This window comes from Artibeus jamaicensis, unplaced genomic scaffold (assembly GCF_021234435.1).
Source record: "Artibeus jamaicensis isolate MK-2021 breed Jamaican fruit bat unplaced genomic scaffold, CSHL_Jam_final scaffold_36, whole genome shotgun sequence".
Classification (NCBI taxonomy): domain Eukaryota; kingdom Metazoa; phylum Chordata; class Mammalia; order Chiroptera; family Phyllostomidae; genus Artibeus; species Artibeus jamaicensis.
In genome coordinates, this window is record NW_026522041.1 from 128,164 (window position 1) to 187,070 (window position 58,907).

The following is a 58,907-nucleotide window of genomic DNA, read 5'->3' on the forward strand; positions in this document are numbered from 1 at the left end:
CTACACAAATTCACGCCAAGGACACAATGCTGAGAAATCATGTTATCTAAAATCAGAGACTGTCAGAAAGTTTGCTTTTTGCAATCACAACAATTGTGAGAATGGGACATCTCACTTTTGCCTGGAGGGTCTAAGTCACTTTGACACACAGATGCAGTCACAATTTATAACCTCGGTGCAGAGTTTCAAAGGGCAGTTTCAAGAGATAACATTGCACATTTATCTTAACCTTGTAGTTTCCAAGGAAACAGGACCCTGTGTATTCTTCTCAACCTAGCCATAGTGTTGACTCAATTGCATAAAATGTTTTGCCTTGAGTCCATCAGAAAACTGCTTAATATAAATTTTACCTAAGCTTCACCTTTCCCCAAATTCTTTATTAACCCTGCCTGTATCTTCCTTTGATGAGACACTACACAGTTCTTCTGAAGAGCTCTTTTTTTTTTTTGGTCTTTTTAAAGAAATGTTTAGTGAATTGACTCAAGGGAATTAAGGTTAAATGATTCAGCAATGATATTAGAAATGTACATCAGAAATGTATAAAAATTTAATATAAATACCTAAGTATAAGCAAATAAAAACAAAAACACTCTAGTATATGGACATTTATAGTTATACGTGGATACAAATACAAAATCAACACGTGTTGATTCTGGGTGAGAAATCTGAGATACTAAAACTATCCTCAAGCTTTATAAACAATGCAAAATAGATTTCAACAACATTCTACAGTGTAAAGGTCCTAATTTAAATACATGCTATTATCATGCTAGAAGTATGGTTGGTGTTACAAACTGAATGTTTGTGCCCCCCCACCCTCCAAATTAGTATGTTGAAACCTAATCCCCAATGTAGTGGTACTTGAAGGTGGTGCCCTTGGAAGGTGACTAGGGTGATTAGGGAGGAGGACTCATCCTCAGAGGGTGGAGTCCTCCTAGTGCCCTCATAAAGGAAGCCTCAGAAAGCTGACTTCCCCCCATTCTGCCATGACCACACACAAAAAAAGATGGTTGTCTATGAACAAGGGAGTAGGCCCTCACTAGACACCACATGTGCTGGCACCTTGATTTCAGACTTCTGAGCCTCCAGAACTGTGAAAAATAAATTTCTGTTGTTTACAAGCCACCCAGGCTGGGGTATTTTGTCACAGCTGCCTAAACCAACCAAGACAGTTGGTTTTAATTTTTAACAGATATTGGCATAACATACTAGCTTAATAATTAAGGCATCGTGCATAGGCAGTATCTCACGATAGAAAAAAAAATTACTATTCGCTCTGATGGTTTAAACTCTATCTTTTAAACATAAGAAAATAGCTACACACATTTAAATGTTTCCACTTTTGCAACAAGCTAAGTTTCATCAGACCTTGGTGTGTCTTTCTTGTTCTTGAACTGTATAAGGATTAAAGTCGAGTGTGCATGTAATAATACTACATAATGTTTACCTGTGCCTGGCATACACACACACAAAAATTGTTGCTAAAATTTGTACGTGATGCACCGTGTACAGAAGAAGTCATTTAAAAGAGACAAACAATTGGGATCTCGGGGTTTGCATTTAAGTTCTTTCACTTTTTTTAATGAAAAGACTTAAGACTTAACAGGGGAGATGGACAGCCTAAAGCTGCACAGGTCAGTAAAGCAGATAAATATAAATAAGCAGGTAAGGGTAAGGACTTCGCGAACACTTTCAGGCACTAGGAGGCAGAGCTGAACTAATTTCTCTCAAGGTCCCGCCTCCGCCTGTTAGTACCTGCCCTTATCTCCTCCCTGCCTCCAGCCAGAGCTGTTGTGAAGCAATTTCCGCCCTAAGAAGGGTGGGGCTTCCGCCGCCTGCTCTCCGCGAGCACTAGCGGTCGAAACCGGAAAGGTGGTGGGCTTACTTGTTTCTACCACTTCCTTTAGGTTCCCCATCATAGTTCCGCCCTCACTATCCCCATTTCCGGCCAGTAAAGCCACTCGGAGACAACGGAAGTAACCAGGGTTTTTTTCAGTCCTTCAAACTGCTCCATAACTTCCGCCATCACAGTGTCCTCCGCCGCAACTTTGATCAGTGCAAACGAAACCAGATCTTTCAAGCTGAAGACAAGAGCTCCTCTCTATTACTCTCCAGGAGAAAGCGGGACGGAGAAGAAACGTGTCTCCAGAACCGACCCCCCCCCCACTTGCCTTTTCCTTTACCTTCACACTGTAACACCGCAAACCCTTCTTGGAAGAAGCCAAGCCCCCTTCGCCCTAAGATAGGCGGAGCCGCCTTTTCTAACACTGTTCTCGCGAGCTCTCAGACTTCTCGCGAGACCCGACGCCCGACTTGTGCGCCCGGGAAACCCCGTTGCTCCCTTTTCCCCTGGCTGGCAGCGCGGAGGCCGCACGGTAAGAAAAGCGCTCTGGACTGGGTTGTGTGCGAATGGCCCGGGTCCGACACCCCAGTCCGAAACGCATGCCTGGGAGCTCTGGGGTGTCCGCGCGACTTCGCCCCGCCCCCAGAAGCTTCAGCCACGTGCGAGCGGCAGGCCCGGACTTGCCGGCTCGGCGCGGTCCGGGAATCGAGACTGGGCCTCGTGGGCAGCCGAGAGTTCGGGGAGCCCTAGAGTCAGAGACTACGACATTTCTACAGACGCGGGCGCAAGTCAGAGGAGCCCAGAGCTTTAGGTTGCGTTGGGACCCTGTCGCTCTTCTCCACTAGTTCAGTTCTCTTGTTCACGTGCTTGGTCCTTCCCGCAGATGCCCGGAGTTACTGTAAAAGACGTGAACCAGCAGGAGTTCGTCAGAGCTCTGGCAGCATTCCTCAAAAAGTGAGTGTGGGGCAGGGGTTCCAAGTGAATGGAGGCTGTGGTCTTTGCCTGACCCCTGGATCCGCAGTGCCCCTTCTGGTAGGGGACACTTGTTGGAAGTCTCAGTTGGAGTCCACTATTTCATGAGGCCCGGGTTGTGTTCGAGTTTCAGCCTCTTTATCTTCTGAGACACCTCCAGCTTCTGTTAACCTGCAGTCCTGTTGAGAGAAAGGGTTTTGTGGAAACTGCTGAATTGTGCCCTTTTTGCTCCCTTGGTCCAGGTCCGGGAAGCTGAAAGTCCCTGAATGGGTGGACACTGTCAAGCTGGCCAAGCATAAAGAGCTTGCTCCCTATGATGAGAACTGGTTCTACACGCGAGCTGGTGAGGAACTGGGGTGTTTGTTGGGTGACCATGGCACAGGCCATGCTTCTGTCCCCTCTCTGAGCTCTTACTTGCCCCCCACCGCAGAAACCTTTGACTGTCACTGCATGCTTTGTGTGATGTTCAATACTTTAATGCTCTGTTATCTTTCTTCATTTGTAAGAGGTTTGTGTGAGGATCCTCTGATTCTCAAGGGAAACCCAAGAACAAATGAGTGTCCATATTTTGCTTAGAGGTGATTTGTTCTATAGGCAGGCATTATTTATTTCCTGTCCGGGGGTCCCAACTTCCTGAGTTCAGATCCTTCTCTACACTTAATTTGTGGTTTCCATCTGCCTGTACCTCGTTTCCCCCATCTCTGAAATGTGGTTAGTGATATATCAGTGTAGATTATTGTTGGGTCAAATGAGTTTAATGCAGATAAACTGCTTTAAAGTATGCTTGCCTATTGCAGAGTAATCATTGAAGAAAAGTCAGCTGTCTTATTTTGATTGCTCAGAGCACCACACTAGCTGTCTCCCACTCTATGTCAAGTTATTCCTAAGTGGTTGGGGATCTGGCAAGTCCAGAATGCTCAGGAGAAAACTTTACGATCGGCCTGTGACCATCTGCCAGCTCTCTATCTTATTGATCGTCCAGTAATAACAACTTAGGAGGATTACAATGTAGCCTCTGACTTCACAGTGCTCTTTCTTCCCTGTTCTTGACATTTCAAGTTTCTCCGAACTGTCACTGCCAACCTCCCTCCTCTGAAGTATGGGGGCTCCGTCCTTGCCAAAGCTTGTCCTCAAATGGGAAATTGGTGGAACGCAGAGTCTCAAAATTGACAGAACTTCAGAATGGCAGAGAAGAGTTGCCTTGGGTACACGCTGTCTGGCACTTTAGAACATGTGTTTTGCAGATTGGCGGTGCACTCACGCGTTATTGGATATCCACGGGGGCTGCTCTGTGTCAGGCCCTAGACTGGGCACAGGTGCCAATGTGACTGAGCCACAGCCTATGGCCCCTGAAGACTAAAAGGTCAACTTTGTATGGTGGGAAAGGTGGGTGGCATATTTACCCACCCACTGCTGTGCTTTTAGAAAGAAAATGGAGTTAGTGCGGGGAAGCTGACTTTGCTATTGCTGGTCACGCAGCAGTGATGGGACCTGGACACACCACCATCCCATCACCCATCTCACGGAGCAAGGCTCCCTGGTCCTGAACATTCTTTGACAGTGCCCCAAGAGTCAGTAGGTCAGGGCAGCTTTGGATCTAAGATTTGGAGGAAGAATCTGATGGTTTTTCCCATTTGGTCAGGTAAATATATGTGTGTATTTTAATCTGTGCCTATCAAAAACTTACCAAGCAGGACTGATGCTTTCTTCTTTTCTTTTTAAGTAGTTGATGTTAAAGAGTTTAAGTAACATGTTTGGGGTCTGCCAGCTAGTGATTGCCACAGTTCTTCCCACCCTGTCGTTGATGAAGGGGAGTGGGGGCTCCAGCTCTTTCCTGGCAACAATACATACTTGTATTTCTTAGTGGGGAGAGATTAGCGGGGATTTGGGCCCATGCCCTGTATGATTCTCATTGGCTGTGACTCCTTTCTGCCCACCATGCACCTTTCACGGCAGCTCATACTGGGCTGCGTCCTCTGCCTGCCCTCGTGGAAACCCTTCCTTGGGGTTTCTAAAGCTGTATTGACCTCACTTTGTCCTCACTTATGTTGCTCTGTCAGCATAGATTGATGGTCCTACACCACAGCCTGTTGTGGACATTTTTATTGGGAGTACAGCCACGTCCATCTGTTTACATCCAGGCAGAGGCCAAGTTACAGTTTCAACAGACCACGTGGCTTATGAAGCCGAGGGTATTTATTGTCTGACCCTTTACAAGGGAAGTTTGTCGGTCTCTGTTTTACAGTATAGAACAGTTCTTACCTTACTCTGGACAAGGTGGCGTCACAGGAGATTCTTGTTTACCAAAGAGAAAACGGGCAGGCAGGTGAAATGGCCCTGGGAGGGCAGAGCAGGATCTGTGCCATTTGCCTTTTCTCTTTTTCTGGACCTCTGGGGTGTGCTGGGCCCTTTGAGGGTGGGCTGGAAGAGGGACAGGGCTGTAGGAGTACGGAGTCTCCAGGCAGTGGTTTGCGGGGTGGTGTGCGGTGTGGCTAGAAAGAACCTGCGGCAGGAGAGTGGGGACCTGCTGGAACAGCAGGAAGGGTGGCAAGGAAAGACTTTGGGGGGTGCGGTGTGGCCCTGGGCAAGCCTCATTGATCTTGACTCTCAAAATGGCCCACCTGAGAGCGGGGTGAGAATTCACTGTGTGTCTTGTCGGGCATCTGGCAGTGGACAGCTGCTTAGTTGGCACATCCGAGTGCGCTTTATCGTAGGGTGTGGGTTGAGCGGTTGCTCTCTGCATGGGGCTGGGGACCTACCTTCCTGTTGTGTTAGTGGGAAGAACAAGGCCTGGGGGGCATTACAGGGCAAGTCAAGGGCTGAATCATTGTCAGGGAAGTGATTTAGCAGAGGAGGGGTCAAAGGCAAAATTCATCTAGGAGGCTTCCTTACATCACTTTGACTAAATAGGTCAGGCTGGGGCCACTAATCCGAACTTAAAACCAGCGATTGAGATGCTGAGCTGTGAAGACACTGGGCACAGCATTGCTTGGTCAGCCACGTACATACGAGGCGTCATGTCCCAAACTCGTGGCCTAGCAGGACATGCAGCTTACTCCACCTTGACTGGACTTAAAGTGGGCAGGGGCCCTAAGTGCTCCCTCCTTCACATTTGAGGGGCAGGTTGCCTTCCCAAGGAGGAGAAGGCCATTAGAGGGACCACAGACATAGCCATTGGTGGCAGCGCCTCACTCGCTCGCCCTTGTAACGCCTGCAAGTGTGGCCCGATCTGTGTGGTCACAAGGCCACTTCAAAGGTGGGGCTAGTAGGGCCTGGATCTCAAGGCCTAAAGCGAGGAGAGCGAGAAAGAGATCAGTCTTTTGTTGAAGTCCGTATTTCCACTGTTAAAGCTTCCAGTTTTTGACATTAATAACCTTCTTCCTCCTAATGGGCCAGGGAGATGATTGTCACAAACTGGGGTGACAGGGGAGGGCCTTGTAACATCTGACATCATGCCAGGTCGTTTAAGAAAGTTTAAACCCAATCCTACCCTCTTGAAGGAAATAGCAGGCTTTCCAGGAACGGGTTCTCTGCCCATTGATACCCAAGTAAGCACAAACCTAAGAAAGGCAGGCAGACTGATGCAGCCGATGAGCGGGCTGAAATTCAAACTGTCTGCTGGGCAGCTCAGGGCTGGGCCGCCTTTCCCATATCGAGCCTGGGCTGGGACTGGTCAGAGTGCTGGTCCCAGCTTGGTGAGACCAAGTTTCAGCATCTCATTTCTGGTAGGCAGGCTCTTCTGGGCATCTTAGGAGTGTTCACCTTACCCTGTCCCTCAGGCTGTCCTCCTCCTATCTCAAGTGGGGAAGCTGATTTCCCCAGAACCAGGGGCTGGCCAGGGGCGGCGGTAGGTGTTTGGGCAACTGTGCGGGCCTTAAAAGGTAGAGTTTTTCTTGTGGTGTCACTTCTGGTAGAAAGATTGTGGGTGATGGCTTATACCAGGTGAGTTTCTTCATCCTGCCAGGGAGTGGGCAGCTCGGTGCCTGCAGGGCAGGGGAGTAGAGGGTAGGGCAAGGGGAAGTTTAGGATGGGAAGGACCAAGGAGAGGTGTTTTTTGTTGTTGATGTTGTTGTTTTTAAGTAAGTAGAGGCAGTGAGTCCACAGGCTGCACTGTTGACCCCCAAAAGTCCATGGCTGTATCCTGTCAATCAGAGGACAGGGAGGGCGGGGATGGGGGGATGGGAGAGAGGTGCTCTTGGAGCAGCAGCCAGAGAGAAGGCAGGCCCCACTCACCGCTCAGTCTCAGCCCCTCCCCAGCTTACAGCACTGGCCTCTGGGGTGGCCTGGGGTCACTGCCCTTTGTGTCCTAACCAGGCAGTGCCCTGTGATGACTGAAGTCTGGGCACTTTGTGCACCTCGGCCCCAATTCCTTTAAACCTCAGTGGCCCCCTGAAGTAGAAAACCATAACAGTCTGGAGGAGCTGTCCCTCCAGAGTTGTGTGACAAGAGGCCAGTGAGTGCCTGTTTTCCTTTTCTGTAAAGGACAGCGGCACTTGACACATTCACATGGAATCGTCACAGTTACTCTCATCTGCAAGACAGTTACCCCTCAGTTCATGGATGGGGGCAGGTGCCTTGCCAGGGCCAAGTGAAAACATTTCCAAGGAGGCTGGTAGAGTGGACCAGGGACTTACCCAAGCCAGTGTGGGGACAACAGCCTCCAAGTCCACGAAGGGGGTGATGCACGGTGCAGGTCAGAAACGTTCACTGCACGGGGTCTTGGCCCTGCCCCCCTATTCCACCCCCACCACAGTCTTTCCAGGGGTTGAGGGCTCAGAATTGCACTCAAGTGGCAGTAGGCCCCTTCTCCATGCTCCTGCCCCTCTGGCATACAGAGACAGACAGTTGTGGCTTAAACATTCACTAGGCTTTACCCACAGACCCTCAAGTTCAGCCTCAGCAGGATGGTTCTGACACTCCCTCCACTGCTTGGGTGTCCTGGGCTGGGCCCGGGGTGCAGCGTGGGCTGGCCATGGTGAGAGTGGAGGTCAGGTGCTGGGTCTTAGTGTGTGTGCTCAGCTCCCCTGGCTATGAAACAGAGCAGTAGCTGCCACACACAGAACTGTTAATGTGTCGGGGCCCTTCCCTCAAGTCTGTCTGCCTTGTACCCTACCCAGCTTCCACAGCGCGGCACCTGTATCTCCGGGGTGGCGCTGGGGTTGGCTCCATGACCAAGATCTACGGAGGACGACAGAGAAATGGTGTCATGCCCAGCCACTTTAGCAGAGGTTCCAAGAGTGTGGCCCGCCGGGTCCTCCAAGCCCTGGAGGGACTGAAGATGGTGGAAAAGGACCAGGATGGGTAAGCAAGGAAGGGAAAGCTGGGAAAGGGGGGTGATGGAGGAGCCTTGGGGCCAAGTCACCTGTAATGAACTCAGTGAGGGCCATCCTGCTCCCCCCCACGCAGAGGTGCCAGGTCTGTCTATGCACAGTCTGGACCTGCCCCTCTGGTGGAAGGGATTCCGCAGAAAGGGGAGCGGCCGGGGGTCTCGCCCCGACCTCTCTGGCTGACTGCCCTGGACTCCAGGAAGGTAATTTAGCGACTGTCTGCTTTCATTAGCCTGCTCGTTAACTTTGCCCAATTGATTTTTCGGGGCTTTTGATCTAATGCTTGCACGAATGACACCCTGTCAGCTCCCAGGGGTCCCCTCTCTGCCCCAAGCTCCTTAGAATGCAGCCCACTGGGGCCGTTAGTGGGACTCGGCTGGCAGCACGTGGTTCCATGGCCGGGTGCCTTTTCGGGGAAGCCCCGTTCACATCCAGCCTGGCAGGGAGGGTGGTTGAAAGCCTTCCCTCAGCAGGGGCTGAATAACCTTTCCCCCCGCACAGGGGCCGCAAACTGACACCTCAGGGACAGAGAGATCTGGACAGAATCGCTGGACAGGTGAGGCCTGGGTACAGGCTGAGGCTGTGCTCCTCGGTCACCATCTGGGCATTTCCCCCAGCCTGGGCTTTGTCAGATGAGTTTCCTCCCTTAACCTTGCTTGGTGTGGCTCAGTGGATTGAGTGCTGGCCTGGGAACCAAAAGTGAACCAAAGGGTCGCTGGTTGGATACCCAGTCAGGGCACATGCCTGGGTTGCCAGGTCCCCAGTAGGGGGCATGCGAGAGGCACCCCTCTCTTTTACCCTCCCTTTCCCTCTTTCTAAAGATAAATTATTAAAATCTTTTTTGAAAAAAGAATTTCCTTCCCTGGAGGACACAGCCTGGGCTAATGGGGTCGGGGGCAGGGGGGCCGGGGGCTTCCCTAGGAGCAGGCAGGAGAAAACATTTCTGACTCACCTTTTGCTAGAACTGGAGTGAAGGGAACCCAAGGGTTCAGATGGGCTGCTTTTTATGCAGGGCATCAGCTTTGCCCAGATTTCTGTCTTCAGTGTTTCCTCCTCACTCTTCCTGCTTCTGGGCATCAGGTGGGGTGGCTTACAGCTCAGGTCTCCATTCTGATGGCTGGCTGGCTGGACACCCTGGGGCAGAGTTAGTTCAGCTGGAGCCAGTCTCCCTATTGGGAGAAGAATCTGCTTTGGCTTACTTCAGGGTGGTTAGGATTAATATTCAGTGAGCTGCAAACAGCGGGAACCCTATATCCCCCAGCACAAACCGGTGACCTTGCTGGTTTCTGGAGAAGGAAGGAGACATCTACTGGTTGCATCTCCAACATCCCCATCTGGGGATTGGGCCTACAATCCAGGCTTGTGCCCTGACAGGAAATCACACCTGCGACCTTCCACTTCGCAGGCCTCCCAAGAGCCTTGAAGTGTTTAGTCACTTTAGCCAAGTGTCAGGAATGGAAGGTGTTGCCCTCTGAAAGCTGGTGGCCTGGGAGAGGGGGCTCTTCCAGAGCAGGGGCTGGCACAGACATCAGTGTGGGTGAGAGGGCATTTGGCAGTGTTGGGATCTCACTCCAGCGCTCTTCCTCGGGTCCCAGTTGATGATTCTAAAAAGGTGAAAGGCCCAGGCTTGTGAGGGTTCTCACAATATGAATGCATGTGAGGCCACATACATCAGAAGGCCTGGAGTTCCCTGGGCAGGGGTGGCTCACCCAAAGTGCCAGAATACAGACCCCACGAGTGTCCTCAGTAAACTTCTTCCATCTCTCCCACAGGTGGCAGCTGCCAACAAGAAGCATTAGAACAAATGATGCTGGGTTAATAAATTGCCTCATTCGTAATCCTGGTCTGAGTCTCTTAACTGGCTGCTGCTCTTCCATGTGGAGGAATGAGGAGGGAAGAGCCTGGGGTCCCTGTGGGGCTGTGGCTGCCAAAGCCTGAGGCTCAGCCTTACCAATTCAAACAGTTCTGCCCCAAGAGGGCAGGATGCCTGGGGTGGGTAGGTGGGCCAGGATCCAGAATCCCTTGCACCTCCCTCACATACTGCCTTTGCAATTCTCAGGAAATGAGAAACAAGAGAGAGGCTATTCAAGCAGTGGTCCCAACTGAGGCCTCAGCTGGTGGAGTGACCCAGGCCCCTGCTGGAACAAGGCAGAAGGCCCCTGGGGCTACAGTGTTTCTTTGGAAGGAGGTGGACAGGGAGGGAGCACAGATTCCACTCAGGCTGAACAGTGCTTGCGGTGCACCTTTCCCTTCGTGTGGGCAAGGTGGTCCTGCCTCAGCCCTCACTTCATCTGACCTTGGGCCCTGCTGTGACATCCAGCTGGGTGTACCTGCTCCAGCAGTACAACGGCACAGTTAAGCAGCAGAGCAGGCTGAGAGACCTGTCACACCCTGGACAGGAGAGGTGGGAGAGCTGACATCCTGTTCCCTTCACATGGGTTGCCGCCCCCATCTACAGTCCTGCATGGCGATTGGTTCTCTGTGTTAAAGGGGTGGATGCTCTGCCCATGATTGGGCCTATGGTGTGGGCGGCAGAACCAAAGGGTGCCTGGTGGACAGGTGCTAAGCCACAGGGATGGTCCTGGAAAGGGCTCCTGCCCACATGTGACCAGGCACATCTGACTGGGGAGAACTCTGAGCTGGTGTGGCCAAGGTCCACAGTCCAAGTTACCACTCAGGTCAGATCCATATCCTTCAGGGCCAAGCCAGACTTCTGAATCCCAAACAACTGGGGTTCAAATATCAACTCTTCCCTTGACTGCAACCTGGAGTAACTTACTGCCCCTCTGAGCCTTCCAATCCTTGTCTGTCGTGCCGCTTACTCCTGAGGCATCCCAGAAATAACGGCGTTGAAAGGGTGCCTTGGCTCGGAGCAGCACACCTGGCAGGCAGTCAATTGGTGTCACCCAATTTAAGACCATGGCGTTCAAAGTAGAAGGAATATCAAACCAGAATCCTATACCCAGTGAGCACTGAAGCTGTGAAGCTGTCGTCCCTCCCGGCTCAGAAGTTGTCAGTACTGGAAACCATGCTGAAAAACAAGAGCCTGCCACATGCAAGGCACTTTATAAATACCATGTACGATTTACACTCTGCAGCCTTGCAAAGTAAGTGACAAAAGGCACCTGCAGTTTGGAGATGGGGGAAATAGACTTACTTTCACAGGCTGGGTAATTTTTGTGATGTCTCATGCACTGTCCCTCGGAAGTGAGGGAAATGGTTAAATGAGGCCCAAGGTTACTCCTCGTTCTGGCCCCAGTTTCCTCTTTTGCTAACTCAGATTGCAGACATCTCCAAGAGTTCTCATGAGAACCCAGTGCCAGTCATCTGGTTCCCATGCACAGCGCCCAACCCCAGAGGCACCGGGTGAGTGGGAGGTGGAGGCGCCCAAGCAGGCCAGACAGCCCTGAGAGGGCCCGCAATCCTGCGGCCGCGCCTCTCCACCACTGGGCGGCAGTCGAGAGCCTAGAAACCCGCTCAGCCGCTGGTGGATGTGGAGCAGGCGAATTTCTAGGGCCGCAGAAGCTTCTTCCTTAGAAGGGAATCATGAGGAAGAACTGAAGCACGGAGGGACTAGTGACCTGCTGTATACATCGAGGGTCCCCACAGAACACTGGGGTCCCTGGAGGAAAAGGGAGAGGGCCACCCAGCCAAAGGAGAGGACCTTCTCCTAGGAACTATGCTAAGCACCCTCACAGCCTCACAAGGTGGAGTGTTGTGGCCACAGTACAGGAGAAGAAACTGAGGCTCAGAGGACTGACCAGTCAGTTGGCAGAGTTGAGATTCAAACCCAGGGATGGCGATTTGGAGGCCGTGCTCTTTTGTGAGGGTTGCTTTTCTAAAAATTATGAAATACTTCAAGCAAGCCAAACAGTGCAGGTGGTAGTGTAACGAAGACTCATGAACCCACCACACGACTGAAGAAACAAAACAAGTCATAAAGTGGAGGTGGTCCAAGCCCTCTGTGCACCCTTCCCGGTCACAACCTCCTGGCTCCCCCAGAGGTGACGCCTGTCAGGAACTGCTGTCACGTCCCCTCGGGGGTCTACACCTTCACTACAGACACACGTGCCCCTGACAGCTCACAGTGTTGTTTTGCCTTTCGAAAACAAGTCAACTGTTTCACGCTACCGCGCCTTCTCATTTTCATGGTTGTTTTTTTTCCTCGGTGCAGCCCCGCCGACGTGGGAAGCTCTGCCTTTCTGCCTGCTGTGCACTTCTCTGTCGGAGGAGGGTGCACATCCATCCTCCTATACATGGGCTTTCACTTGTTTCCTGGTTTTTGCTACCAAAAATCGCCTGACAGTACCTTTTTTTTCCTTATATACGAGAGTGTGTGATGGTTCTCTTACTGCTTGGAAACATCTCAACGACCATGTATCGTTCACCGCCCCCACCCCCTCAGACCTCATTTCACTCCCATGTGACCTAAAACGATGCTCAGAGGAACCTGGGCACACAGCGACTTTGAATCCCTGCTCCTCCACCAGCCTACATAACACCAGGCGTGTGACAGTGAAAACGTCCCCTCTCTGGGCCTCAGCTTCTCCTCTGTAAATGGGCTTGTCCACTTGTGGGGAAGCTGACCGAAAAGTACCCACCGTGGCTATTCACTCTCTGGGTACAGGGAACATCATTTCATGCCAACACTAGGGCGATACTCTCACCCTAATCTCTCGGATTAAAAATGCCAAGGCTTCGGACTTCCAGTCAACATGGCGCATAGTCAGACACGGCTCACCTCCTCGCACAACCACATCAAAATTACAACAAAAATATAGAACAATCAACACTCAGAACCATCAGAAATCAAGTTGAATGGAAGTCTGATAACTACGGAATTAAAGAAACCACATCCACCCAGATTGGTAGGAGCACAGATGTGGAACAGGCTGGTCCGTCACCCGCGTGTGATGGATAAAAATTTGGGAGGGCTATTTCAGGAGCAAGGAGCCCCGGCCCCACACCAGGCCCCTGCAGCCCAGGGTTCCAGTGGCTAGAAAATAAGTCCTGACAACTTCAGCTGCAAAAACCAGCAGGGATTGAGTCTGGTACAAGAAACTTCTAGAGCCCCAAGCAGTTCCTCTTAAAGAACCCTCACGTGGACTCACCTAATCAGACTCACTCCCTCTGAGCTCCAGCACCAGGGTGGCAGCTTGAAAGGCACCAGTGGCATGTAGGGAGGACCTGAAGTGTCTGGCCTCAAGGCGAGCAGAGGCCATTGTCCCTTTTCTAAACCTGCCCCACGGAGGACAGAGCTGCCACGCTGGTGCCCTAGCTGAGTGATTTGGATAACCTTATTTGACACGCCTTGGAGATCCCCAGAGGCTCTGCCTCGCCCAACTTACAGGCCCACTCAAGCTGCTTTTCCATGTGAATGTCTGGTCTTGTCTCCTGCTTCACAACTTCCTAAATCTTCTCAAACAAGCAACAGCTGGCCTCAGTGAGCCACGGGCCCAGCACTAGCAGCAGCCAGCCTAGATTTACGACTTGGCTTCACCTGGGAATCTCCAAACTCGGCACAAGTAGCAGCCATTTCAAATTGCTCTATAGCTCAGGCAGAGTGGCCCTGGACAAAATACAGGTGGGGGCTGACCTTGGCCTATACCACCCAGGAAACCCCAGGGCCAGCACACCTAGTGGACAGCTACAGACCATGCCGGAACGCCACCACCCTGCCCTGCACAGTTGATCCTCCATAGAGGATGGACATTGGTGGTCAGTGGTCACAGCCAATCCTTGCAGCTGACTGGCCTGGGTAAATTCCTCCCGGTGGTCTGCCAACAGCAACTAAGGCTCAACTACAAGAGATGGGTGTACTCAAACCACATGCAAAACACACATTCAGTATCCAGCTTGGGTGACAGGGGAGGCTGTGCCACTGGACCCTACAGGACACCTACTACATTAGGCCATGCTACCAAGACAGGGAGTCAAAGCAGCTCTGCCTAATACATAGAAACAAACACAGGGAGGCTGCTAAAATGCAGAGACAAAGAAACATGGCCCAGATGAAAGAGCAGATCAAAACTCCAGAAAAAGATATGGAGATAAGCAATCTATCTGATGCAGAGTTCAGAACACTGCTTAAAAGGAGGCTCAAAGAACTTAGAGAGGACCTCAGCAGCATAAAAACAATCCACTCAGAAATGAAGGATACACCAACTGAAATAAAGAACAATTTTTTTTTTAAGATTTTATTTATTTATCTATCTTTAGAGGGGAAAGGAAGGAGAGAGGGAGAGAACTGGCCTGCAACCCAGGCATGTGCCCTGACTGGGAATCGAACCGTGGTTGCTTGGTTCCCAGGCCCACGCTCAATCCACTGAGCTACACCAGCCAGGGCTAAAGAACAATTTTCAGCCCTGGCTGCTGTAGCTCAGTGGATTGAGCGTGGGCTGCCAACCAAAGGGTGGCCAGTTCAGTTCCCAGTCAGGGCACGTGTCTGGGTTGCAGGCCAGGTCCCAGTATGAGGAGCATGAGGAGCAACCACACACTGATGGTTCTCTCCTCCTCTGTCTCCTCTTCCTCTCTCTCTAAAAAGAAATAAATAAAATCTTTAAAAAAAAAAACAATTTTTAGGGAAGCAACAGTAGAGTGAATGAAGCCCAGAATTAAAACAATGCTTTGGAACAAAAGGAAGCAAAAAACAACCAATCAGAACAAGAAGAAGAAAAAAGAATCCAAAAAGTAAGGATAGTATAATCAGCCTCTGGGACAACATTAGGCAATCCAACATTCGTATCATAGGGGTGCCAGAAGGAGCACCCCAAGACACATCATCATTAAAATGCCAGAGGTTAAAGATAAGAAGAGAACCTTAAAAGCAGGGAGAGAAAAGAAGTTGGTTACCTACATGGGAGTTCCCATAAGACTGTCTGCTGATTTCTCAAAAGAAATTATGCAGGCTAGATGGGACTGGCAAGAAATATTCCAGGTCAAAAAAAGCAGGGACATACAGCCAATATTGTTCTACCCAGCAAAGCTACCATTTAGAATTGAAGCGGAGATAAAGAGCTTCCCAGATAAGAAAAATCTAAAGGAGTTCATCACCAAACCATGATTTTTTTAAAAAGACTTTACTTACTTATTTTTAGAGAGAGGAATGGAGAGAGAAAAAGAGGGAAAGAAACATCAGTGTATGGTTGCCTCTCGCATGCCCCCAACCAGAGTCCCAGCCTGCAACCCAGGCATGTGCCCTGACTGGGAATTGAACCTGTGACCTTTTGGTTCACAGGCTGGCACCCAATCCACTGAGCCACACCAACCAGGGCATCAAACCATTATTATATGAAATGTTAAAGGGACTTACTTAAAAAAAAAGATCAAACCTGAACCAAAAAAGTGCAAAAAAAAAAAAACCATATCGATCAAGAACTGTATCTAAAACACAAACTAAGCAAACAAGAACAGAGACAGAATCATGGACATAGAGAGTGTTTGGTGGTTGCCAGAAGGGAGGGGAATGTAGGGGAATGAGTGACGAGGTGAGGGGATTAAGAAGTACAAATAGGGCCCTGGCTGGTGTGGCTCAGTGGATCGAGTGCCCGCCTGCACACGGAAAAGTCACCAGTTCAATTCTCAGTCAGGACACATGCCTGCCTGGGTTGCAGGCTGGGTCCCCACTTGAGGGCATGTCAGAAGTAACCAATCGACTGATGTTTCTCTCTCTTTCCCCCTCCCTTTCCCTTTCTCTAAAAATAAATAAAGTCTTTAAAAAAAAAAAAAGGAAGTACAAATAGGTAGTTACAGAATAGCCACGGGGATGTAAAGCACAGTATAGGAAAGGGAGTAGCCAAAGAACCTACACACATGACCCATGGACGTGAATAATGGTGGGGAGATTGCCTGAGGGGCTGGGGGGCTGCTGGATGGAAGGAGGCAAAGGGGGGAAATCAGGACAACTATAGTTTATTGCTTATAGCATAAGCAATATGCCAAGACTCTTGGCATTTGGGGAAAGTGAAGACCCTGCTTAGTCATAAACAGGCCTGCCTCATTTATTCCTCGTGAGCATTAATAATAACCAGCATTTACTGAGCACCTACTACGTGGCGGGTGGTGTGTGCCGGGCTGCGCATGCACGATGCCTTTCCACCCTCACTCCCAACCCCACGAAGTGAGGACACAGAGGCTCAGACAGGGCACATGTTTCCCCCAAGGCCAGTGGGGCACAGACTAACAAAGCTCAGAGTCGCTGCCCTGACCACCTGCACACAGCAGACACCCAGGGAGGAGCCAGGCCGTGAACTAGCCTCTTTCCCCCACCCCAGCAAGCTCCTCTCAGGGGAATTGTGGCCACCACAGGTGCAGGGAGCAGTTCCTCTCTGCTCCCAGCCTGAAGCACTGCTGGCAGGAGCTGCCCCGAGAAGGGCCCAGCAGTGGGGCCGGTGGAGCCCATCTCCGGCAGGGCTCGGCAGGAAGTAGGGTGGAGTCTGGGGCCCACCGAGGTGGGAGCTGGTACCCCAGGACTGCTGCACACCCAGACGAGCCGACCCACTGGTAGGAAGATGCCTGGGGGTCCTGGAGTCCTGCAACCCCCGCCTGGGACAGTCTTCCTCCTCCTGATCTGTGCTGCTGGCCTGGGTAGGTGGCTAACAGAAGTGTACGGGGGAGAGGGGTGGAGGGAGGGGAATTGAGGAGGCTGGCGAGAGAGCACAGGCAGAAGGAAGGGCTTCAGGGAGTGGGACGGAGAGGAGCCAACAGGAGGGGAGTGGGGAGAGGCATCTGCTGAAACTCCGTCTGTGTCTCAAACGGGCCTAGGGGAGGCTGCAGGGGGCTCGGCCACATTGAAGGGGCATCCACCACCCCATGGAGGGAGGCAGGGGCCAGAACTGCCTTCCCCACCCCGTCCCACAGGTCAAAGTGAGGAATTAGGATGACCCTTGACTGAGCTTCAGAGCTGGGGACAGGAAGGGACCTGGGGGAGCACTCAGCTTGAGAGGGAAGAAAAAGCTCTCCCTTTCACTGGCTCCAATCCCAGTCCCCCACCTCCTCCCCGCGGAGGAGCCCCTTCTAGTGCTGGGGGAGGGGTGCTTCCCACCACACCACCCTCCCCAGCCTCCCTCAGCAAAGTCAGCTGGCAGGGGTTGTGACCACCTGTTTAACCGAGGAGTTCAGAGAGGAAGCTGGTCACACAAGGCTACACTGGGAGTCAGGATTAGAACCCCTGACCCTGAGGTTGCTGCCTCTTTCCCCACTTCTTCCTCCTTGTTTCTTCCTCACCTCCCCCCACTTCCCTCTCAGTTAAGAGGCAGCACAGGCCTGTGGACTGGCCTGAGGCACTGAAAGCTGGGGTTTCCCAGAGCACCCAGTCTGGGCCACTCGCCCTGCTGAGACACTCCCCTAATCCCCAGAGCAAGAACTAAATTCACCCCTGACCCCCAGGTCGACACATGCAAGTTACAGAGAAAGAGGAGTGAGCTCAGAGACACAGGACGAGGCAGACCCACAGACTGGCCAGGGCGGGGGGGGGGGGGGGCAGGGTTTGAACTCGCAGCCATTCCTGCTGCCCTGGGCCTCTGCTGTCCCACTTACAAAAATGGCATCACAAGAGAACATTCCTCTAAGGGTTTTGTGAAGATTACGTAAGATAAAGTGTGTCGGGGGGGCAGGGCTGGGCTGGGAAAGGTAGGCAGGAAGGCCTCCTGGAGGAGGTGATGCCCTGACTAGCTGTGGAGTAGCTGCCTGGGCAGGGGCACTCTGGCACCGGTTTGGAGATGAGTATCCAAACGCAAGAGGTGGCCCTGGAGAGGGGAGTAGGGACCCCTCAGGGCTGTGTCACCTCCCCAGGTGTCACACTCTCCTCCCAGAGAATGTCCTCAGCCCCAAGGTGTGTTCTCTCCCTCTCCCCAGGGGTCTCTCTCCTCCCCTAGGTAAGCCCCTCACTCCTGCCCCAACACTACATGTCCTCTGTACCCCCCTCCTTCTCCAGATGTGCCCTCATACCCCCACACACACACACGTAGGACTGGGGCAGGTGTGGGAGCCAGGGCTGCAGCCCGTGTGCCCACCCACAGTCCCTGACTCATACACCTCTCTGCAGGCCCAGGGGGCCAGGCCCTGTGGGCGGATTCGGGCCCACCCTCAATGATGGTGAGTGTGGGGGACGAGGCCCGCCTCCACTGCCTGCACGACAGCGGCCCCCAGGACGTCAAGGTCAAGTGGTTTCGGGTCCACCAAGGCCACAATCCAAGGCCCCCTCAGCTCCTAGGTGATGATAGCCAGGACTCCACGGGCGACCTGGTCTTCTCACCAGCAATGAAGAACCACTCAGGCCTGTACCAGTGCGAAGTCACAGACAACAAAAATATCACCAAGTGGCGTTCCTGCGGCACCTATCTCCGTATCCGCGGTGAGCGTGGGTCCTGGCCCCAGGGTCCCCCGCAGCTGGAGGCTCTGGGCCTCCTCCTCTGTGAAGCGGGGATGGAGCCAGTGCCTGCATGGTCAGCAGCCTCCCGCCCCGCTGGGGTACACTGACCGCTTCCTCCTCTGTGGAGTGGGGACTCCTGTGGGGCCTTGCTCGGGAGCTGGGCTGGGGCCAGGTGGGCACAGGGCTCTGAGCAGCACACCCTCCTCACAGAGCCGACCCCCAGACCCTTCCTGGACATGGGGGAGGGCACTAAGAACAACATCATCACGGCCGAGGGGATCATCCTGCTGTTCTGCGCTGTGGTGCCCGGGACACTGCTGCTGTTCAGGGTGAGCCACCCGGGGCCAGGCCCTGGAGTCTGAGGGTCCCCACCTAAAACTTGGGAGAATGACAGCACCCACCCCACAGGGGCTATGGAAGGTAAACAAGTTACCGCAAGGACAGGATTTTACATGGCGCTGGGAGGGGAGTCCTTGCCCAGCCTTCCCTCAGGCTGTCCTCACTGCCGTTCTCCAGGGGTGTTCTCACCCTGCCGGCACCCTGGGGGGGGGGTGGTCCTTTACTCTCTTCAGACCCAGAAGTGCTGCCACCCTCCAAATGTAGCCAATGCCAGTGGAGATGGGGGCTAGGGGCCTCGCAGACTCTCTGACCTACAGTCTCTTTAGGCCATAGGGCAACTGTAGCACTGACCACTGATGTTGCTATTAGTGGAGACAGCCAGAAGGGACTGGCTCCCGCCCAGAGGGACTCACTACTTACCAGACATGTGGCTTTTGAGCAACTTCCCTTACTTGCTCTGATAAAGCACCTCCTGGCATCTAGAAAGGCCCGAAAACATACCCCCCTCCACCATCCCCGCCACCCCCCACTGAGGCTTCCAATCCCCCACAGAAACGATGGCAGAATATGAAGTTCGGAGTGGATGCCCAGGATGACTATGAAGATGAAAATCTTTACGAGGTGAGTGGGGGGTTGGGACAGGTTAGGAGCAGGAGCTCTGGGGCCCTCAGGGGGCAGGGACCCGGGCATCGGGACACTGAGGCCCACCACCATGTCTGCACCCCAGGGCCTGAACCTTGATGACTGCTCCATGTATGAGGACATCTCCCGGGGCCTCCAGGGCACCTACCAGGACGTGGGCAGCCTCCACATCGGAGACGTCCAGCTGGAGAAGCCGTGACTGTGGCCAGCTGGCCTGGCCGTCCCTAACTGCTGTGGCCCCAACTCCAGCGTCTCGCCCTTCCCTGGAACTTGCTCTTTCCACAGGCATCTCTGGGAGGGCTCTGCATGGCCCTCCCCCTTGGAAGGTCTGCTCTTCCTCCAGATTGTCCTCCCCTCTAATGCCTTTTCCAGGCTCCCACCCACTCACCCACCCAGCTGGTAATGAGCCCTTAATTGCTGCCTCTAGGGGATTGATTGTAGCGGCCTCTGTGTCACCTCCCCCCCTTCCCAGCTCTGGCACGGCCACTTAGTGTTAATAAATGCTTCCCAACGGCAGATCTTGGCAGGAGTCATGGATCTCATGGGAACCACCCACCCTCCTGCCCTGGGACCCAGGCGTCCAGGCCTCCAGTCCCCTCCTCCCTGACACCCAAGACTCTGGGCCCCCAGCTGCTGCCCACTCCCACTGCCCAGGACCAGGTAGCCAGTCTTGGCTGCCCCCTGAGAGAAACAGAAAGTGTCTTGGGGAGGGCCCCTCCCCTCCCCAGCCGATGTCTTCCCTGCGAAGCGGGTACACAAGAGTGAATGGAAGTGACCCCATTTGTTTACGCGAATCTAAGTCCCAGAATCACAGGGGGCTGCGACGGGGCTGGTTCCGAGCTCTTCTGCGGCTACACCTGTTCTCTGAGAGTGGACTTGGGGCAGGGGATGTGGAGAGTCTGTGGCCATGGCCGGAGGGGCAATGACGGGCACAGAGATGCGGAGTCTCCGAGACGGAGAGGGGAGGAAGGCAGACGCGCGGAGGGACGGTGACGGAGGCAGAGCTGGTGAAGGGCCAGACAGTGAAGGGCAGGGAAGCAGCGACACAGCAGAAAACGACAGAAAGGAAAGAAGAGAAAAACGGACACGGAGAGGACAGCAACAGGTGGGGAAGTGCCGAGGTGACTGCGCAGAGAGCAGGGAAGGGAAGGGAAGGGCGCCAAGGGCGCAAGTGACAGCGAGCAGGGCGGACGGGCGGGGCGACCCCCAGGGAGAGACGGGGAGCGGGACAGAGGGACGCTCCCGCACAGACGGGCGGGCCGGGCGGGCCGGGACCGAACCCCAGAGGGGCGGACAGACAGCAAGACCGAGCGACCCCCGAGTCGGCCGCGGGAGGGAGGCCGCCTTTCTGCGGCGACGCGCTCGCGCCGGGAGTGGCCGCGGCCCGGGGCAGACGCGCGGGCAGAGCGGCGCCCGCGCCCGGCACGCCCACGGGCCGGCCCGGGGCGGAGAGGTGGGGCCGGGCGGGCGGCGAGAAGGGGAAGGAAGCGGAGGTGCCGGGCGGGCGCGGGGCGCGGGCAGGAAGCGGGGAGGGGCGGCGGGGCGGGGGCCCCCGGAAAAAACGCCCCGACTTCCTGCCCCGCCAGAGCCAGGAAGCGGGAGCCGGGACGCAGGGCCGGGATCGCCGAGCCCGACCCCGGGCGCCCCGCCGGCCACCTCCCCGCGCGGACACCAGGTACGCGGCCCGCGGCCCCGCCCGGCTCCTCCCCTGGGCCGCTCGGGGAAGTGGGAGGCGGACCAGGGGCCGGGGCGCGGCCGGCCCCCGAGGGACCTCCCCGGCCGCCCCACGCCCCGGGCCTGCGGCCGCCCTCCGGGCCTCAGTTTTCCCATCCGTCAAAGGGGCGAGGGCAGGAGGACGAATCCCAGCCGAGTGCCAGGACGGGGAGCAGGGGGAGAGGCCTCCCAGTGTGCAGCGGAGGACAGATGGCCTCTGCACGGGTGGGGAAACTGAGGCCCGGGGTCTGGACCGACTCGTGCCAGGGCGCACGCGTCGTGAAACCGAGCGGAGCTGGGATTCGAACGCGCAGGTGCCGTCTGCCGAGCGCCGCGCTCCAGCTCCGCCTGCTGGGCTTTGGCCACCTGCACAGAGAAACGCCCGTAAACGCGGTGGGCCGCTGCGAAGCTGACGGGCGCAGAGCGCTTTCGAAACCGTTTTTGGAAAATCTCTTTTTCTGGGCCATGAATTATATATACCCTGAGAGCTGGGTTGTAGGGGACAGAGCTGGCGATCTGCCCCCATTGCACAGATGGGAAGACTGAGGCTCGGGGAAAAGCAATTGCTTGTTGCAGGGTGCGCCGCACGTCGGAGGGAGAGCTACGCTGCAACCCAGGGGCTTTGCTTTCCAGTCCAGCAGACAGCCTGCCGGGGTCGGGGTGGGGACACAGGGAGAACTAAGGCACGAGCGTTGGGGATCCGAGTGGTCCCCGAGTTAGGGAGGCAGAGGATGCGGCGTGGAACTGAGAGGCCCGGGTGACTTGAGAGTTCCGACTGAGCCCCGGCGATCCGACCGAAACTGTCTGCACCTCGGCCGGCGTGGGGGCGGGGCCCAGGGGAGTGACGGGAGCAGTCAAGATACGGAAACGCCAGACCTCCGAGACAGCCAGAGCGGCCCCGTCTGGCCAGCGTGGCTCCGTGGAGCGCTAAAGCAGCCGGCAGGGGGAGTAGAGTCGCAGGGCAGGAGCCGGGCTAGAGCGGCTGGCGGGAGGAGTGGAGTTACAATCAAAGGCGGCCTCTGGGGCGGCTAGAGCGACTTGGAGGCCGGGGTGGGGGGCATCCCGGAGCCAGCGCGCTGAGGATTCGGTTCTGGCAGCTGCGGTGGCTTCTCCGTCCCCGAGCAGGTGAGGCACGCGGCCCCTAGCGGGCGTGAGACCCTGACTCCGCACCTTCGCCCCAGCATCCCTGGCAATGCACACATCCACGTTTTCTGTAGAATTTGGGGCCCCTGTAGACCCGCCACTTCCCATGTAGGTTTGGGGGCTCGTGTACACCCGCCACATTCTATGTAGATTACAAGGTCCCACAGCCTCCCCAGGTTTCTGCTAGCCGCTTACAGAGACCCAGCTCCTAAAAGACGTGGGGACCCCATGGATCAGTAGCATCGCCTAAAATTAAGGGCCCTGCAGATCCTGGGTCTAGGCACCACCACAGGCCCCTATAGATTTTTGGTCCCCTTTTAAGTCTCCAGACATCCCATAGACTGGCTACTTTTCCTGTGGTTCCATGATCAGGCGTAACCTTCAGATCCCTGCTGACCTGCCATGGGTCAAATGGAATCTGGGCCCCTTATAGACTTGCACTGACTGCTCTGTATTTTAGGTTCTTTAAGGCTCCAGGAGGTTCTTGGAGACCAGGACCATCCATTCAGTATCTCATATAGACCCTGAGCCCTGGGTAGAACCCAGGTGCCCACATTGTCTCTCCCGCTTTGTGCCCGCTTTGCCCTAGGATCTCCACCCGTAAACCTCTCTGACTCGGTCAGCCCCATGCACAGAGCGCTTCAGGCCTTGTCAGTTACCTGCAGATCCATCTGACAGCTTCAGCCTTTGTGGCAGGCCCTCACCCTCATCTCCTAAGCAGCCAATCCCCCACCCCCATTCTTCCTCAACCCTAACCCTCTGTGGAGCAGCACTCCTGCCCAGGCCACAGGGCCCACATACCTCTGACTTTTCCAGGCCCCATAAGGAAACCCAATGTGTCTCAGCTCTGGTTCAGACTTGAGTTTCCTAAGGCTGGGTTCCCCATGCTCTGGTAGTTAAACGCACAAACTGTGCAGTCGGACAGCCTGGGCCTGAATTCTGGTTCTGTGACCTGTGAGCCGTGTCTGTTTCCCTCTCTGTGAAGTGGGGATGATAGTAACAATGACCTCATGGGGTCGCTGAGAGGATTAAATTGGTTACTACCTATAAAGAAGTAATGCCGTGTGTTACTTAGCGCATGTTAAGTGTTAGTTATTGTTTCACGTTACTGTGACAAGGAATGAAGGAGATAATATGTGTCAAGTGTGTGATTTCGGGGCCTGCCTCACATTTGCTCGGATAACCTGTGTCCTGTCCTGTGCTCTTTTGGGGTCTCCCTGCTTCTGTTGAACCTGTCCACTCCTAAGTGGGGTGAGCATGGCCTCTCCATGTTCATGGTCATGTTTTCCAGCCCCAAAATTGCAGCCGACAGTTGCAGCCTGGTGAAGGTTTCCCTCTCTGATGGGAATAGCAGTAGCCTGGGGTGCCTGTGCTTGTGAGGACTAAGTGGGCTACTATGTGAGAAGCACTCAGAGCGATGCCTGGCACCCTGTAAGTGCTGTGTAAGTTTAGCTCTCAGAATAAATAACTGCTACTATTTTCTGCCTTGGTTTGCAATGTTATTTATGTGAACATTTAACAGTGCTCAAATCTTAAATTACCCAGCTTGAACGTTGGACAGATACCCTTTATGGAAAAGAATAAAAATGGTGCCTGCTTGGGTGAACTCGTGGGGTGGCATTTGGACACCCCAGAAAGCATCACTGTTTAATGATCATGATCAGAAGCATAGCTGCCGTTTATTGAGTGTTAGGGAGGTGGCCTGTGGGCCAGGGAGAAGGGTGGTTCTCAGGTGACTAGGGTTATAAATAGTCCCAGGCTGTGCAAGGGGGGAGAGCGCCCCCTACTGGTCCACCCCACCCCTGTTTCTATAGTTCTTCCCACCTGACATGGGCTCCTGTGGCGTTGATCAGACTAATTAAGGACACAGAAGACATTGGTGGGAAGACACACGGAGAAGTGGAGACTCTAAGGGAGATGACAGGGGAGAGAGAGATGAAGCAGCAAGGCAGAGGGGTGCAGGGGCAGTGGCTGCAGAAAGCAATGTGGGAAGACGGCCGAGACAGAGGGAAAAGCAGGGAGCCACAGAAGCAGGGACGGGGTGGAGATGGCCAAGGGGAGAGGAGGAGGGCGGGCGGCAGAGACAGTGGGAAAAATGAGACAGGTCTGAAGGAAGGACGAGAGAAAATGAGGAAATGGAGAAGAGAGGCAAAGATGAGGTAGATTCAAGGGAAAGACAGCAGGGAGTGCTGGCCGGGGAAAGGAGGGCCAGGGAGACAGACAGGTGAGGGAGACAGACGCACCTTGGGGATGAGCTGTCCGAGGACCATTCCTTGTTTCTCTGGGACTGGACGCCGGAAAGATAGCAGATCCCCGAGGGAAAGAACGTGTGGGTCCAGGGATACTTGGTCCTTGAGGGAGGAGGGTTCAGAGTTTTGTTTTCTTATGTAGAGAGAGTTGGGGGTTGGAGGATTTGCCATTGTGACTTCCTGTCACAGGAAGTGGGGCTGGTGGGTTCAGAAGCAACATCCTGCCCCAAGCCTGTCACAGATCAGAGGAGAGCCCCCACACACCCCAGTTTTATCCCTCCTTCGTCCCCTGTAACCTTCCCAACTCTGCCGGCCTGCAGGCCTGGCCTCCCCAGGGCCCAGCTCCCAGCCCCTCCTCCCTCAGTCCCAGGAGTTTAAGCCCCCAGCCTCTCCTCCCTTGGATCCCAGAGGCTGAACCCCAGACCCCTCCTGCATTAAGGACCCAAAAGGGCCAGGCTCTCATGGACCCAGGCTCCTGAGACTCCAGCTTCTCCTCCAAGACTCCCTGCCCTCAGTCTCCCCGCCCTGGCTGGCCTCTGAAGGGCTCTTTGTCGCCACACAGAGGCCCCATTGAGCTGTGGAGGCCCAGATCGGGGAAGGCTGTTTACTCACCTTCACACCTGGGCCAGGAATCTGTGAGTAACCGCCCGGTGCCACCTCCTCCCATCCCCTAACCTCAGCCCCTCCTCTTCCCCCAGCCCTGCGGAGCCCATGGAGGCAGACGGCGTCGTGGCCCGAGGGGCGGTGAGTGGAGACAGCCAAGGGGTGCGAGGACTGGGGGTCTGTGAGGTGGGGAGCACTGTGCGCTGAAGCCAACCCTCCCCTTCCATAGCCTCCAGGGGCTCCCCGGCCTGGCCTGGTGCCTGTCAGCATCATTGGCGCTGAAGATGAGGATTTTGAGAACGAACTGGAGACGGTGAGGGGGATGGAGTGGAAGAGCTTCTGTTCTCTGCTCCCTGGGGCCCCAGCCCCTCGAGTCCCATCCTCAGTGTCCCCTCCCGCCTTAGATCCAGTCCTCTGTCCTTGGATGCTGTCCCACTGCGTGCTCTCACTGCCCTTTTCTCTTCGGGGTCCCTCCTTCCTCACCCCACCACCCCATTCTTGTTCCCACGGTTTTTGCTCCAGCCCCAGTTTTTGCCGTCAGCACCCCATTGCAGCACAGACCCCCATCCCATCTCTGCTAACTTCTGTCCTCATCGCCTCTCACTGTGACGTCGCCCTCTCCATTCTTCCTGACACCTGTCTCGACGCCACCATTACAGCATAGATACCATCATCGCCCCCGTCCCGCAGCTTGGTTCCATTGGACATGCAAGGGAAGGAGGAAGGGCAAGCCTAGGGCCCCTCGTCTGCTCTCTGCAGTCTCATCCCACCCCCGTCCTCACCCCCCAGAATGCGGAGGAGCAGAACAGCCAGTTCCAGAGCCTGGAGCAGGTGAAACGGCGCCCCGCCCACCTGATGGCCCTCCTGCAGCACGTCGCCCTGCAGTTCGAGCCCGGACCCCTGGTGAGGGCGGGGCTGGGCCGGGCCACAGTGGGCAATGCATGAGGCCAATGCAGATGAGCTGGGAGGGTCTAGAAAACAGATCCAAAAGCAGATCTAGAACTGGAGAGCCAGAGGGAACACTGTTGATCCAGACAGAGATCACAGGCACCCCATGTAAGGCTCAGCGCATAGCAAGTGCAGCCGGGAGAGCACACCCAGCAGAGCTATGCAGAGAGCAGCAGTCCAGGAGCCTGGCGGAAACCCCACCTCCCCCCCCTTCTGTGCCCGTGGCAGGGTCACCCGTCCACGACAGCACCCTTTCCCACGGACTCTGGAAACCGAGTCCCGTGCTCCACGGCCTTGGCAGGTGCCACCCTCCAGTCATTAAGGGCTGGTGCCTGGGATGATCCGTTAGCCGCCTCGGATCTAGGTGGCACAGCAGGCCCTGATTTAGGAAAAGCCACCACCACAAGCAGCCTGCAAGGCAGAGAGAACGAACTGTAATCGATGACCCAGAAACCTTTATCAGGCAGGAGACACCTGGGAGCTCCCAGTGCAGAGCCACGCTAGGCAAAATACCTGGGAATCTAGGGAACCCGGCAGGTGATGTAGGAGGGAAGAAGCTCTGTGAACACAGGTCTCCTCCCCTGAAGCCCCGTGCCACCCAGCACTGTCCAAGAGCGGGTGTAGTCAGGGCGCTGGGCCACGTGGCTGGGGGTGCAGAAAGCAGGGTAGGCAGACTGACGCTGAAGCTTCAGAAACAGGCAGGAAACTGCCTTCTCCCCAGAGAAGCGGCAGACCTGAGCCTGGGGGCGCTTCTGGAACTTGAGCTCCGGGACTCAGTCCAGGGTGGTGCTGGCTGCCGTGTCCTGGCACGGTTGTAGAACCTGAGGCTCGGCTGAGGTGACCCAGACGGCCTCGTGAGAGTTGTCCTCACCCTGCTCCCTCGCGTCCTCGGCCGGGGGATGGTCGTGGTCCCCTGGGCTGCTCCCCAATGGCCTTTCATGCTTTTTTGCTTTGGGGTAGGGGTGACAGGTTGTTCGGAAGTGTTTACAGGGGCAGAAACAGAGTCCCATCCCCACTGGGCCGAGTCCTTAGCACACTGAGACCGAGACCACGTTCTTTACCTGACAAGAGCCCCTCACCCCAAGGAGTCAGGACAGACTGGAGTCCCCACAGTATTGCCAGCGTCACCCAGCACAGAGCTGACACATAGGCAGTCCCAGGAAATACTCGATGAATGAATGCGTGAGCCCCCCCTGTTCACCTGCCCACTTGCCCAGGCCCCACGGTGCTCTGTGCTCTGTGTGAGACACAGTGAATCAGAGCCCACATCCCCACCCCCACAGCACCAACCCTGGAGTTCCTCACGGGATTTCTAGTCAGTGGGGTGTGGCAGAGATGGGCTGGCTGGATTCCATGCCCAAGTTGGCCACTTCCCAGCTCTGTGACCTTGAGTGACCTTGAGCTCAGTTTTTCTCATCTGCGAAATAGGATAGTGGTGCCCCTATGAGCTACCAGGTTCATGTGTACAAAGGGTTTAGGAGGAGTCTGGTATATCCCTGTGCAGCTGGTAGTGGTGGCAGCGGGGAGGGGACAGAGCCACAGAGAACCATTCCATGGGATGAACAGTGAGCGGCTGCTCACGGGGTCCCTGGGGAGGCCTTGAGAGAGGCAGGGCCTGGGTGTGGGGTGGTCAGGGGGCACACTTCCTAGAGGGTTTGAGCCTGAGGCTTTGCAAGGGGAAGTGCCATCTGGGTAGTCGGGAGGGAGACTAGGCCGTGCTCTGTCCCCCCAGCTCTGCTGCCTGCACGCGGACATGCTGGGCTCCCTGGGCCCCAAGGAGGCCAAGAAGGCCTTCCTCGACTTCTACCACAGCTTCCTGGAGAAGACCGCGGTGAGAGACACCTTCAGGGGGCCCCAGTCCCCCTGCCTTTGCCCTGAGAGCCACCTGTGCCTCCTAACCAGCACCCCGGGGCCCTTAGGCTGCCGTTGCATCACTTCCGGGCCCTCCCCTTCACTCTGTTCTCTCTCCTGAGCAGGTTCTACGGGTGTCTGTCCCTCCCTCAGTCGCCTTTGAACTTGGTAAGGGGAAAAGAAGGGACTTCGGGATGTGGGAGAAGTCTCTAGCAGGGGCCAGGCCTCCAAGGAGGCCCAGGGAGGGAGGTCATTGTGCCCGTGCTCCTCGGTCAGTGGAGACTCCTTCCTTCCCCCTGGCCACGGCAGAGCAGCCCAGGGAAGCATCACTGTTGGAGTCCAGGGGTGGGTGGGGAGCCAGGGCCCAGGAAACTGGCCCCAGCCTGCGCCCCGTCCCTACAGACCGCACGCGGCCTGACCTCATCTCCGAGGACGTCCAGCGGCAGTTTGTGCAGGAGGTGGTGCAGAGCCAGCAGGCGGCCGTCAGCCGGCAGCTGGAGGACTTCCGCTCCAAGCGGCTCATGGGCATGACACCCTGGGAGCAGGAGCTGGCCCAGCTGGAGACCTGGGTGGGGCGGGACCGAGCCAGCTTTGAGGCCCGGGAACGGCACGTGGCAGAGCGGCTGCTGACCCACTTGGAGGAGATGCAGTGAGTGGGCCTGGCCCCTCCTCGCTGCCCCGCCCATTTCAGGGCCCCCTGCAGCCTCGGGGTTCACTCCTTAGCATCTTCCCTGAACTTCCGGGTCCCACGGCCCTGGCATTTTCGTGTGTCTGGCTTTTCACCTTTCTTTCCCAGTTTTGGGGTCTCCTGGTTTCTAGGCCTGTCCAAGGCCCGTATTCGGGCCTGGTGCTCGGGTCCTGTCCTTGTCACTCCTGTCCGCCGTGCCAGGATGAGATCATCTTCCTCCCGAAATCCTCCTTCCTGTCGCTTCAGCAGCACCCTCTCTGCCCCTCCTCTGTCCTGTCCCAGCCTCAAAGGGACAGCAACCTGGACACTTGTGCTAGGTGGATGAGGGACCCCAGGCTTAGCACACTTGTCCTTTCCTTACAGACACACCATCTCTACTGATGAAGAAAAGAGGTGATGGAAGCAGAGAGGACAGCCCGACAGGCGCTTTAGTCTCCGGGCCCCAGGGAGGAGGCACTGGGGGTGTGCGGTCCTGGGCGGAGCAGTGTCTCTGGTCCTGTCCCCTGGACCCTCTCCCCGGTCCTCGGACGTGCGGCAGGAAGGGGCTGTGGGGTCGGGGTGGGAAGCGAATGTGGAGGGGAGGGCCGTGGGGAGCAGTGCGCATGTCCACGTCTGGCGTCCTTACCGTCCCCTCCCCACAGTGCTGCTGTGGTCAGCGCCATCAGCCAGTACATGCGCCACCTCGGGGTGCGGACCAAGAGCGGGGACAAGAAGTCGGGGAGGAATTTCTTCCGAAAAAAGGTGCACACACCTGGGCCTTCCCCACCCCCCCAGACCCTCTGGGGAGCCTTGTGACTCTGAGCCCTAGGTCCAGTTCCTCCATGTTTGGTGGCTCAGACATAGCAGCCCCCTCTGGCCTGCTGACCTCTCACAGGTGATGGGGAATCGACGGTCAGATGAGCCCACGACCAAGACCAAGAAAGGACTGAGCAGCTTCCTGGACGCCGCCCGCTGGAACCGGGGAGAGCCCCAGGGTGAGTGCCCGGCCTCGGCCTGCCCTGACTTCCCCCACCTGCCGCCCCCACCTCACGGCCCCATTGGTTCCATGTCTCGTTTCAGCTCCAGATTTCCGGCACCTCAAAGTGGAGGCTGATGGTAATGGTCCCAAAACCAGAGCGTGCATCCTGGGAACCCCAGAGGGAGGGGTCTCTTGGCCTGAGGGAGGAGGGGCTGGGAGCTGGCCCCCTGGCACTGAAGGAGGAGGAGGGGTCTCCGGATGATGGAAAGGACGGAGTTGGAGCGCAGCATCTCAGACCACCCCCCAGACCCGTGTGGATTAGATTCACTGGACTCTCATTTTCCCCTTTCTCCCTCATCGTCGCTCCAGCTGAGAAGCCAGGCCTCACAGAGCGGAAGGGAGGCCTGGGGGTGCCCTCCCGGGACCGGAATGTCGGAGCCCCTGGGCAGGACACCCCTGGAATTTCTCTGCAGCCTCTGCCTGGAGAGAGTCCTGACCGCGAGCCAGGTGAGAGTTTCCTGGTCCCCATGGTGAGACTGCCCCCTGGTTCTCCCCGAATGTTCCTCCCTGCTCCTGGTCACCAGGCTTATTAATAAAAACCACCCCTTCCCTCAGTGTACCCTTTCCACCACTTGCCTCCCAGACCCTGACCTCTGTCCTGGTGGTGTGTTTCCCACCTCATTGGACTACATTTCCCATCACCCCCGGCTTCATTTCCCAGAAACCTCTCTGAGTACCTTGCCAATCAGCCTCCTTTCATTGGCCCCCTACTTTTGGGGCTCCAGGGACCAGTTCCCAGACCGAGGGAAGCAGGCAACAGTGAGTGGGCGGGCCAAGGGCTGCGACTTTGATAGCTAGGCCACGCTGCTCACCTCCTGCTATGCTGCCCAGTTCCTCACAGGCCACTCCTGGCCAGGAGTGGTCCGCAGCTGGGGTTTGGGGACCTCTGCCGTAGAGGGTGAGCCCACCAACCCCATTGACTTCATTTCTCACCATCTGTGTGTGGCCCTGAGCCCCTGGGACCTCAGACAGCTAGCAAGGGCCCAGGTTCAAATCCCAGCCTCTCCGTTTATGGAGTTGTGTCTTGGCAGTCACTTCCCCCCTGAACCTGTCTCCTCCTGACTAAATGGGGTGTATCCTCGTCGTGAAAGCCCTGGTTGAGGGTGGGGAGAACAGGTGGATGTGGAGGCGTCGGGCAGAGCATCTGGCCTCCCCACCAGTTCTGTGGGCCCCAGCTGCCCGTGGCTGTGTTCTCAGTGGTCTTTCCATCTGTCCGTCCCCCGTGGAAGTAGAGAGGAGCCACTTGGTGTTTGCCAGGCACTGGATGTCGGGTCCTTCAGCCCTCACTCCATGGCCAAGGAAACTGAGACCCCCACTGTGGGGTCCCGGTGCCGAAGGGCCCCCCCGCCAGCCCTGACCGCCCTGCTGCTCCCACAGGTGTGGATGCCTCGCCAGAGCTGGGGGACCCGCCCCCACAGGGCCCGTCCAGCCTGGAGACCCCTGCGCTCACAGAGAGCACCGAGGAGGGTCCTGATACAGAGAGGTGCCCAGGCGGGAGTCCGGGGCGGGCGGGGCAGATGCAGGGGTGGGGCAGGGAGGGTGCGAGTCAGGGTTTGCTGCCGTCCGCTCCTGCCCTCTCCAAGCTCTCTCCACTCGGCCTGCCCTCCTTCCGACCGACGTCTCCCCCTTTTCCCTTCTCCCCCTTTTTCTTTTGTCATCTCCTCTCTCATTCCTTTTCCTCCCTCTTTTCCCGTTCTTCTCTCATTTCACAATTACTTCTCCTCCGCTCCCTTCTCTCCCCTTTCATCTGCCTCTGTTCCTCTCTCTTCTCCTCCCTTCCCGCCCTGCCCTCCCCCCCTCACCTCCTCCCGCCCTGCCCTCCACCCCTTCGCTTTTCTGACCGCCCTCCTCTCCTTTAAGCCTCAGCCCAGCCGCCTTGCTCCTGCCTCCCGGTGTCCCTTCCCTTAGTCCCCGAGTCCTCTGTGCTCCGTGCCTGGGGGCCCTGTCCCCCTCCGAGTTGGGGGGCAGGCTCTGCCCCCTGCCAGTCCTTGTGCCGCTGCTTTGGGGACCCTTTGGTGGGTGGGGGAGGTGAGTTGGGTTCCATCTGGGTCCACCTCTGACCCTGTGCCCCTCTCTCCCCAGAAGGTGGAAGAGGTGGGTGCCTGGGCCCTGGGTGGGGGGAGGGCTAGCCCCTCCCCCATTCCTCCCAGCCCCTCCCCTCTCCCCATGGGCCACCTACTCCCCTTCACCCCTGAGAGGGGTGGGTGGGGACATCACCCTCCCAGCCAAAGAGCTAAGTATTAAAGTCCCCCTTCTCCCACCCCAACTCCTGGCTCTGCCCCCACCCCCAGCCTCAGGGAAGGGAGGGGCCAGTCCCCTGTGCTCCACACTGGGTTCCCCTCCCCTCCCCCACCAAATGTCAGCATCCCTCCGGACCGCCCCTGACTGCCCCAGCACCCCTAGGTCCCACTGCTCCTCTGACTCTCTCCTCTTTTCTGTTGCATGTTTGATCCCTGTCCTGGTCTGTCCCTGTCCCTGTCCTGGTCTGTCCCTGTCCCCATCTCTCCGTGTCCTGGTCCCGCCCCATCTGCCCCTGTTGTGGTCTGTACCTGTTCCTGTCTCCCCCCATCTCTTCCTGTCCTGGTCTTTCCTTGTCTCTGTCCTTGTCCTGGCCTCTGCCTGACTCTGTCCTTGGCCTCGGGTCCAGGCTTTCGGGGCGTCTGGGGCGCTCGGAGAGCCTGCGGGTGAGTGACCGCCGCCGGCCTTCCCGGGGCAGCCTCGGGGCTAAGGGCCGGGGTGGGGGCCGCTCCCGGAGCGACGTGGACATGAACCCCAGCTCCGCCACGGCCGTGCTCGGCCCCGCCCGACGAGCCACGTACGTCACTCCAACACCCTACCCCCCCAATCCACTGAGTCAGCCAGGAGAGTCGGGGGCGGGGGCAGGGGGGCGCTATTGCCAGAGTCACAGGGAACTGGGGATCGGATGCTGAGGTCACTGAAGGCCTACAGTGGTCACAGGAGAGGGGTAGGACAGTTATTTCTAAAAATCTGGGGGCTGGTCTGTACCTGGGGGCCTGGAATGCTGAAGGCAGGGGGTGGGGGGCTTGGGCACTAGGAGTCAAAGTCTCCTCTCTGGGACACCACCCTACGCCAGGGCCCTAACAAGGCCTTTGTCCCACAGCCCCGAGCCTGGAGAGGAGGGGGAGCCGGTCCGGCCCGGAGCAGAGCTGGAACCAGAGGAGCCCCCCGGCTGGCGGGAGCTCATCCCCCCAGACACCCTGCACAGCCTGCCCAAGAGCCAGGTGAAGCGGCAGGAGGTCATTAGCGGTGAGTGCCACCCCCTCCGGCCCACTGTGACCAGGGACACGCTCCAGCCCTGGCGGAGACGGAGGCAGGGAGATCCCCGTCAGGGCGCCACTTGAGAACAGGGCTGTGTATTGGGTGCACTGTCGCACGGCCACCCCGAGGACCGGGGTGCTGCAGGCACAGTGAGAGTCCCACAGCGTGTCCGGTGGTGCCAGCCCTGCTGCCGTTGAGCCCCGCGTTCCCAGCAGAGGCCCACCGGTCCCCGTTCGTGCAGCGTGGGCGGTGGGAGCTCCTGTCTGCCGGGGCTGCCATGACAATGAGATGACGAGATGGCTCACGGGAAGCGCCCGGCACAGTGTTGGGCGGGAGTGACTGGTGTCACTGCTGTGACCCCAACTGCCTGGGGGGGCGGGGCGGGGGGCACCCTGGGGAAGAGTCTGGGGGAGCACCGGCAGGTTAGCAAGCCTGCTTCTGGCGCAGAGACGACGGGGGCATCGTTTGCGTCTCGATTCTCTTCTGTGATTTCTTTTTTTTTTTTTTAAATATTTTATTTATTTATTTTTTGAGAGAGGGGAAGGGAAGGAGAAAGAGTGGGAGAGAAATATCAATGTATGGTTGCCTCTCATGAGTCCCCTGCTGGGAACTGGCCTGCAACCCAGGCATGTGCCCTGACTGGGAATCGAACCGCGATACTCTGGTTCGCAGGCCCGCGCTCAATCCACTGAGCTATGCCAGCCAGGGCTCTTCTGTCTGTGATTTCTAATTGTGTATGTGTGAAGGGAATTTGGCAAAAGTAGATGCTTTTGGACCTCTCTTAGAAGTTTACTTAAAAGGAGGTACTCATTCAGCATTTTTAGGGCAGCGGGTAAAGGCTTTTTAGGTTACAGATTCTTCTAAGCGTGTAATCAAAATGAGCAGTGGTCTCAGAACTTTCTGGAATGATGGATTTTGAAGGGCTGTACGTGACTGGCGGCTACTGCCTCGGACTGCAGAAAAACACACCTAACACACACAAAACCATGTGCTTGGTCTCCGGGGACTGCTGGGGCCCCGGGACCTGAGGCTGCGCGGTGCGCAGAGCGGTCGTCCCAGGACCCAAGGCTGATTCACTTGCGGGGCAGTCACACACTGAGCACACCTGCAGGCCTGCTGGCCGTGGGGCAGCCGAGTCGCCCTGGTTTGCCCAGGACGTTCCCCGGGTTGGCGCTGGGAAGCCTGTTGGTGCCGGGAAGACTGGGACACGCTGGTCGCCCTGGCTGGCTGCCACTGCCGAACGGCAGAGACAGTGGGTCCACGAATCCCCAGTGGCTGTCTTCAGCCCAGAGAGAGTTACCCCTGTCCTGCCCCTTCCTCACCCGCCGAGTCCGCCTCTGAGGCTGAGGCCCGAAGGAGGCACCCCAACCACGCTCCTTTCCCGGCCCCCGCAGAGCTGCTGGTGACGGAGGCGGCCCACGTGCGCATGCTGCGGGTGCTGCACGACCTCTTCTACCAGCCCATGGCCGACGGGGGCTTCTTCCCCCCGGAGGAGCTGCAGAACATCTTCCCCAGCCTGGACGAGCTCATCGAGGTGCACTGTGAGTGCGGGGCCACAGCCCCACGGGCCCGACGGCCTCTTGGCAACTAGACCTGGGGCTTGCTGTGTTCTCCTGGGTACCCCACCCTGGACCCCCAAGTGTCAGGCAGACACACCTGTAGCCCCGCCCCTGCCGGCTCCCCCTCCCTCCTGCGGTGCTGACGGCCCCTCCCACCCTGCCGGCTCCTCCTCCCTCCTGCCGTGCTGACAGCCCCTCCCACTCTCACCTCTCCCCACAGCTCTGTTTCTCGATCGCCTGATGAAGCGGAGGCAGGAGAGCGGCTACGTCATTGAGGAGATCGGAGACGTGCTGCTGGCCCGGGTGAGGGCGCACAGCCCGGCCCCTCCTCCCTCCTCCCAGCCAGGGACCTGGAAGCCAGGGATCTGGGCCCCCAGCCCTGTCCTCTTGTCTGGGCTTCCATGTCCCATCTGAGACACCCCCTGGCCTGAATCTCACTGTAGTTTGATGGTGCTGAGGGCAACTGGTTCCAGAAAATCTCCTCCCGCTTCTGCAGCCGCCAGTCATTTGCCTTAGAGCAGCTCAAAGCCAAGCAGCGCAGGGAGCCTCGATTCTGTGCCTTCGTGCAGGTCAGCTGGGCAGCGCAGGGCCTGGGCCAGGGTCCCGGGGAGGAGGGGCTGGTGTCCCTGTCCCAGAGGTGAGCTCCAAGTGTGGGCCACCTCAGCACTGCTGTCCCCCCAGGAGGCTGAGAGCCGCCCGCGGTGCCGCCGCCTGCAGCTGAAGGACATGATCCCCACGGAGATGCAGCGACTGACTAAGTACCCGCTGCTCCTGCAGAGCATCGGGCAGAACACAGGTACAGCCCGGCCACGCCGCTGCGCCCCAGATCCCCATCCCAGCTGGGCACCGGCAGCGGCCGGGCTTGGGGCTTACCGGGTCCCTCCCTCGTCCACAGAAGAGACCGCGGAGCGGGAGAAAGTGGAGCAGGCGGCCGAGTGCTGCCGGGAGATTCTGCACCACGTCAACCAGGCTGTGCGGGACATGGAGGACCTGCTGGTGAGCCTGGCTGTGCCGTCTGAGGCCACTTCTGCTCTGAGGTTAGGCCTGCTCTTCAGCTTGACCCGGAGGAGTCACTGCTTGTCCAGGGGTTCCCTGGACCCTTAGCTCCTCCCTCTCGGGGTCACTGGAGGTCAGGCCTTGCCCAGAGTTTAACCCCTGAGGGTCCCTGTGGGATGGCCCCAGCTCTTGGCATGTACCTGAGACACTCTGTTCCCTGCTTCAGCGGCTTAAGGATTATCAGAGACGCCTGGACTTGTCCCACCTGAAGCAGAGCAGTGACCCCATGCTGAGCGAGTTCAAGGTGACCCTGCTGGCCCCTGTCCCTGGGGATTCTCTGATAACGCACCCAGGAAGCCAGAGAGGCCCCTCAGCTCGGATCCCTTCCCATTGTCACCCAGCGCCCATCCTGACCCCCGATTGCGCTACCCAGCCCCATGGCCACCTTCGCCCTGGCCTGGCCTGTGCCGACCATCACTCCCTCCCGCCTGCAGAACCTGGACATCACCAAGAGGAAACTGGTCCACGAGGGCCCGCTGACGTGGCGGGTGACGAAGGACAAGGCCGTAGGTGAGCCCCAGGGCATCGAGCAGGGGCCTTGGGGGTTGGGGGTGGGAGCCCGGGTGGGGGCTGCTGAGCACGGCCTCGCCCCTCGCCCCTGCAGAGGTCCACGTGCTGCTGCTGGACGACCTGTTACTGCTGCTCCAGCGCCAGGACGACCGGCTGCTGCTCAAGTCGCACAGCCGGACGCTGACGCCCACGCCCGACGGCAAAACCATGCTGCGGCCGGTGCTGCGGCTCACCTCTGCCATGACCCGGGAGGTGGCCACCGGTGAGGCCTGGCCCCATGACCCAAGGTCTGGCTGCCTAGGGAGTGGGTAGGGAACCCTGCAGAGAGCCGGGGACTCACACTCTGGGGAAGGGGAGGCCGCAGCAGAGGCTGGGACCTGGGAGGCTTGGCGGCCTGAGGCTGAGGCTGTGGGAGGGAGGCCTGAGAGCTGGGTGGGGCCAGGGCCTAGGCTGGGTTGTGGGCTTTATTCAGTAGATGGGAAACCACCCCAGGTTTCTGCACAAAGGAGCAGCCAGCTCTGGCTGCGGCTTAGGGATTTAGGGGCACAGGCAGGAGCTGGGAGCCCAGAAAGAAGGAATTTGCAAACAAGTTGCCAAGGAGCTGCCCCAGGGCCATGGTGGTGGAGATGCATTGGCTGGTTGGAGGCGTGAGGAAGGCCCCTGGGGGGTGGATATTAAAGACACAGGAGAGGGGATTAAGTCAGGGGAGCCCTGAGGGCTCTGCCATCATTGGGGGGGTGGGCAGGGGGACCACCCTGGCTCTGAGCTCTGCCTCTCCTTTCCCTTGCAGATCACAAAGCCTTCTACGTCATTTTTACATGGGACCAGGAGGCCCAGATATACGAGCTGGTGGCACAGACCGTGTCAGAGCGGAAGAAGTAAGGGGGTCTGGGTTCTGTGAACAGGTGGGGGACCAGGGCCAGGCCGAGGGGTGGGGGAAGGCCCTGGCGGAATGTCTGGGGCTCTGAGTGCCCAGGGGCTCGCCTGTCTCCGCAGCTGGTGCAACCTCATCACTGAGACCGCTGGATCCCTGAAGGTCCCTGCCCCGGCCTCCCGCCCCAAACCCCGGCCCAGCCCCAGCAGGTACGGGGGTCAGGGCCCGGCTTCCTTACGTGCCCCTCCCTGTCTCTGCGTTCGTGTCTGCATGGGTGTCTGTGTGGGCCGCCCCACCACGGCCCACCTCTCCCTACTCAGGCCTGTCTTCTACTGGCCAGGCTTCTCTGAGTCCCTGTCTCCCAGCCTGGACCTCTTTCCCTGTCTCCACACATCCCCACCTCCCCGCCTCCAGCTCGTGTCTCCCTGCCCCTGCTCCCCACCCCACCCCCGGGGTCCGGGGTGTGGCCATCACCCTGCACTTCCGCCCCCCAGCACCCGCGAACCCCTGCTCAGCAGCTCTGAGAATGGCAACGGTGGCAGCCGAGAGATGTCCCCAGCGGACGGTGAGCCTGGGTGGACCTCGAATGGGGGCCGGTGTCCACCGGGGGCTGGGCAGGATCTGACCACCCGTCCTGCTCCCCACCCAGGCCAGATCGAGAGAACCCTCAGCACCCTCCTGCCCTTGTGCAGACCCGGCCCTGAGGGCCAGCTCGCTGCCAAAGCCCTTCAGAAAGGTAGCCACCCTGCCCCTGACGGGGCCACAGCAGCCCACACTGGTGCTTCCCGCCTTGGCTCGCGCCCAGCGGCCCGGCAGGCCCCAGCTAACCGCACCCACGGCCCTAGGCCTCTGCTGCTGCGGCGGCCCCTTCCTTGACCTTCAGTTCGCTCTCCCTGGACCCAGCCCCACTCTGCACTTCCTTTCACACCCGGCCCACCCTCGCTTCAACACACAGGGCCCTCACCTGTCCCCGTCTGAATCCCACATCCCAGCCGCAGCCCCACCTCTGACTCTGTCCCCTCGTCTCTGGCCAGTGTTATCCCTGAAGCAGCTCCTGCTCCCCTCAGAGGAAGACAGCGGGGCAGGGCCTCCCCCTGAAGGGGATGGAGTCCCAGGGGGTGGCCCCCAGATCCCCACACAGACCCAGGAGATCCGAGAGGAGCTACTCAGCCTGGAGGAGACCATTAAACAGCTGGAGGTGGGGGCCGGGACGGGGGGCGGGCGGGGAGGAGGACAGGGCTGACGGACGGGGCAGGCGGAGGACCCTTCTCACGGGTGACCCCCCCAACCAGGAGGTGGAGGAGAAGTTTTGTCGCCTGCGACTCGTCCTGTCTCAGCTTGGGGAGAACACTGTCCCACAGCCAGGCTGCACCTGAGGCTCCCTGCCCCAGGCAGGTAGGTGGGGAGCTGGGGGGCTGGAGTGCTGCCCAGAGAGGGGGGACCAGAGTCACAGCCCATCTGTCCTCACCTCCCTGAGTCTCCCCAGTCCACCTCCCTTCACTCCGTCCGTTTGTTGCTCTGGGCATTTCTTTTAATGTCTTTCTCCCCACCCTCCACTTTCCCCGTCTTTCCCTCCCGGGCTCCCTTCTTCCGCTGCATCTCCCCAGGCCTCTGCAAGATGGGGAGGATTTGAGGAACACCCACCCGCCACTGCACAGCTGCCACCGCACCTGCCACCCCGAGGGCCTGAGGAGAGGGAGCCAGGCTTCGGGGCCACGTCTGGGGGCCACCGGGACCACTGCCTCCACCCGGCCTCCCGCCGGCCTTCTGCTTGGGGGGCGCAGGACTTCCGGGGCACCACCGCAACCCCCATTCCTGGGCTGTCACAGTATTGCCTGGGGGACCGCCCCACCACCTCCCGCCCCCAAGTGCCTTTGCTCTGTTTTTATACCCTGAATTGGAGGTTTATTTTTTAATATATATTATCTAAGGAGAGGCCTGTGTCGTGAAGGTAGGGTGCTGCAGCCGCCGGGCCGGCCGGCCACACGGCCTCTGTGCCTCCGCCTTTCTCCACTTGTTCTTCCTTCCGCGTTTTGACGGCTCTTTCCCAGGCACCCGCACACCCCCTCCCAGCGCCCACCCCCAAGCTCCCATGGTCACCCACAGTCCTTTCCGTTCTTTTATTTTTGTAGTAAACTCTGGAGGTGGCTGTTGGGGGTCGTGGGGAGGGGAGCCCTCCTGGGCGGGGGCTGGGGGCGGGATTATTGCTCTGAGCGCCCTGTCCCCAGGGGGCCTGTGTAGAGGGCGTGAGGACTGGGGCCAGCACAGGGGACACACGGCCGCACAAACACAGGTCACAGCACGGGGGTGGGGGTGAGGGCAGGGGAGGCTGGGCGCCATATTGCACTTTGGGAGTGGGGCCAGGCGGGGACCCCCTCAAACTGGAGCCTGGGGAGGAGGCCGGAGGCCATCATGTTCCATCTCCCCTGTTAGGAGGAAGTGAGACCCCCAGTCTGGGGTCGGGGAAGAAGACTGGGGCAGCCATGTGTCTGGCCCTGGATGGGGCCACGGGATGGTCCCTGGCCTCTGGTGGGACGTCAAGGGCGGACGAGGCAGCAGCAGTGGCTGCACGGGCAGTGCGGCCCTGGTCCCCACCCCTGCAGAATCTGTCACCCCACACAGGCTCAGCTGCTGAGCCCGCCTTTGCCGGCCTTGGCCTTGGGGGGCAGAGGGAGGCCCTCTTCGCCCTCACTGTCAGAGCTGCAGCCGCTGACATCCGTGATCTCCAGCTCCGAGTCGCTGTCCTCCTTCCCTCCTAGCGCAGCCTCTGGACCCCCAGCCCCCGGTAGTGCCAGGCGGGGGGCCGCTGCCAGGCCCGAGGGGCGCTCAGGGCCCAGGCCCTCTCCCGTGGCAGCCAGTAGGGGCGCGGCTGTGGGCCCTCCCCCTGCACCCGTGGAGGGCAGGTGGCCCAGGGAGCCGGCCAGAGGGTTGGGGTAGAAATGCGGGGGGTAGAGAGAGGGCGGCAGCTTGGGGAAGGGGCCGGCGAGGTACGGATTAAAGTTCCAGGGGTACTCTGGGAAGGCGCGGCTGTAAGGACCCAGCAGACCAGGGGGCTTGGAATAGCCGGTGGCACCTGGGGGGGCAGAGGGTGCCGTGCATCAGCCCGGGCCACTGCTCCACCATCACAGCTGCCTGGGCCTGAGTGGACGGTGCCACCACCCCACTGCACCCTGCCTGCGTGGGTCTCCCCAGTGTCCCTCCCCCGCCTGCTGCCCCTCCCCCGTGAGATTCCGCCACTGTCCCCAGTCCTTTAGTGCCCCTGAAAGCCCTTCTCCCAGCCCATCCCACCCCCCACCCCCGTCCAGCTTCCCTCCCTGCCTCCCTGTGGATGCTTCTCCAGCTTTTAAACACACACACAGCGGCCTGCCTGGCCTCCTCCTTACACACTGTCTCCTCCCGTCTTTGCCCCTCCCCTGCCCTCAAACATGGGCAGCACCCCCTCCAGCTCCCCTGGAACCCGGGGCCCTTACCACCTGAGCCCAGGAATGGGAAAGGGCTGTCCAGACGCAGTTTGTCCGTCTCAGGGGTGAACAGGGGTGCCCGGGCCCCTGGCTCTCCCAGGCGTGGGGCAGAGAACAGGGTCTGCAGGGTCTGGAGAGGGAGGCGAGGGGGGCAGTGCTGCTCAGAGTGGCCGCCCCCTCCCCAGGACCTCAATGCCCCCTCTGGGACCTCAGCCTCCTGACTCACCTCGGGGGTGAGGGGAGGAGCGTCTGGCCCGGGGGCACCCGCAAAGGGGCCAGGGGTCAGCAACAGCGGGGAGCCCGTGGTGGCTGCCGCCACGTCCAACAGTGGGTAATTGACAAGCACGACTTTGCTGAAGTTGAACTTGTAGGTGAACCTCTTCCCTTTGGTCTTGTGGAGGATCCGCTTGTTGTAGTAGTAGCTGCGGGGAGAGGGAGAAGGGAGGTGGAGGGGGGTCCCTGGGCCCACGCTGGGTGCCAGTCACAGCGCACAACTGGGGAGACAGGCTCACAGAAGTCCTCGACCAAGGTCCCAGGGCAAGGGAGAGGTGTGGCAGGGGCTGGGGTCCGGCCTGTGTCGCTCCCACACCCAGAACGTGGGCCCTTTCTCCCCGCCCGCCTTCCACTCACGGAAGAACTTAGACCGCAGAGACCCCTGGGCGTGATCTAATGGGATTCTGCCCTGGGCGTTCAAGAAAAGCTCCCAGGGGCGGGGGCCCAGGGGACACAAGGGGAGATGGGAGGAGGCCCTGGCCCTGCTCACCGCAGGGCCCTGCTCAGCTTGTCGTAGTTCATGTGGGGCTTGCACTTGCGGATGCCCCAGAGCCGGGCCACCTCGTCAGGGTCCTTGATGACGAACTCCCCGTAGTCCCCCTGCCAGGCGATGACGCCCTGGTACTCCTCCTTCTGCAGCAGCTCCAGGATGAAGTGCCACAGCTGAATCTGCCTCGAGCCAGGGGACGACTCCGGCTTGTAGGCCCAATCCGGGAAGGCAAACCCTGGGGACGGGAGGGAGGGGAGTGGCCCCTGCTTGGAACCTGGGAGGCAGCCAACCCTCCCTGGCTCCTCCTGGCCTCTGATGAGCAGCTGCCCGGCCTCAGCATCTTGAGGGACCCGATTCCCAGTCTCTATACCCTGCTTGCTGTCTAGTCCCCAGACTGTGCCCACACTGGAAGAGAACCCTATCTTGGCACAACTCTCCCAAGTTCAGTGTCCTGGGGTGGAGGGTAGGAGGCACCAGCTTGACTGGGGAGAAGCTGGGAAGGGCCGGCTTGCAGGGAAGGGCACCCCCCCATTGACACACAGATTAGCCCTTCTCTCCCGCACACCCACCCTCTTGCCCCAGAGGTCTCTGGTCTCTTCTGCGTTCTGAGCAGCCCAGATTCTTGCCGCCCCCCTCTTCCCTGGCCCATCTCTCTGCTCCATCTCCCCCCAGAGCTCCATGCCCCCAGCCCCACCCCAGCACATCCAGGTCGGGCCTGTGTGCACACGTCTCCACACGCGTCATGTACGCATGCCTTTCACGCCCCTGTGCCCCTCCCTGCATCCACACTGTGGGTCTGACGGTGGCACGTCTGCAGACACACACAGCACACGGCATGCCACACACATGCCCACTCGCTCGCCCTCCAAGGACACCAGCTACACCCTGGGACACACGTGCCCCAGACTGGCACACGGCCGCTGGGGCACAACCTGGCACAACGTGCCGAGGACACAGACATGCCAGACGCCCCACGTCGCACACCCATCGCACACGCAGTCACACAGCTCCTCAGGCCGCTCACACGTGGGGCTCACGACAAGAAACACGCAGGACCCCAGAGCCCCAAATAAGTTAGTGTGGTGGAGACCGTGAGTCAGCATCAGGACGCACAGGTCAGCCTGGCTGACAGACACACACAGGGTGACACCGAGACAGAACAGCCTCCCGACCTACCCACACGCCGAGCACCCACAGCTCGCTCAGCATCACACATGTCACACCCAGATGGCACCCTGCACTCCGTGGTCCGAATGCGCCCGGACGTTGGGGGGATGTGCTCCCCCACCCCCAAACCTCACCACCCAGAAGGCCCCAGGCCCTGGGTCCCGCCTCTGTGCTCACTCGGCTGCACCCCCTGGCCCCTTCCTGGTCCCGAGACCCCAGGCCCTGGCATTGAACGGGAAGGCAGAGCTGGCCTACAGAGAGCTGAGAGCCATGCAAGAAAGGGAAGTTCAGCAAAGGAGGTGAGGCTGCACGGGGGGTCGGGGGGGGGTGCAGCCTGTACCCACTTGCTCTGCAACCCCCCCCACAGCAGTTCCTGGCCCTCTCTGGCTTAGGACGATTTCAGGGGAGGGAGGCAAGGACGAGCAAGGTCCAGCCCGGGCTGCCTGGTGTGCGAGTGTGAGCACCGATGCCGCCAGCCTGAGGCTGGGGAAGGCTCGGCGGTTCTCCCACCACAGGGACAGCTTTCTCTCGGCTCTATTTCGGTCTCTCTCACCTCAGACCGCAGGCCTCCATCAGCGTGTGAGCTCCGGCCCGTTCGGCACCTAGAGCGCAGCCCACCACAGACACACCCACAAGACCCGAAGATGACAACACAACTGGCTACACAACGCAGACACACGACCCCACCCAGAAACACCTCCTGTCCTCAGAGGCGCCGTGCCTGCCGAGACAACTAGAGAGGGGACACAAAGATGCACATTGTGACAGGTAGCCCCCAGTACCCAGTCACACTCAGGGACACAGAGAGGCAGGGAGCCCCACACACGCGCCCCAGCGCAGACACAGCCCCCAACACAGAGGCCCGGGGGCCCCCCACCCTCACAGAGCCGAGACATCCGCTGGCCACGCCGCACACCATGCAACAGACCTGTACGGATCAGGCGGAGGGTCTTCAGGCCGCTGCAGCAGGCACACATTCGGGGAGCTGGGGACAGCCCCCCAAACGCAGTGCTCAAACGCAGACACGCTGGACGTCCCACAGAGACACGGCACGCCCAGCCGAGACTCACTCCGACAGCTTCAGCTGCGCACACACACGTGCGCACACCAGCTTGCACACGCATATATGCTCGCCCAGTGTGACTCCTTCTTTCAGAAACACTCGAGTGTGACCCAGGGACACACTCTGCGGCCCCAAACAGCCAGGCACCGAGTCTCAGTCTCCACAAACACACAGGATGTGCACACACAGCCTGTCTGTGGGGCGTGTGACTCGGGTTCAGATGCACATCCAAGCCAGTCTCCTGGTCCACATCCCCAGCTCTGAGCATCCACTTCTGGGCAAGCCGTTGTCGCTCCCTGGCTCTGGCTGGCTGGGCCGTGTCTCCCAGTCCTCCTGCCTGGATAGTCCTGCCTGTCCATTTGTCCCCTGGCACCCAGCCTAGTGCCCCCTCTGGTGCCAGTCCCTGCTCCATCGGTGCCTGCTGGTCTCCAGACCCCCTGCTCCTCTCCGCCCGCAGGGCTGGTGACAGCAGGCTGAGGTGTGCAGAGCAGGCACCCAGGACCTCAGGAGCCTAAATCCTTGTTCCTCTCCAACCTCAGTTCCTCGCCCACCCTCCGAAAGACCCCCACATCCCAGCGGGCAGGTGGCAGGGACGTCAGGCTGGGAAGTTTTTAGCCAAGTTTTCCGTTAAGGAATTGGGTTCAGGGGACCCTGACAGAGACCCGGAAGGTAGAGGAAGGAGAGTCAGAGATCAGAAAAGGAGGGGCTGCTGGGAAGGCCCAAGGGCTGGGGGTGGAAGGGCCCAGGCCAGTTACCGGGGGTCCAGAGAGCCGGCAGGGCAGGCGGGGTGAAGAGAAGGTCGGAGACGCAGCTACAGTCCATGGTGGAGCCGGCCCTGCAGAGAGGCCAGGACAGACACGCAGGGACAGGAGGGAACAGGTGGGAGAGACAGACAGGGGTCAGCACCAAGACCCTGCCCGGCTGGACGCCGGCCACCCCTTCCCCACCGCCTTCCGCCTTGGCACCCTAGTGCCGGCCCCTCTCCCCGTGCCAACGGTCCTCCCCCCAGCCGCGCCTCCCCTTACTCTGTGCCTCGGTCACTAAGCACCAGGGCGCTCCCAGCTCGCCCCTCGCCGCCCCTCTCTCCTCACTCACACTCGCTGGCCCGCCCTGCACCGTCCCTGCCGCTGTCTGCAGTCTCTCCGTCCCCTTCTGGTGCCCGACCTCTCCTTCTGTGCGTCTCTGGTCGCCCTCTGTCTCTGTCTGTGGCTGCCTCAGCTTTATCTCACTCAGAACCTCGGCCCCCTCGGGGTCCCCCGGCTGACCCCCAGCTGCTTCGTCCAGCCCCACGAAGAAGCCCCGCGCCGGCATCTGGAGCTGGCCAAATCGGGTGCCCGCCCAGCGGGCTGGGAGGGGACGGGCCCAGCCCTGCCCTCCGCCCACCTCTCAGCAGAGCGGCCCCCAGCGCCCGCACGGGCCTCCCACTGACACCCGTCCCTCCACCCGCCCGCGCGCCCGGCCACTCGACCCGCGTCCCTTCCCCAAACACCTCTCTCCCCTCAGACCCGCCTCCCCCTCAGACACTCCGTGGCCCTCCACGTGCCTCCTCGCAGACCCCGACTCCCTCGGGTGCTCCTCCCTCTAAGACGCCCACCCCCCCTCCTTGCCCCTCTCTCTGAACCTTCCCCCGTCCCGACAGCCCTCTCCCTCGGCTACCCCACCACCCCAGGGCCCCTCCCCTCAGGTGCGCCAGCCCAGAGACTCTTAAATGCACAATCCCGCTCAGACCCGCCACTGCTCCCCAAAGGCCCCCACACCCTTCAGAATCCCAGACACTCTGCTCCCCCGTAAGCCCCACCCACCTCACCCCCGGGACGCCAAAGGAGCCCCGACGTCTCCCACCCCCCACAGCCCCCCTGGCCCCAACCCCCACGGTGGTCTGCTGACACCCCGCACACAGTCACTTCCAGCTCAAGCCCCTCTGGGGGCCCCGCCTCGTCCGCCCCCACAGGGCCTGCCTCTGTTCGCAGCCCCGGCCGCCCAACTTTCTCTGGGGTCTCCCTCCCCATCTCCCCCTCTTGATCTCTGTCTCCTCCCACCATCTCTCCCATTTTTCTGTCTCTCTTCTCTTTCCTCGTCTCCCCCCTGCCACCTGGGGTGTCTCTGTCCCCATCGCTGTGACCTTCTGCCCCTCCCCATCTGCCTCTGCCTCTCTCTCCCTCGACCACTCAGTCCCTTTTCCTATTTCCCTGTCCTCCACTTGCGCCCCCTCTCTTCTCCACGTCTGTCCCCCGTCCCTCTGTCTCTCACTCCCCGTCTCCCCAGTTCTTCCATCCCCGTCTCTCTGGCTCCCTCGCACTCCACCATCGGTCTCCTTCCCTCCTTCTCTCTGGGTCTGACTCCCCATGTCTCCCCTTCACCCCGACTCCGCACCTCTCCCCGTCCACCTCTCCCGCCTCCCCGGCGCTGTATGCCTCTCTGGGTCCCCTCCCTCCTTCCCCCTCCCCCCCCCCCCCCCCCCCCATTGGCCCCTCTCATTTCCGTGTTGGTTTTGATTTCTCTTCCCGACGCTTTCAACTCCCCGCCGCCTCCTCCGGACACGTTATAACGAGGAGCCGTGGGATCGGCGCTCCAGGCCCTGCTCCCACGCTCCCCCGCCGTCTCTCTCGCACGCGTCTCTGCCATCTCCCGGTCTCTGCCTGCCACTTCTCCCGTCTCTGGCTCCCGCCTCGGTCCTGGCAGGCCCACCCCACCGGGACTGGGTCCCCGCGGCCCCCTCTCGCTTTCCTCCCCTTCCCTGCGTTCTCGCCCTGACTGTCCTGGTTCGAAGCCCCGGCTCCTTTCCCGAGCCTCTGGGTCCCCGTGTGTCTGTCCCTGCGTCACGTTCCCCCCAGTCCCTGTGTCCCCACATGGCTCTGCTCTGTGTCTCTGGTCCCCCTGTCTCCCCGTCCCGTCTCTGGCTGTCTCCGTGTCTCTCTTTCCACCCCAGTGCCCATCTCTCGGGGCCCCTTTGATCTCGCCCTGCCCCTGGCGCCCCCCTGGCCCCATTGATCACTGATCGACCGCAGGAGGCAGTGGGGCCCGCGGGGGCCAGGGCTGCAGGGCAGTCAGGGGTCTGGTAGGACAGCAGCACGGACGGACAGACAGCCCCAGCCAGGGTGGCTGTGGAGGGGAAGCTGCTGTACCCCCTGCAGCTCCCCACCGGCCTGCGCTGTGCGGATGGGGACTCCGGGCGAGCTTTAATTTTTAATTTTATTTTGCTTCCTCCATCCCCCCTTGCCCCCCATCTCCACCGCCTGCAGCCATGGCACTGAATGTGTGTGTGCGTGTGCGTGTGCACGCGGCAGTGTGGAGAGGGGCTGGGCAGGCCCGGGCTGCCTCCCTGCTCTCCCTGCCAAGCAGACACACAGACCCACACAGCAACCCGGGCACACACACCACACCTCACACACAACACACCTCACACACAACACACCTCACACACAACACACCTCACAGACCTGTGTCACCAAGGTGAAACACACTGCCCCTCACAGACACGTGAGAGCAAACTGACACACACCACACCTTCACACACAGCACGCCTCACAGAGACATGAGAGCAAACTGACACACAATACACCAACACACAACACCTCATGGACATGTGTCAGCAAACTGACACACACCACACCTTCACACACAGCACACCTCACAGACCTGTGTCAGCAAAGTGACACACACCACACCAACACACAACACACCTCACACACCCATGTCAGCAAAGTGACACACACCACACCATCATACACAATATACCTCACAGACACGTGTCAGCAAACTGACACACACCACACTGTCACACACAATACAATACACAGATGTGTGATGCATGGGTCAACAAAATCTTATGCACAAAGAAATTACAACCAACACACATCACATAGACCCACAGAGCAACTCAGGCACAAATACTGCCATGTCAAAGGCAACACGGACACGTGTGTCAAAACAGTCACACACATCATGGCTGTACACACACGTCACGATCAGACATTTGCACAAACAAAAACATACAATTGTACACAGATACACATACAAGACAAGTGTTCATTCAGTCCCACACATAAACAAAGACACACAAACACAAAGCACAGACACCCTCTAACAGACACAGTCACACACCGAGGTTTACAGTCAATGCAGACACACAACCACAACACCACACGAGGCAGAGGGCACGCCGGCAGCCAGGCACACACAAGTGACACAAAAGCAGCGAGTTACCCAGAGGCGCACTGGAGTCCCTGCGTGCGCATGTGCTGCGTCATGCATGGGGACAGAGACACACACTCACACGTGCACACGGACCAGTCTGATCAGTGGCACACTCAGACCCACAGGCCATCTGAGTGTGGGGCTATGTGGGGACCGGGCTGGACACTCCCAGGGAAGCCCACCTGTCACCTGCCAGCTGTCTGCCTGTCCATCCACCCATCCGCCCTCCCTGAGCATGTGTCTGTGTGTGCGTACATGTGTGTAACGTGTGCCACTGTCTCAGGCACGCTTCTAGTGCCGTCTCTTCAGAGACAGGTCTTCTGGCCTCTCTCAGGCCCCGCTGGGTGTCCGTGTCTCTGCCTCTGTCTGTCTGTCTCTCTCCCCAAATATCCGTGTTTCCGGGGGTCTCCATCTCTTGTCTCTGTCCCTGGGCGTCTCTGTCCCCCTCTGTCCCTCTGTGTCTCTCTGCATCTTCTCTTCACCTCTCATCCCTGGGGCCCCCCGGGCTGGGGTTTAACCAGTTGTTTTGATTTTCTCTAAGCTGCTCCGGCCGCCTCGGGAGCTGCCTCGGGCCTCACCCCCCCACCCAGCGCCTTCATCCCTCACCCAGCCCCCCCAGCTCCCCTTAACACAATCTGCACAAGTGGAATGAAAATTGATTTTTTTTTTAAATTTCATATCTTCTCCGGGGCTCTGTCTAAAGAGGAGAGAGATGCGGCCCGAGACCCTGCTCCCTCCACGGCCCCGACACACACACACCAACAGGCACACACACGCCCTGACAGGCTGCCTGCACCCGCCCAGGGAACACCCCCCCCCCCCCCAGGACCCACACCACGCAGGGTACATCTGTGCGCACACACAGTGCACACACGCAGCGGACCCCCGCACACTCCCTCTCGAGACACCCACCACGGGGCCCACTTCCCACAGCACACACCACACCTGTGTGTGCTCACGCGCACACCTGTCCTCCAGATTACGTTCACGTCCACAAGCACACAGACACTGGCACAGGGACTGTCCCATCACAGGCACTGAGGGGACCCAGGAGGACAGGTTCAGGAGGGTGACGGGGACCCCCCAGCCAGGACTTGCCCCACCCCTGAGGTCACTCCCACTCCTTCCTCTGCCCACACGAACCACATGCTCTGTCCTGACCCTGGGTCAGGGTGCATCTGCGCCTGGAGAGCATGCACACACGTGTGCACACACACACCTACCTCCCTGTGCCTCTGAAGGCTGCACACTGTCCTCCCCACCGGGGCACAGAGAACACACACACAGGCACCAGGCACATGCCCACATTCACATGTCGTCACAAGAGACACAGCCCCCCACCTCGTAGGGCACATCTCACGCAAGGAGCACACACCTCACGCACAGTCACGCAACCACACACAGCCCCAGCGGCCTTAGGGCTGGTCACACGCAGTATCGGTCACTCAGCGCTCATGAACTGGCACTCCTCGTGCAGCCTGTGACATCTTGCTCCCCCAAATGATGCCACACATGCACAGGCACATGCACACACGCAAAGCACTGTTCACGCCTGACCCCAGGCTCAGGCACATGCCCACAGGCTCAAACACACAGCAGACCCCTTCACGCAGACGCACAAGCTCACACAGCCAGTCTCTGAGGCAGATTTGGGGGCATTTTTGTGACCTTTCGCACAGTGGTTCTCCCCCCAGCAGCCGGGCCCCTGGGGTCCTCCCGGGTGGCACCTGCTCAGTCCTTCCGCCCTGGGTCCCTCGGACCTCTGGTCTTCTGGCCCTCAGAGAGGTGGGCTGTGCTGGGCTGGCTCTCAGACATGCCACACGCCACACGGCACCCAACCTGGGAAGTCCAGACCCGACACAGCTCCAGAACTTGGACAGTCACATGCATGCTCACGCTGGCTCCCGCACGGAAGTCACACCCGTGCTCTCGGACACAACATACATGGCTTTGCCTGGGCACCCGGACTGAGTCACCTGCACCCAGGGATGCACACACCTCCACAAATCACGCTCACCCCTGCTGTGACACAAGTCACACAGCCACAGGAAAAGACAGCTAAAACGTCCCCGCACACATGTGTAGTGTCACACGCAGTCACCAAAGCTTACACACCCAGGCACGCGTGCACACGCACACAGCAACTTCCGCCAAAGCTGCATTATGCGTGACAGACGGAGGGACGGTTTGCAGACAGACAATGGGGCACAGGCCCCCAGGCTGGAGAAGGCGTGGGGGACGCTGGCTGGTTTAGGGTGGGGAGGAGGCACCGAGCCAGGGCAGGAATGGAGGCTTCACAGACAGCACCCTCTCCCGGTCTCTCCCTCTCGCTGGCATGTCTGTCTGGGGCCATGCATCTCTCTGGGTCTCTGTCTCTCTCCCCGAGTCCCAGTCTCTGCACGGATGTCCCTGGGGCTGCAGCCAGCATACAGAATGGTGTCAGTGGGGGGGTGGAAGAGAGCGTCCCCAGGGAGGTGGGAGCTGCGCCCGCAGTGCCACGCACCCCGCCTACCAAACAGCACTGAGAGGGGGAGGAGCAGGCGGAACCGCTGTGCGGGGCCCAGAGCTCAGGCTGCTCCCCTCACCCCTGCAGGGGAAGCCCTGCCCCTCCCTTCAGAGACCCGGAGAGATGGAGGAAGTGCTGGGGTGGGGGGGAGACAGAGGGGAGAGACACCCAGAGAAGGGCAGAGACAGACAGAGGGAGACCGAGGTTGGGGGTCCAAGTCAGAGAAACCCGGAAAAGGCGAGTGAGTCAGGCTTGACAAAGTGAATTAAAGAGCTGGAGGTTAAGGAGAGAGAGCTGCTGGAGGAAAGACCCCGGGTCAGGGAGGAAGGAGAGGAGAGGGCAGAGATGCGGAACATTGAGGGATTAGGGCAGAGTGCAGGAGTGGGTGAGGGGGGGCTGCAGCTGCAGGGCAGGGGCGGGAGGGACAGGAAAGGCCCGAGAGTCTGGGGTGCAGGCTGATGGCCCTCTGAGCTCAGGGGACCCGCCTCAGCCCTTCAGCGGGGTTAGGGGGTCAGCTCAGGGCCACCACCCCGACTCCAAAACCCTCCCCTCCCCCTCCTCACCTCCACCTGGGCCTATCCCCACACCCTAACCTGCCTCACCCTGAACCCCAACCTCCTCCCAATGCAGCTCTCACCCCTGTCCTCATCCCCAAAGCCCAGGCCCACCAGGCTGCCTTGGCTGGAGCTCCTGGTCCGCAAGGCCTCCACCTGAGAGACCACGACAGACAGATGGGAGCCGGCCACAATGGCCAAAGGGCAGGGCGCTGTGTGTCCTGTTCATGGGGCCTGGTGCCAAGTATGTGCTCAGAAAAAATTGTTTAAATGGAATTCAGATGAAGCAGAGCAAGGCCGGGAAACAGACAGACGGTGAGTCCAAGGGACGGGAACCCGGAGAACCAGGGGCAGAAATGGAGGTGGAGCAGCGCAACCTGGGACGAGGGGACAGAGGGACAAGGGTGCAGAGAGAAGCAGAGGGATGGGGTGGCAGGGACGCAGGTCAGTGGGGGACTGAGACACAGAAAGAGAGAGGAACGGGGAATTAAATGATGAGGAAATGGGCTCAGAAATGGCGAGGAAGCGGGTGACCGAGGGTCAGAGAAAATGAGGAACGGACACTCTGGGTCAAAGGCCCAGGAAGGCAAACATGAGGGGCAGCGTGCGGGACAGAGACCCGGGCACAGGGAAACAGGGGACAGAGAGCAGGGCCAGAGCACCCGGCAGGGCCCGGTGTGGGGTCGGGCCGCTGGAGCTGGGTGCCGGGGCTGAGGAACGTCCCACGGGGCTGGAGAAGGGCTGGGGTCCCACAGGCTCGGGGAGGCTCAGGGCTCCAGGGGCACCGTGCGGTGCTAATTCAGCGCCATCGATCAGACGGGATGAGAGCAATAAATTATTGTGACAAGATGCAATCCTGGCCCGCGCACTGCCGCCGAGCAGATCGATCCCTGTCCCCAGCCCCACACTGGTCCCATGCCCAGGCCTCGGCCGGGATGCCTCTGCCCACCTCTCTCTCCATTTCCCTCACCACGCACGAGCTCACCGACAGCCTGCTGGGGCTGCGGCCCTCGGGAAGATGGGGAACAGAGAAGGACCCTGGGACAGATCAGCCCCCATCTGTCCCAGGTCCTCTCACCGATCTCAGCATCCATCATCGGCACAACCTGGGCGGCGGCAATGGTCATGACGCCCATTTCTCAGGTGTGGAAACTGAGGCCACAGTTTCACGGGGGTGAATGTCAACGCCTGGACTCAAATGGGGGTCAGTAGGCCTTCAAGCCCCCCAACATCTGCACTGTCAGAGAACAGAGCAAAGGACAGAGAAGCGGAGGGAGGACACAGACAGACACCGCTGTCAGCACACAGTGAGACAGCACGCAGGGCACAGAAAAAGAGTCAGAGAGTGATAAAGAGACAGGCCGAGACAGACACTGAGCCAGACAGAGAAGAGACAGAGAGCTCAGGAGGGAGAAAAGGACGGAGACACAGAAGAGAAGACTCAACTCAGAGGAGAAGGCAGAGGGAGATGGGACGGGAGCAAAGGCCGGACGGGCGCACAGGGAACACGAGCAGGTACAGAGGCGCCTGTGGGGATGGCAGTTCCGTAAACCAAGGTGTGTCTGAGGAGACAGGTGTGGGGTGGCGGGTGGCTGTGCTGGCTCCTGGAGGCTGGGGGGGTGGGCAGGGTGGCGATGGGAGTGAGAATTCGGCTGACAAGCTTGGCTGGGAGTCAGTGTCAGAGAGTGACAGGTGTTAAGCCAGGGAGGCAGGCGTGTCCAAGGGCAGGAGGAGAGGGAGAATATGAGGTTGGGGTGTCGGAGAGCTGGCAGGTGATGGAGAAGCAAGTGTGGCCCCAGGGACCACATGGACGAGAGTCTTCGAAGGAAGTAGGAGGCAGGGACACCAGAATGACGTTAGTCAGATGGCCTCAGTTTGCCTCAGATGTCCTCTATCTACCAGTTTCTGAGACCTTAAAGAAATGACTCCACTTCTCTGGGCTCAATTTCCTCCTCTGGAAAATGGGGATAAGAGGAGGCGCCGGCCTCATACGGGTCTCGTGAAGATGAAATGAGACAATGGATATAAAGAATCCAGAACAGTGCCTGTCGCAGAGACAGGTGCAATAAGTGGGAGCTGGGAGGGGGTGCTACTCAAGGAGGGGCCGTGGGCCAGCAGCAGCAGAACCCCCTGGAGGCTGTCAGGAAGGCAGGGCCTCAGGCTGCCCCAGAACCTGTCAGGCGAGGCCCCAACCAGCCCCCACCCCAGGGGTTTCTGGAGCATGTTGCAGTCTGAGAACCTCGGACCTGAGGGATTCTGCATGATGCAGCGGGCAGGTATGCGGACGGCTGGGGACAGATGTGATGTGTGTAACAAATGCTACAGGTGTTACTCATGCTCACCAAAAAGGCATTCCTTCAGGAGATAGATGGCCAGGGGCGTGTCCCATGAAAAGAGACAGGTGTTTCCAGAGGGGAGCAGGCTGGAGACAGGTGTGAGGCATCTGAAGGTCTACCTCTCAAGGTGTGGAGGTGACAGGCTGCATGAAGAGGCAGTGAGGACAAGCGGAGCAGAGACCAAGTGTTCATGGGAACACAATGTTTGAAAAAGCTATGAAGAGACGAGGGTTACACGGATGTTGAGAGGGATGAGGAGCACGGAGGGGACCCAGTGCTGGGAGTCAGGTGTGCATCCGTGGGGCAGGAGTGTGGCCAGGAGTCACTGACCCCCTCGGGGGTAGGAAAGGAGGGCCAGGATGACAGAGACTGAGCTGAAGACACGTGAAACAGAGAAGAAGATGAAGGAGGGCAGTGTGGCATTCCCAGGACTGTTTGCTGAAGAAATGAATGAACACAGTACCAGAGCAGCCCATGATGTTGAGGCAGACAGGTGAGGAACAGGCAGGTGCGTGGAGATATTGGTGTGACCTTGTGCAGCACGAAAAAGGAAGTGAAAAACGTGGGATGTTAGGTGTGCAGAGAAAGAGGGGAAGTGGACAGAGAGTACACGAAGGGCAGGTGCAGGGAAGTGGGCACACGGGGGGGGGCAGATACCTGTGCCCCAGCACAGATTCCCTGCCCCACCCAAACCTGTGTATGTGTGAAGTGGTGCTGTGCTTGGTGAGAGACAGGGAGACTGGGGGAGTCGGGTACACGTGAGCAGCAAGTATACACGTGGGACAGGTGTGACTTGGAGGACAAGGGCTTGTAAGAGACGTTATGGCAGGAGACAGCTATGAGGAAGAAGGACACAGCTGGTACCCCAGGACCAAGGCACGTGTGAGCACTCAGCTGGTGCTGGCTGAGGAGACAGCTGGCACTGGCACACGTGTGGTCTGGGATGGGTCACCTGAAATGACAAGTGGGGAGGACAGGTGTGGCGGAATGAGTTGCAAGTAGGTGTATTTATGTAAAACGATGGGAGCTGACGTACTCGGGAACCAGGTATGGGCAGGGAGAGTGGTGTGAGGCAGGTGTGTTCTGACGTGGCACATGTGTGGGAAGTGCTTCTGGAGGGACAGGTGAGGGGGTGGGCACCACTGACACTGCCAGGGAGAAGTGTGGCTGAGAGCCAGGAGCGTGGGAGGGGACAGGTGTCACCTGAGGACAGACTAGGAGGACGTCCGTGCACTGTGAGTGCTTCTGTGCAAAGGAGGGGCCTGTGTGTGTGTGCGCACGTGTGTGTGAGTGTGGTAAACAGGCACAGCTTGAGGGGATGCAGATGGGAAGAAACACGAGTGTGTGAAAAACAAGCGCATTCACAGTTTTACAGGACAGGTGGGACGGCGCAGGTGACGGTGGGAAGGGGACAGAGGAGAGGAGATAGACGCAGGGATTCGGGTGGAAAGGGCGAATTTTGGAGAGCAGGTGTAACCTGGAGAGGCAGGTAGGAGATGCTCAGGTATGAGAGATCATGGGTATCTTTGGGGAAGGTTTCAAGGGGACAGGTGTTACCTGGAGGCAGCAGGTAACAGGAAGAGGTGAGAACTGTGGGGGCTGATGAAGAAAACAGATGCAGAGAACAGGTGTTCCCTGCAAGGGGCAGGTACAGGAAGACCAATGTTACCTGGAGGTCCAGGTGTGGGAAACTGAAAGGAACATGATGTGGCAGATGTGTTGATAGACAGGTGTGGATAAAAGCTGTTACCTGAGGCCACAGGTGTGTGCAGCATGACTCTTCCGGGTGGTTTGCTGCCTGGGTTTCACTCACTCCCCGCCCCTCCCCAGAGGTCAGTCCTGGCTCTCCGATCCCTCCCGTGGTTCCAGTCCTCAGAAGGGCCCACGGTTAGTTCTGGGCTCGGTGAGGCTGGGCCTGCGGGGCAGCGGCGCTCTGAGGCTGCTTGGCGATGCGGAGCGCGTCTGGGCCTCGGCGGGCCGGCGGGGCGGGGGAAACGGGAGGGGGGGCCGTTTAGCCGTGATAGATCCGCGCGCCGCTTGTCTCTTAATCTCCGGAGCGACCGATCGATTCGCTATTTCCCTTTGTTGCCAGAAAATTCGATCCTGGGCCTGGAATTAGGTCCCCGGCTTAATCTGAGCGGAAACCAGCGAGGGGGAGACAGAGACGGAGGTGCAGGGGGAGACAGAGACGGAGAGACAGTGAGAGACCGAGAGGCAGACGCAGAGACACAGAGGTGCTGAGGAAGGTGCGGAGGGAGAGAGTCGAGCGGATTCTGAGAGTCCAAGAGTTGGGCCCGAAGAAATAGAGTGGCTGCAAGAGACGGAAAAAACAGATGCTGGCAGAGTGAGAGCGGACCCAGAGATGCGGGAGAGACGGAGACACAGCGGGAGAGGGGCTCCGCACGGCCCTGTGCCAGGAGCGGAGTCACCGGGACCCAAAAGGAGTGTGGCGCAGTAAAGCCACCTGACCCCAGAAGGGCAGGCCAGCGCGGCCACCCCGAGCTGTGCAGACCCCAATATGGGCCCAGGGGTCTTTCCCACAGCCCCTTTGACCCCCTCACACCAAATATCCAGATCCAAATGGGCGGACCCTCAGCCTTGAGCTCCAGCTCCAGATAGAGACCTCCCAGGCCCCCAAATCCCACGCCCACGTCGTCCCAGCCCCGAATATCCACACACCCATTCCTGACCCCCAGCCCCAAACAGTCAGCTCTCAACCCCAAATCCCCAGTCTCCTGGCTCTGTGCCCCCAGGTCCCAGATTTCAAGCCCTCGGCCCTGGCCTCTAAACCCCGCGAGGACTCTTGCCAAATGTCCAGACTCACCCTCAGGCCGGCCCGCCAGCCCCATGCCCAGATGTTCAGACCCCAGTGTCTCGCACACCCTCTCGGATTTCCCGGCCCCCTGCCCGGAGGGCACACCCCCAGCGTTCTCCCCCATTCCCGCCCCCCCCCCCGCAGGGATGCGCGAAGCCCCACCCGTCCCCACTGCTCGGGCAGCGACCCCACCGCCTCCCCGCCTCGGGCTCCCGCGGCCCAGCTCCGAGGGTCTCCCGGGAGCGCTCGGGCGCCCCGGCCCCCGCCCGGGGCAGGAATCCCCGCCCCCCATCCCCGCCCCTGCGCGTCCCGCTGCTCACTCACTTGCTGGGTTTGCGCATCCGCCCGGGTCCGGAGAGAAGTGTTCAAAGTTCGGGTCCCGCAGCCATGGCACCGCGGCGTCCTGGGGAGGGGGAACCGGGGCGAGGACGGGGCGCGGGAGGTGCCGGGGGCCCCGGGGACGGGGGCGCGGCGAGAGGGGCGCGGACCGAGAGCGAGAGTCACTGAGGGACCGGACAGAGGGAGACCCCACACGGACGGGCAGCCAGAGACGGGGCGGAGCAGAGACTGGGAGACGCGGAGGGAAAGACGGAGACGCGGGGAGCTGGGGACGGGGCTCGGGGCGGGCGGCGGCGCCACCGCGAGCGGGACGCGGGCCGGACCGAGGGCGCCGGGGTCGGCCCCTTGCCCCTCCTCCTCCTCCTCCTGTTCTTCCTCCTCCTCCTCCTCCTCCTCCTCGGCTCCTCCACGCGCCTCGCGCCTCCCGCCCTCGCGGCCGCCCGGCCCGGCTCGGCGCGCAGATATATGGAGGCGGCGGCGGCGGGCGGTGCGGGGGAGGGGGCGGGAGCGCGATCGATGGAATATAATTTTCCTCAAACTCGGAAAATAAAGTTCAGAGCTGATCAAATTTGAAAACAGATGTCGAATCGCGACTCTAAATAAGGTTCGATCCCGGGACTGAGAGAGTGGGGGTGGGGGCGGGGGTGGGTGGAGGGGTGCAGGGACCCCCTCCCCTTCCTGCCCCGCCCGTCCCCTCCCGAGGAGGACGCCCTTGGACACTCGGGCCAGGCCGAGGTGGAGGCCGGAACCCCTGCTGGACATGCCAGGCTGGATCTGGACACACACACACACAGCACGGACGCGGACACACGGACATGAGGACACGCGGATACCAACAGTGCAAACGCTCTCACACAGGACGGCCTAGTGGGCACGTGGACACTCGACCCTACTCAGGAACACACACTCAGAGAAGCATGTACACAGAGATGCACGCACGGGCCTGTACACACTGACCCGCCCCGACCCGCGAGTTGGCCACATGCACACACAAGAGCCATGGGGACATACAGCTACACGGCACCCCTGGCACACAAAGCCTTCTCTGACACACGAGGCTAGGGTGTGTCGACAGACACGCAGACGGTCCGGACTCGGGCAGGCACCCTGAAGTGAGAGGGAAGGGCCCCCAGGTGTGCTCCCGCCGAGATAAGTAAACATCCCGGGGCTCCGGGCCCTCACTAACCCCTCCCCTTATTATCCACCCTTCCCACCTGCTCCCTGGGGCCTTCTCCTTACCCATTCTCCCTCTCCCGTCCCTCCCCACCTTACTCTCTCACTCCCAGGTCAGGCTCCCCTGCCCCCAAGCCCCAAAGCCACATTCTCAGCGGCTGCCCCTAAAGTCCACTGTCTCAGGAGGGGGGAGGGTCTGGGGCAAGACGACAGCCCCTGAGTGGACACGGTGGCTATGCCATGGCCAGGACAGCTCTGCCGGGCACCCTGGGGATGGGGGCGGGGCTTCAGCAGGCTCCAGCCCCACCACCGCTCACGGGGGTGAGTCACTAAGCATCCCCAGCCTCAGTTTCTGCATCTATAAAATGGAGCAATAATGAGGATTCCTTCCTAGCATTGCTGGGAGGGTTAAGCAGCAGGACAGGGAGCATAGCTGGTGTGGTTCCAAGCACCAGGTAAACACAGACTTGCTCTGAGCATCACTCTTTTGATTTAACCATATTCAAAATACTGAACATTCTGCTAGAAAACGAGAATTCCCTCACTGCCTCCACCTAGAACAGCACTCTTTCTTTTCAGGGAGCTGGCAGCAAAGCTGACTGCACACTGCATCCTTGAAGACAGCTCGCCAGCTAGACACTCCTGACCCTCGAGGGTCTGTGACACCCACCAGGCTGCGGAGGGAGAACACTCTTCTGGCACCTTCGCGGTGTGTGGCTCCGAATGCCAAGGAGGGGGTTCTGGAGTGGCCTCTGTGGGGTAGGACTCCTCACCTCCACGTGACACCCTTTGGGAGAGAGAAAACACCCCCCAGCTGGCTACGGCACCCTTGCAGAGAGCTAGAACACCAATGGGAATGGACTGGATGACCAAGAAATGTGCAAAAGGACACCTGCAGAGAGAGCCCGGTGAACCTCAGGGAGCAGCCTTCAGTGAGATAGAACGACCTCGGGAAAGAACCCGCTTGCTACAGTGTACACAGCACCCTTCCAGCAGACAGAATGTCCTCGGAAAGTTAGTGACACCCATTGGACAGCCCCGAGCATCAGCAAAGGGGGCTCTCACAATCTTGACCTCTAAGCCCCACCTTTGGGAGAGATGAAATCATCCCAGTGTCAGAACACTTGTTAGACTGTAGACAACACTTGTGAGGGGCTCACAATGTCCAGTGGGGGGGTGTGGGAGCCCCCGCCCAGGGAAGGCCCTGATGCCTTTGGTGGCCAGGACGTGCTAGGCTGGACAACACGCCAACAGACATGTGAAAAACTTAGAACAACCCCTCTCAAGACACCTTCCTGGTTTCTGTAACATCTTTTGAGCTGTGCATTCTGGGGCCTTCTACGTTCCCTCTCTGAGCCCCAGGTGGCTGGGAGGATTCATGAGAAAGAGGACATTGGAGCTGCCAGGCCCTGTGCACACCTAGAAGGTGCCCGGTAAAAGTGAGAGTTCCTGCTACGCAGCATTTCCTGAGGAGGGTGTGCCGCCCACCGAGGCTGTGTACGCACTCATTAGCGGTATCGCCAACACCTACTTGACTGAAGAAAGCC

At 59.1% G+C, this 58,907-nt stretch overlaps 4 protein-coding genes across 15 annotated transcripts; 3 read left to right on the forward strand and 1 right to left on the reverse strand.

The window, feature by feature from the left end:
- The first annotated feature begins 2,290 nt into the window (after window positions 1-2,290).
- On the forward strand, window positions 2,291-9,980 carry RPS19 (ribosomal protein S19). Its single transcript, XM_037160044.2, has 6 exons — window positions 2,291-2,375; window positions 2,727-2,797; window positions 3,058-3,158; window positions 7,933-8,116; window positions 8,644-8,698; window positions 9,915-9,980. Exons 2-6 carry the CDS (start codon window positions 2,727-2,729, stop codon window positions 9,939-9,941), a joined length of 438 nt encoding a protein of 145 aa, XP_037015939.1. The 5' UTR covers window positions 2,291-2,375; the 3' UTR covers window positions 9,942-9,980.
- A 6,449-nt stretch (window positions 9,981-16,429) lies between these two features.
- CD79A (CD79a molecule) lies at window positions 16,430-20,011 on the forward strand. The gene is made up of 5 exons (XM_037160057.2): window positions 16,430-16,728; window positions 18,188-18,496; window positions 18,725-18,843; window positions 19,406-19,474; window positions 19,581-20,011. The coding sequence occupies exons 1-5, from the start codon at window positions 16,653-16,655 to the stop codon at window positions 19,692-19,694; spliced, it is 687 nt and encodes a 228-aa protein (XP_037015952.2). The 5' UTR covers window positions 16,430-16,652; the 3' UTR covers window positions 19,695-20,011.
- Window positions 20,012-21,038: 1,027 nt separating this feature from the next.
- On the forward strand, window positions 21,039-38,813 carry ARHGEF1 (Rho guanine nucleotide exchange factor 1). Of its 6 annotated transcripts, XM_037160002.2 has the most exons (32): window positions 21,039-21,170; window positions 23,643-23,782; window positions 25,299-25,344; window positions 25,433-25,516; window positions 25,993-26,106; window positions 27,884-27,982; window positions 28,128-28,170; window positions 28,405-28,651; window positions 29,054-29,083; window positions 29,332-29,431; window positions 29,565-29,664; window positions 29,750-29,785; window positions 30,018-30,155; window positions 31,086-31,191; window positions 31,791-31,802; window positions 32,356-32,523; window positions 32,830-32,975; window positions 34,382-34,528; window positions 34,767-34,849; window positions 34,990-35,115; window positions 35,228-35,342; window positions 35,442-35,542; window positions 35,769-35,846; window positions 36,037-36,112; window positions 36,207-36,374; window positions 36,903-36,990; window positions 37,109-37,195; window positions 37,481-37,551; window positions 37,636-37,722; window positions 38,021-38,184; window positions 38,279-38,381; window positions 38,594-38,813. In XM_037160002.2, the coding sequence occupies exons 2-31, from the start codon at window positions 23,769-23,771 to the stop codon at window positions 38,360-38,362; spliced, it is 2,958 nt and encodes a 985-aa protein (XP_037015897.2). In that variant the 5' UTR covers window positions 21,039-21,170; window positions 23,643-23,768; the 3' UTR covers window positions 38,363-38,381; window positions 38,594-38,813. The 6 variants fall into 6 exon arrangements, with proteins under 6 accessions (XP_037015897.2, XP_037015898.2, XP_037015899.2 ...); XM_037160003.2 differs by lacking the exon at window positions 31,791-31,802; XM_037160004.2 differs by lacking the exon at window positions 23,643-23,782.
- Window positions 38,814-38,886: 73 nt separating this feature from the next.
- Window positions 38,887-56,277, reverse strand: ERFL (ETS repressor factor like). Of its 7 annotated transcripts, none has more exons than XM_037160010.2 (6): window positions 56,173-56,277; window positions 44,196-44,275; window positions 41,211-41,445; window positions 40,674-40,869; window positions 40,460-40,577; window positions 38,887-40,059 (listed from the first exon to the last, which is right to left on the reverse strand). In XM_037160010.2, exons 1-6 carry the CDS (start codon window positions 56,187-56,189, stop codon window positions 39,611-39,613), a joined length of 1,095 nt encoding a protein of 364 aa, XP_037015905.2. In that variant the 5' UTR covers window positions 56,190-56,277; the 3' UTR covers window positions 38,887-39,610. The 7 variants fall into 7 exon arrangements, with proteins under 7 accessions (XP_037015905.2, XP_037015904.2, XP_037015910.2 ...); XM_037160009.2 differs by having other exon boundaries at window positions 38,889-40,059; window positions 40,457-40,577; XM_037160015.2 differs by lacking the exon at window positions 56,173-56,277 and adding an exon at window positions 55,858-55,877 and having other exon boundaries at window positions 38,889-40,059; window positions 40,457-40,577.
- Window positions 56,278-58,907: the final 2,630 nt, after the last annotated feature.

Coding starts and splice junctions, on each gene's coding strand:
- CD79A (XM_037160057.2), top strand. CDS start 16,653: ATGCCTGGGGGTCCTGGAGTCCTGCAACCCCCGCCTGGGACAGTCTTC. Junction 18,844..19,405: donor GGACACTGCTGCTGTTCAGG/GTGAGCCACCCG, acceptor AATCCCCCACAG/AAACGATGGCAGAATATGAA. Junction 19,475..19,580: donor AAGATGAAAATCTTTACGAG/GTGAGTGGGGGG, acceptor TCTGCACCCCAG/GGCCTGAACCTTGATGACTG.
- ARHGEF1 (XM_037160002.2), top strand. Junction 34,850..34,989: donor GAGACGTGCTGCTGGCCCGG/GTGAGGGCGCAC, acceptor ATCTCACTGTAG/TTTGATGGTGCTGAGGGCAA. Junction 35,847..36,036: donor CCATGCTGAGCGAGTTCAAG/GTGACCCTGCTG, acceptor TCCCGCCTGCAG/AACCTGGACATCACCAAGAG.
- ERFL (XM_037160009.2), bottom strand. Junction 40,870..41,210: donor AAGCTGAGCAGGGCCCTGCG/GTGAGCAGGGCC, acceptor CTCTCCCCGCAG/CTACTACTACAACAAGCGGA. Junction 40,060..40,456: donor CCCATTCCTGGGCTCAGGTG/GTAAGGGCCCCG, acceptor CTGCCCCCCCAG/GTGCCACCGGCTATTCCAAG.
- RPS19 (XM_037160044.2), top strand. CDS start 2,727: ATGCCCGGAGTTACTGTAAAAGACGTGAACCAGCAGGAGTTCGTCAGA. Junction 2,798..3,057: donor CTGGCAGCATTCCTCAAAAA/GTGAGTGTGGGG, acceptor CCCTTGGTCCAG/GTCCGGGAAGCTGAAAGTCC. Junction 8,117..8,643: donor GTGGAAAAGGACCAGGATGG/GTAAGCAAGGAA, acceptor CCCCCCGCACAG/GGGCCGCAAACTGACACCTC.